The 65,969-nt window shown below is 44.1% G+C and overlaps 3 long non-coding RNA genes across 6 annotated transcripts; 2 read left to right on the top strand and 1 right to left on the bottom strand.

Moving 5' to 3' along the window:
• Nucleotides 1–5,471: 5,471 nt before the first annotated feature.
• On the top strand, nucleotides 5,472–15,091 carry LOC309365463. Its single transcript, XR_014166171.1, has 3 exons — nucleotides 5,472–5,511; nucleotides 11,489–11,639; nucleotides 13,833–15,091. It is a non-coding gene; the product is annotated as an uncharacterized lncRNA (long non-coding RNA).
• Nucleotides 15,092–45,257: 30,166 nt separating this feature from the next.
• Nucleotides 45,258–60,684, top strand: LOC309365435. The gene is made up of 3 exons (XR_014166143.1): nucleotides 45,258–45,731; nucleotides 58,082–58,216; nucleotides 60,329–60,684. It is a non-coding gene; the product is annotated as an uncharacterized lncRNA (long non-coding RNA).
• Nucleotides 59,851–64,480, bottom strand: LOC309365386. 4 transcript variants are annotated; one of them, XR_014166087.1, is made up of 6 exons: nucleotides 64,099–64,480; nucleotides 63,108–63,189; nucleotides 62,404–62,510; nucleotides 61,995–62,219; nucleotides 60,181–60,242; nucleotides 59,851–59,990 (listed from the first exon to the last, which is right to left on the bottom strand). It is a non-coding gene; the product is annotated as an uncharacterized lncRNA (long non-coding RNA). The 4 variants fall into 4 exon arrangements; XR_014166090.1 differs by having other exon boundaries at nucleotides 63,108–63,185; XR_014166088.1 differs by lacking the exon at nucleotides 61,995–62,219.
• Nucleotides 64,481–65,969: the final 1,489 nt, after the last annotated feature.

Below are 65,969 nucleotides of genomic sequence, written 5' to 3'. Positions count from 1 at the left end.
CCAGAGTCATCTGCGACTAGACCTAACGGTCAGGGGTCGCTTTAATGAATCTCACTTCTCTTCAGATCATTGTGATTATATGTTGTTATTACTTATGCCATAACAACCTTCCAGAAGGGTAGCATCTGACACATTTATAATTTAGTATTTAGTAATGATCCATGTGGACAGTATTATGGAAATGTTCCTTGAGCATGAGAGGATAGTGACCACTGAGATTCTCCCTCACCACCACCCCAAAATTTAATGCATGGTTTTCATGTCCCTTCACCTAATAGCACTTGCTACAGCTTCTAAGTAGATGGAATAAGACCCAAGTCTAATGTATGTGGCTCTGGAAAATGCAGCTGGCAGGGGGCATCTCTTTGCCTTCAAAACATGCTTTCCTCAAAGCAAACACCAAGCTAATTCCTTCTGTGTTGTGTCTGGATTCTCACCAGCACAGGACTGCAGAGATCCGAGGATTATTTACCTGCACCTGGACTGCCCACACAGGCTATTTTAAACTCCTATGAAATATAAGGAATCAATGCCAGTATTTGTGCAAGCAGTTTGATGCCAACTATAAATGTTAGCTTGGAACACTTTGCTTCATTGGCCAATGTGGTTAATATAAGCCCCGCTTCCATGTTTGCCTTAGACTGTCACGCGTTCTTAGAAACACCATCTTTCTAACTGCTAATGAGGGATTTGGCAGGTGAGTATTCTCACTAAACGTTTGCTTAAATGAAATTTGAGGATCTATCCAGGAACTTGGTTTTCCTCATCACTGGACAGCCAGTGTGGCGAAGTGCTGGACTAAGCTCAGTGAGACCTGGGTTCAGTTCCCCATTCAGCTGTGAAACGGCTTGGATAACCTTGGGGTCTGACACCGTCTCTGAGCCTAATAATCTTCATAGGATTGCAGTGAGGATAAAACGAGAGGGAGAATCAAGTACATTGCATAAAGACACAAGAGTATTTATTTAATTATATTTATCTTAATTATTAAATTTCCATACCACCCTTCATCCGAGAATCACAGGGCAATTTACAATATAAAGAATGTAAGAGCATGAGAGGAGCCTGATGGATCAGGCCAACAGTCTATCTAGAAGAAGAAGAAGAAGAAGAAGAAGAAGAAGAAGAAGAAGAAGAAGAAGAGGAGTTTGGATTTGATATCACGCTTTATCACCACCCGAAGGAGTCTCAAAGCGGCTAACATTCTCCTTTCCCTTCCTCCCCCACAACAAACACTCTGTGAGGTGAGTGGGGCTGAGAGACTTCAAAGAAGTGTGACTAGCCCAAGGTCACCCAGCAGCTGCAGGTGGAGGAGCGGGGAATCGAACCCAGTTCACCAGATTATGAGTCTGCCACTCTTAACCACTCCACCACACTGGCTTATCCTGTTCTCTGTGGCCAACAAGATGCCTGTGGGAAACCCAGAAGCCGGATCTGATCACAAGAACATTCTCCCCCCCCCCCAATGCAGTTTCCAGGAACTGGTATTTGGAAGCATTACTGCCTTCAGCTATGGAGGCAGAGCATAGCCCTAACGACTAGTACACTGCCATAAGGTCCTTGGGGGAAAGGTGGGATATGAATGTAATCTTCCATATACGGTTAGCAGCATGGGAAAAATTATGGAAAGACAATCTAAAATTTACAGAGTGCTATATGCTGAGACTCTCGAGAGTCCCATGGACTGCAAGAAGATCCAACCTATCTATTCTTAAGGAAATCAGCCCTGATTTCTCACTGGAAGGACAGATCCTGAAGCTGAGGCTCCAATTCTTTGGCCACCACATGAGAAGAGAAGACTCCCTGGAAAAGACCCTGATGTTGGGAAAGATGGAGGGCACAAGGAGAAGGGGACGACAGAGGACGAGATGGTTGGACAGAGTTCTCGAAGCTACAAACATGAGTCTGACCAAACTGCAGGAGGCAGTGGAAGACAGGAGTGCCTGGCGTGCTCTGGTCCATGGGGTCACGAAGAGTCGGACACGACTAAACGACTAAACAACAACAACATATGACGAAAGAAAACTATATGAAGATGACGAACCGCTGGTATCTAACACCCAGTAGGTTAGCGAAAACGTATAGGACTAATTTGAATGTATGTTGGAAATGTAAGGAAAAAGAGGGCACTTTTTTACCATATGTGGTGGAATTGTACAAAGATTAAGGAATTCTGGGAAATTATATATAATGAACTAAAAAAAAAAGTTTAAAATAACATTTGTCAAAAGACTAGGAGATTTCCTTGTAGGGATTTTAGGTGCAGACATACAGAAAGAAATGAAAAGACTATTCATGTACGCGACTACAGCTGCAAGGATGTTACTTGCCCAGCAGTGGAAAGAGGAAAAGATACCGACAAAAGTGGACTGGCAGATGAAACTATTAGACCATGCAGGGATGGCGATATTGACTGGGAAAATCAGAAATCAGGAGGATCAAATCTTCAGTAGGGAATGGGACAAATACAAAACGTATTTAAAGGAACACTGTAATCACTTGAGCACTTTGGCAGGCTTTTAATAACTCCTGCAGTGTTACAGAGACTTTGGATATTTTGGAGGAATTTTGTATGTAGAGAAATTATAATATGCAGTTGACTTAGATATACTAAGGACCCACGCAGGGGAGGAGGGAAGTCTTAGGATTCAGAAGAATCTTGTTTAATTTCGGAATATCAGTGTGTTAAATCTGAGATTTCTTTTGTAAAATGAATAATTATATTAAAAAAATACGAACGGAATCTTCCATAAAAATAGCAATGGGAAGGGGCATCACACCAATTAGGAACGTGGGAAGCCGCCTCATACTGAGCCAGACCGTTGGTCCGCGGAGCTCAGTACTGTCTCCAACCCAGGAGAAACGATTCTCTTCCCATCCCAAAACAGGGACCTTCTGCATACAAGCAATTGCTTTGCCACTGAGCTGCAGATGTTCCCTCGATATTATGCTGCTTCTACCTTTCGGGTGTTCAGCTCTTGCATCACAGAGCCCTCCTTAATGATTGTGATCCTTTCTTCAAAGACTGACCCTGCATATCCAGCAATAAAAAAAAAAGCAAGAGAGCAGGCTGCTAAGCAATCCAGTCTCTGGAAATTGGAACCTCAGGCAAGCAAATATCAGGCATGTCATCTCCTTAATAGGTTGGTCTCACACTGCAGAAGGGCCCTAGTCGTTTGGTGGTAGAACATCTGCTTTGCATTTAAGGTGAAAGCGTGACGCTACCCCGTTATTTTTGTTGTTTAAGTAATCACCTTACAGTATTGGAATGTGGTTTTTCAGTCTGTTGTTATATTTGCTACTGTTCTGCTCTGTTATTATGAAATCATTGTTATTATTGTTTAGCTTTGTTATCACTTTTTTGCTATGTTATTGTTTTGCTATGTTATTATGAGGTTGTTTTTGTAATGTCTGCTTGAGATGCATCCCTGTTTCTTTGTTGTGAGCTGCTTTGAGTATGAGGGGTTGGTGTGTATGTAAAAGCAGCATGCCAATAAAATGAATGGATGAATGAATACGGAAGGTCTCAAATTCAATCCTTGGCATCTCCAGGTTGAGCTGCCTGGAACCCTGGAGAGCTGCTGCCGTTCAGTTTAGACAATACTGAGCTAGATAGACCAATGGTCTGACTCAATGTAAAGTAGCTTCCTATGTTCCTAGCAAGAATTTCACAGCCTTGGCTACCCATGTCTAAAATGTGGATAATAATGACTGAAAATAGGAACATTATTAAGATGACATAATGTGCTGCTGAAATTTTAGAAGATAGGAGATCAATATCATTGTGCTTTTTAATTAGCAACAAATATTAAAAGCCCTGATCTAGCTAAGGTTAATTGCAACTAGCCGCACAATCCTATACATATCTACTCAGACATGTATGTGTCCAATGGGATTTACTCTCATGTGACTGTGCATAGGATTAGGATTGCAACCTAAAACCCTATCTTTGCTTTTACGTCTGCATTCATTGCACTAAATTTCTGCTGGAACTTTGGCAAGTGAAAGTGGCTGTATTTCATTTTTAACTATGTGTGTTTTTAGATGGTTTTACATCGATTTATATTAACTTCCATGTAGAAAACAAACAAGTGACTATATTCATGAATTTGTAGAGGCTAATCCAGTATTTTGGAAGTGGAATATAGGAACATAAATTGCATTAAGTTTTCCTATATGTTAAGCAATCCCAATAACAGGTAGAGCAATCCTATGTTTTCATTACGCTGGGGCCAGAGATTATGCCACTGCTATACCTTGCTGACAAAGGTCCGTATAGTTAAAGCTATGGTTTTCCCAGTAGTGATGTATGGAAGTGAGAGCTGGACCATAAAGAAGGCTGATCGCCGAAGAATTGATGCTTTTGAATTATGGTGCTGGAGGAGACTCTTGAGAGTCCCATGGACTGCAAAAAGATCAAACCTCTCCATTCTGAAGGAAATCAGCCCTGAGTGCTCACTGGAAGGACAGATTGTGAAGCTGAGGCTCCAGTACTTTGGCCACCTCATGAGAAGAGAAGACTCCCTGGAGAAGACCCTGATGTTGGGAAAGATGGAGGGCACAAGGAGAAGGGGGCAACAGAGGACGAGATGGTTGGACAGTGTTTTCGAGGTTACCAACATGAGTTTGACCAAACTGCGGGAGGCAGTGGAGGACAGAGGTGCCTGGCGTTCTCTGGTCCATGGGGTCACGAAGAGTCGGACACGGCTAAACGACTAAACAACAACAAATGCTGGTGGAACTGCCACATCTAATGCAAGTTCAGATGGACTAAGAAGAGGACAAACATAAAATACAAAAACTGGGGGGGGGGTAGACATTCCCCCAGTGCCCCTGGAAACATTGCTATAATTGTTGGAAATGCACTGGCAAGAAGGTTCAAATGCCACCCACCCACAAAGGTAGCTAACGAATTCACTGCTAGGAGGGACAACCTTCCTACATCACCACCACACAAGATCACATGGCGGCACCCCATTAGCTCTAGTGGCACTGCCAGCAGCAACGCTGCTACAGGTGGTCCCCAAGCATATGGAGGCAGGGGTTTGAAATCCCCTTATGTCAGGGCCTGCTGAACGGTCACTTTAAAATGTGAAGGTTCACTATTGTTTCACAAGTTGTGTATGTCTTTAAGAGCCAGGGCCAGGGCAAATAACGAGACCCAGTCTTACAGCTGTGACACATAGCAGGTGCTGCTGAGTTGTGTTAATCAAGCTGTGTCAGCAATTGGGTATAGTATATAAGGAACAGCACCTAGCTCTCCCATTACCCTGGGGGATGGGTTGGTGGTTGGGTCATGTTTGTTGTTATCTTTAGTGGAAAAGGAGTTTTTGTTTTTGTTATTAAAACCTTGTTAAAGTTATTTTTGAGTTCCTTGTTATGCATGGTCTCCCCAGCAAGCTCTCTGCAGCGCTACTAAACTGCAAATAGCCAACAGGGCCGGCCTACCCATGAGGCCTGGTGATGCAACTGCCTCAGGCAGCAAGGTCCACAGGGGCATCAGATCTAAATGTAGATCTTTATTCCTCTCTTGTTGCTGATGTAGATCTTCACTCACCCCTTCTTCCCTAACCAGGGGTTGGGGGTGGTGTGTGGTGGTGAGGACTCCATTTGCCAGGTGCCAAAATGCCTTGAGCCGGGTCTGCCTTATGTTGCCCACACAGCCATTGTTTTGGAACACAACGGACAAAGGGAAGGAAGAGCATCCCACATGACATAGGACTCACGTCATTCTCTGACCAGGAGCTCTGCAAAGTGTGTGTGTGTGTGTGTGTGTGTGTGTGTGCATACATACACACACAGAGAGAAAGCTTTCCTGGGATAAAGGTTCAAGGCCCACCTAGAAAGGAAAAGGTCTTTTTGCTAAAGAAAGGCCCTGAGGCTCACTGAGACTGGCAGGGCAGAAGGCAGGGAGACGAACAATAGGTGAAGCCAGAACCAATGACAGGCAGAGCCAATTAATCCTAGTTTTGTCCCCATCCTCCTCCCTGTTGAGTTGTCTAAGGGGAACATCAGGACTAAGGACGGGGAAGCTGACAAGCAGTGATCCCAACCCCTGGACTGGCAGGCAGAGAGCCAGTGTGGTGTAGTGGTTAAGAGCGGTAGTCTCGTAATCTGGGGGACCGGGTTCGCGTCTCCGCTCCTCCACATGCAGCTGCTGGGTGACCTTGGGCCAGTCACACTTCTCTGAAGTCTCTCAGCCTCACTCACCTCAGAGTGTTTGTTGTGGGGGAGGAAGGGAAAGGAGAATGTGAGCCACTTTGAGACTCCTTTGGGTAGTGATAAAGAGGGATATCAAATCCAAACTCCTCCACTTCTTCTTCTTCTTCTTCTTCTTCTTCTTCTTCTTCTTCTTCTTCTTCTTCAGGCAGGCTGCTGGGAGTGCCCCACCCAGCCTAATGAACCAGCCTCCACCAGTGAAGGCACACTACTTGCCATGACCCTGGGCTCTGACTCCTCATCCTCAGGGGGAAAGGCTGTGGATTCAGATGACATATTGGACTGGGAGAAGGATTTGCCCTCAGAGCGAGCCTTGACATCCCTTCTTCTTCAGGAGACCTAGCGCCGGAGGAGCCCATGAGGCTAGCTGCTCAGAGGAAGCCCTCTTGTTTCCGGAAGGCTCGAGCAAAATCTAGGCCCTACTCGCAATACAATTCAGACACAGAAGAATATTAACATATAGCAAAGACAGTTTTAGCAGTTATCCATTACAGCACGTGTCGTCTCCATCCCCCCTTACTTTGTTTATCTGCATGGGGTGGTCTGTCCTGGTAGCCCCGGTTGTAAGAAGGGAGTGGGGGTTGTTGTGGGTTTTTGCCTGGAATCCCAAGGCAAAGTACCTCATAGGGTTCTAGGCAGAGAAGTGTTAGCAAGCTTTTCCTGTGCGTTGTTGGAGGTGGAGCACTTTGCAAAAAATAGCCTTTCTCCTTAATTCCGTTCTCCCTTGGGATTTCAAAAGTGAGAGAGCGGGGACAGAGAGTGTGTGTCACACGCCCTGTTATCTGAGTCACAGTCTCTCTGTGTGGGCTTTATATAATGGTAATGGTGTCCTGTGAATGATTGGGTGCTGCATTGCACCATATTTTATGCCATAGCTGTCAACGTTTCCCTTTTTTAAAGGGAAATTCCCTTATTCCGAATAGGATTCCTCACAAGAAAAGGGAAAAGTTGACAGCTATGTTTATGCTCTGTCATGGCATCATGGACAGGACAGTTATCAACTGTTTTTAAGTTCCGCGCCCTCCCAACTGAAGTCAATGGAAGGGAATTTCTTCAGCTCAGTCCAGGGCTGGTATAAAATTGTGTTTTCAACAGGAGTGTGACTGTGGTCCGGAGTGGCCTAGTGTACAATCTGCACTCTCCTCCTCGTACCACATTCTGTTGTCCACAATTACACCCCATGGGGTTTTCTGTTGTGTCATCTGTGTGTCTCACTCTGCTGGCACAGCTTCTGTCAAATCCTGTGGCCCCCTCAGAGTCAGAACACCCCACCCCCAGATATGCTGGATTGCTTCAAATAATTTTAATTTGTTGGGGGGTGGGGAGAGAATAATGTGACAGACTGTTCCTTGATACAAATCGCTATCTCCAAAGCAAGATATATTAAAGGTTTTCCAGAGACTTCCGGGTCGGCGCCATCGCCGAATGGCGGGCTCCCTCCGAGCTCCGGAGGGAGCCTGCTCGGCAGGGGCTGGGTCCTACCGCACCGGCGATGCGGGGACCCTCAAAAACCACGGCCAGAGTGAGGCCGTGGACATGGAGACTCGGCTGGCACCGTTAGCGCCCTCCCGGCTCGTGAAGGAGCCTTTTTAAAGGCTACGGATCGGGCGCCGGGGAGAAGCGTGGTGCTTTGAGTTCTCTGCTATCCCTGCCGAGCGCAGCCGCATGCCATCCGGCGGAGAGCGCTGACTTCTTCTATTGAAAATCTGGACCTAAAAGAAGAACCCATGAGTAATTGGATTATGGATTAAAAAAGAGGGATAATTTTTTAAAATCTGGAGCGAACGGGGGAGGTGGAAAAAAGGAAGTCAGCCTACCCCTTAATTGTAGAAGAGCCAAAACAAAGGACTTAACAACTAAGATCGAGCGTATCTCTATCCTCATGAATTAGCAACTTTGCGAGGGAAAATTATAAGACTGTGCTGGAGGAGAAAAGTGGAATTTGTATTAAAAAAAACAACCCCCCCCCCGGAATCCCTGGAGTGATCCGCGAAACTACCTGGGGAAGAGCATCGGGAGTTTTGACAGCTGTCAAAGGCTGTCAAAACGGAAGAATAAAGCAGGGACTTTGCTTTGAGGACTTTGCCGGTTACATTTGTTTTAAATTGTATACAAATTGTTTCAAATAAGGATTTACAAACTATTTGGACTAATGGATTCGATCTGGAAGGGAACTTAGTTACTGCGATCCACCTAGAGGAGCTGAGCGACATTGCATGTGTTTTTCTCAGGAAACCTGAACAGTTGTAACTTTTAATCTCTTGGGAACTGCAGAAATGGAACATTATTTTGTCTACAGAGGGCTACAAACTACAGGAAACAATGGATTCTTTAGTTGGAAAACGAAAGGGACATGACATAATGTTTTGCTTCTGAATAACAAGCCTCTGCAGAAAATAAGAAGGTCATGGAAAAAGAACATTTTTGCGGGAAAACAGGGAAACAGAAGGAGGAGAGAGAATGACAAGAATATGGAAACATCATGAACTGGACAGAATTGGGAACATTTGGGACATCCAGATTTGACAAGCTTATGGAAATTAAATGGGAGTTTCTTACTCCTGGATATAAAAATCTGGATAGAAAAAATGGGCCCCTTTTTGAGACAGACTCCTTCCAAGATTGGACATTTGTAATTAAATATGACTGGCAAACTACTAGAGGGATATGGATTAAGCGGGTAGGAACTTCAGGAAGACATTAGGATGAAGGGATAGAAGGAACACAACAGAGAAAGGGGGGAGGGAAATTTGGAATCCAAAGGTTGTAAAATTATTTTTTTTATCTTTATATCTTTTTTTCTTTTTTTATAAAATTTTGAAAGGGGGAACTCGTGGAAGGGAAAAAATCGATCTTAGGGGATGGGAATTTGGAAAAATTGGGTTATTGATGTTAAGTGAGTCATGGGATAAAAACTTGTTGAATTTAATTGCTTATTTGGAAGATTTGGAACGCAATTGGGGGCGGGAAGGGGAAGTCCTGGCTTTGGTTTTGGAAGAAAGTGTATGAATTGGATTTAATTTGTTTTTAATTTGGAAAATCTTAATAAAAATTATATTAAAAAAAAATTAAAGGTTTTCCAGAAACCATAGCACACAATTCTGAGGCAAAGCTAAGGAAAGATGGCTCGGAGTTATTGTCAGACGTTCAGGGAAAACATCAGACAGGTAAAATTAGGCATCACTAGCTCATGCCTTCATACCATTCTAGTAGAAACCTGGCAGCCAAGGTTTGCCACACACAGCTACATGTAGCCTAGGCAGATATCCAACAGTCATGGGTTTAAGGAAAACTTTTTAAATGATTATAAAACATGATAAGCATGACATTTAGTCAGGGAGTGGGGGCCTTAGGGTTCGACTCCATCGTTTAAAATGGTAATGTAAAGGTAAAGGGACCCCTGACCATTAGGTCCAGTCGTGACCGACTCTGGAGTTGTGGTGCTCATCTCGATTTATTGGCCGAGGGAGCCAGCTTGCAGCTTCCGGGTCATGTGGCCAGCATGATTAAGCTGCTTCTGGCAAACCAGCAGCACACAGAAACGTCGTTTACCTTCCCGCCGGAGCGGTACCTATTTATCTACTTGTACTTTGACGTGCTTTCGAACTGCTAGGTTGGCAGGAGTAGGGACCGAGCAACAGGAGCTCACCCCATTGCGGGGATTCGAACCGCTGACCTTCTGATTGGCAAGTCCTAGGCTCTGTGGTTTAACCCACAGCGCCACCCGCGTCCCTTGTTTAAAATGGTAGCTATGATTAATAATGAAAGATGAACAATGCAAAAAATGTCCACTATCCTGTTATCTGAGGCCAGCTTAAAATTTCTAAGCAACTTTAAATAACCTATATTTATTTTTGTATTTTGATGAGTAATGGCCCGTTTCCTGACAGCTGTAGGCCTTAAAATGCAAAACCTGACATTATAGTGATGATTTATTTGTTTTTTGCCAGCAAAGAATGGTTCATGATCCAAGTAGGAAGTTTTGCCATTATTAATAGCAATCACTGTTAATAGTATTAATAATAGAAGTATAAGCAATTATGGAACACATTTTAAATAAAACCACTTCAACTTGAATTTGAAGTTAAGCCAGTGTATGCTGCTAAGCTTGGTATTCTTCAGGATGCACTACCTTCTAGACCAGTAGTTTTAATTGCTTCTTCTGAATGCCCAATTCATTGTTTAGAGGCAATTTCACTCCACCCAGCAGTGCATTCTTAGTATGTGTCACAGGACCGAAGCCAACCAGCACTCACCTCCACCCCAAGTGTTTTTTATCAGTAATATGGGCATGTGGTGAAGTTCTCCATTCACAGAATTGTAAGTGTGCTTGGTGGCAGTGCCCTTTGAGGGAGTCATGCTCCAAAGGAACTCTTACAGAATCACAGTGTGCCATAGCCCCCACATAAATGCAGAAGCAGTGAACAAACTATAATTAACAGGGTCGTTGCAAAGTGTTTTTGACAATTGATAAAGCCAGCTGATTAAACAGAGCTGCAGTGAGCTCATTTTTTCCAGGTTGTTCAACAGCCTGTTCAACAGCCTCCACGCACATCTAATCTTTTGACTGGAAGATTTGCTTTACTGCTCTCACCTTGCCACACCCAAAGGAACCTCTCATTGTGTCTATTTCATTAGCATACTGGAGACCATCAGCTTACTTATGACATCTCATCCCAAGAGTCTGGATGTCATCATTTGGCATCTTAATGCAGGTGTTGAACAGCAGGGAGTAATCCGAGGATAGGATTATGTTGCAAGGAATAATATAGAAAGTGGTCTTTCGATGGCTATTTGACAGAAGAACTCCATGTTCGGAGGTAGTGTACTTCCATGCCAGATGTTGAAGACGAGTAAGAAACAAGCCATTGCCATCCTAATTTGGCCGGGGGCTTCAGAGGCGTCTGACTAGCCATTGCTGGAAATAGAATATCCGACAAGGTGACCCTTGATCTGACCCAACAAGGCAATTATTACGTTTTATGGCTTGTTTTTAGACTTGGCCTAAGTTATACTTCCAAGTTAAAATATGAGTCTTTTGCGCTCAGAAGCATACAAGCACATACTCTTTGGACTGTGCTGTTCTGTGGATGCTCAAGGCACAGTAATGCAAATTTGTGATCTCTTTTTTACTGGATTTGCAATAGTGCAGGCTGGATGTCGCCAGTATATGAATAGGTACCTTGGGACTGCTCTGGGGATCATAGGTCAAAGTTTAGTGATGTATGTAGTTGTCTCACTAATGGGTCTTATTGATTATTATCCACAGAAACAACAAAGAGCTCTGACTCCTCCCTCTCCCAGCAGATGCCGGCAACCAAGAAAAACTACCTTGGCCTTTGAGCTCTGAACAATTTGTAGGACAGTCAAGCTCTCAGTGTAGATCGACACCAAGACAGCGTATAGATTACTGCAACTGGGTAAGTGGGAAATGATAAATGGGTCTGAGAAATATCTCCATAGCAATGATACCTGGGAGCAAAAGTGCTAAAACAGAATAAATGTTGGATAAAATACAGTACTATAGGGGAACGAGGTAGAGCCTTGTGGGACTCCACCACACAGTTCAGCCGTCTGAAAACAAGACAGGAACACAATCGCAGAGGCTCTTCGCTCAGCTATCTCAATGAAACTTTGATGTTACTCACAATGTAAAGTGCTCCTTGCTGAAGCACTCTCCTAAAATGGTTTTGAAATGTTAGTAGCTGTTCCCAAACTTGCAGTTCTAAATTTCAGTGAATGCTTTCAGCAGCTGCTTGCAGGATGAACCCCCTGGTATTCTGCTTCATCTTATTGGTGTGGGATAGGGGTCAGCAAGGTTTATCTTGCCTGGGGCAGATTGGTTCCACGGAGATCCCTCTGTGGGCCGGATTGTGCATGCGCACGAGCACTCGTGCCTACAATTCAGCATCGGCGTCTGCGCAGATGCGATCTTCAGCACCGCGGAAGCAAGTCCCCGCGCCACACCGGTTTAGCACAGCGTGTCAGCAGGCAGCTCAATTCAGGGGTGGCTTGTGGGCCAGTCAAACGACCTCTGCAGGCCACTTCCAGCCCATGGGCCTTAGGTTGCTGACCCCTGGTGTGGGCCATGCCTCAGACAACAGTTGCTAAATTATCCTCCAGCAAAATAAAATAGTGGCCGGGTATATTTCTGCTCCTCTAAACGTGCTGCCTTTAGATATTGAAGTCAGATCTACTCACTGCTTTTATAATTAGGGTGGCTGTGTGTCCTACTTTAGAGAACAGCCTTCCATTTTGAAGGTTTCTTCTGCTTAAGGATTGATTGATGATTGATTGATTGATTGATTGATTAAAGATTGATAATAATCAAGTCCTGTTTGAAAATCAGGAACACTAGAAAAAAAAGCAGGAGCCTTGAAGTGCCCAGCAGCTGTTAGCAACACTCTACCGCTAGACTGAGCAAGCACACGACTCATTTGGTGTCTTTTCTATTACAGCGAGCTATATCTTGTATTTCTATTTAAACTGCAGCAGTGGTTTCTAAATTTGCACATATTGTATGCAAATTGGTGTCAACTCATCCTCTCTCTTTTTGGTGATGCAAATTCTCTTTTTTGGCAATGCGTGACTGGCCATTCTGTTTATAACTGGCCAGCCAGATGCATGACTGACACTGTAATGATTAGTTTAACCCATGGAAATCAGCAAGACTCATTGGATCACAGCTAGCCTTCCGAGAGGCATCTCCCACAGCCAAAGATCACTCCATCTGCATCCCCCCCCTTAATGTACCAGCTAGCTCTGATCCAGTTCCAGCAAAGCAGCCTTCTGTCTGTACATCACAAGTGACTGGAATAGGTATGCTGTGGGAGGTTGTAGGTTCCTGTTCACCCCTTGCAAAGGAAGATCACTACCTGTTTCAAAGGAAATTCAACGATGACTAAATGCAAGGCGTTAAAAAGTCTGGCTCAACTTGTGCTGGGGGGGGCAGGGTGGATGTTATTACAGGTCAAGACTGATACCAATAGTACTTGGTTAGAATGTCCTTGCTTGAGATATGCTTTAAAGCACATATACACACAGCTTAACTGAAACAAGGTTTGGCTTTATTAATTTCCAACCCCTCCTCTTTTATGTCTCCTGCTGCTATTTCCCATTCCTCACAGGGAAATATCCCTCTTCTCCTATTTTCCGTAGTTGACCAAAGAAGCTGCAGAAGTTGAAGATTTGGCACACACTTCCTAGATCCCTTTCCAGCTTGTCTAACTGAATTTTCGTATTAACAAGTGCAGTGCCAAGCCTGCAGGCGCTTGCCAAGATTCAGCCAGACAGGAATATTCACAACAGGGTAATAAACACCTTAATATGAGATTTAAGATGAGAACATAGACAAAGCCCAAATATAATACTGCAAAAATATTTTTGCAGCATAATACTGCATGCATATATATATATATATATATATATATATATATATATATATATATGAAGTGTTGTCAAGCAAGCCAGGAGAAGAAAAAGAAAGGCTTTTACATTGCTCCTGGGCCCCCTGTAGGCTAAGGGCCTGCCCAAGTTATGGCCAAGGTGCCAATTTCTCCAGCACCCCCTTAACTTCCAAGCCCATTTGTATGTCTTCTTCATTTTCTCCCTAGGACAATAGCATAGTACTGCAGTTCTGGATTCTGGAGTTGATTAAGCCCAGTCACCTTCCCATCTGAAGAAATGGCACGGTAATCAGGACAGAGGGAAATATGTATATACTGTAAGCAAAGTTACAGACTTTAAAGCTCACAAGGCATGCTGTGCGTGGATAACAAGGAACAGCGGGCAAGTGTAAGCAAACGAAAACCTTTGGCACAGTTACAACCTAAGGGCCGTGTTCACTGCTCCAAGGAGCAAGGCATGATTTCCTCAAAAGTCCACAAGCTACAAAGATCGTCGGCCAGTCAGAAATTTCCTCTGGCATGTTCTCTTATCAGCCACCTATTCCAGACACATGTTTTTAAAAGATGAAGTGTTATGCTTCCGGTGGTTAGCACTACGACCCAAGAGCTTCTGTAGCACAGTGTGAAGAGAATGAATGGCGAGCAAAGTTTTTTCTGATTCAGAACTGTTCTTTTAAAAACAGAAGCTGGATGACCATCTGTCAGGGATTCTTTCGCTGTGGTGGTTGGGCTGGGTGACCCTTTGGGTCCCATCCAACTCTACAATTCTATAATCTCTTTTCAGCCATTGCATCTTCGCCTTCAGCCCTCCCACCCACCCTTTGCATCCCCACATTGTGCATCGTTCTGTGCCTGGGCATCGCCATGTCTGCTGCCCTGTCCACACCTAGCCAAGTAAGGCAAACAGCTGATAGTTAATTTTTTATTGACAAAAGCACACATTTACAGCAGCTCCTGAGATGCACCAGATACACATGCTTCTAGCTTCTATGGAGACGGCATTAACTTTTCCAGGTTTTTGCCTGGTGGAGCAGTTGAAGCAACAGTGGGACCAGCTGCCACCCAGCGGCCCCCTGCCTCCAGGCTTATGTACCCTCACCTGGTGTTATGTGCATACACAACCTGAGACTTCTTCTGTATGGAAGTTGTCACTTCGCTTCCCTCTTCAAGTCCTTCCTGGTTCTAAGACGCAGCAGGGCAGGGGACGGCGGGAATTCAACCAATAGACTGAGCAGCTTCTTCCTCTGCCTCCGACACATTTTGTGCTCCCACAGATGACTACTTAGACCCTTCCTCTTCCCCTTCCCTGACTCCTGCCTTGCAGGTGGCCCCAAACCCCATAAATCACTGGCCCCTTCTCCTGGGTCAGGCTCCGGCCCCTCTGCCTTCGTCACACACTTGCCAGAAGCCCCAAATCTGCTTTGTTTGCAAAGTTTCAGGATCTACCTGGAGCCACCGAAGTTAACTTCATAAACTCATTTTTAATTACCATTTGGGCCCAGTCAGTCCTAGCTATAAATTCAGGAATTAGAGAAAGGTTAGATTCATCTTATGGGCTGGCTAATTAAGAGTTTCAGCAGCTCTGCTCTCTAAAACATTGATGCTGCCTGGCTCCCAAAGTGGCTCTGGCTTGACAGTGCATATGTCTGACTTAGGCTTAATTGCACCTAATAAGCTTCCCAATAAGATATGTCAGATACCAAGAGTGCCTTGCAGGAACATTTACATGTCATAAACTCTGACATGGAAGGTGACATTCAGCATGGTTCTCTCACTGTTCTATGGGCTTGGGCATTTACATTTGAATCCCATCCTTGTTTTAACCCCAAACCTTAATCTAAGCACATGTGGGAACAGTAAAGATACATTCTGTTAGAACTTGGAGAACCCAATTTAGGAGAGAAAAGCTGCTCTTGTAATTGAGTGGCAGGGAACCTCTGGCCTGGGAAGGACTGCCATTTCTCGTTAAGCCTACCCATCTATTGTGACCATCTTCAGAGGCCCCCTGTGTGTGCTAGCCTCCCCTAGAAACAGCCTTAGTTGGGACCAGGGAGAAGGTCTCTCCAAGGGCTCTGCCTGGGCTTTGGATCTTCCTTCCAACGAAAGCCTGTCATACCTCCAGTTGCCTTTGAAATTTGTATAGGACAATAGTGTGTCTTCTGAGAGGGGTTTGTGTGGCTGTTGTTTTTTTTTTTACAGTACACAATCCATGCACCCAGGACTCCAGCCAGCCACCCTGGCTCTCAGCCAAGGTCCAAAAAAACTCTCAGGTCGTCACAGTTTGTGCTTTTCAGTCAGGTTTTGATACAGCACTAGGCGCATTGTGCAAAGGCTGCAGTGCACCGCTAAGAGCCCACTTCCCCTGGCTGTGTTGGAAAGCAGCTAGGATGGACGAAAGCTTCCATTCATAGGATGCTAATAGACAGCAGATTTCCAGTTGATCTTCTGAATGAAAACTCTTCCCTGTTCGCTATTGGCTGCTTCCACTTCATTCAAGCAGACTGCATGGATGCATGTGCAGTTTACAGGTGTTTCCATTTACAAATCCAAAAAAGTAATGATGAAGAATGGGGTTGTATCGCTGCCTTGTTTCTCCTCTGAAGGCCCAGAAGGCAAGGTGCCGTCTACGCTCAGTGCTGAGCCTTAATTGCTAATAGCAATTCTGCCTAATTAGATAATTAGATTAACTACCCAATTAACGGAGATTGTTGTTAGACAAAAGCAGGTGGTGGCTCGAAGGTGATGGGAAAGATGCTACTTCTGTTTTAACGCACCTGAAGTCCCAGGCCCTTCTGTAACTTTTCACTTATGTCCTCTTCCTCAAGGGTTCTTTTGTTATCTACTCCAGGCAAAGAACTCCCACCTCAGACTGGTCTCTCCACTCACCTCTGCCATCAGAGTACTACGGACTTCCTCAACTTGGTCTTGGACTAGAATTTCCATCACTCCCATCCAGCATGGCCTCTCTGCATCTTACTGGTTCTTCATAGAATCATAGAGTTGTAGAGGTGGAAGGGATCCCAAAGGTCATCGAGTCCAACTCCCTGGTTGATTTATATAAAGCTTTTGACACTTTTTTATGAGCAAGTTAGTTTTTTATTTTAGATAATGTGGTCCTGCTTAATTGTGGCTGTCCAAACGTGCCCTGAGTGTGCAAAAGGTATAAAAAACAAGGGAGTGCAACAAGGCTAGCTTATGCAGAGTAGACAGAACAAGAAAGGAGAACATGGTCCAGTTAGGTTGGAGGGGGCCCATACCATCTTGTGAGTCCCCCCCTGAATGTCTGCAGGATGGAGTGGGGACAGCAATCTTCCTAATATTCACAATGGCAGAGAATGGCACCATGCTGTGATTTGTAGCCGGTGGTTACAAGCTACCCAGCGTTTTACATTTCCCACAATGCCTCAGTGTAATGCAGTGTTGAGGAACCACCAGCCTGCAGGCCTAATTTAGGACTGTCCTAATTTGGCCACCGTGGCAGTTTTACTTAAGCCACACCCACCTGCAGGTGAAGACACAGCTCCGTGCCAGAAGTTTGTAGGACAGTCAAGGGTCCTTAAAAAACCCCTGTGCCTTTGCCTATGTAGTTTGATTTCAAACCACCCTGGCTAAGGGAGTGGGATTTGCAGGCACCACCAGTCAGTGGCTGCAAACCCTTGTTCCTGTGATGGTGTGGTTTGAAGAGCAGCTTTATGGGGTGGGACTTGGAGTCAAGAGAAAGAATTAAGCCCTTCTTCCATAGCCCTGATCCAGAGGTGCATGTGTGTGGAGTGCCAGCTTATGGGTGTTTTCAAGGGGGGAAAGGAGACATGTCAAGAGAGCCAATGATGGCTAGCCTAGTTTGGCCCTTGTGATTATGGGCAGTGGTGTAGCATAGGGGGAGCACAAGGGTGGTTGCCCCAGGCACAAATTTGTGAGGAGCGCAAAATTTCAACACCAGGTTCTGTCTCAATACAGATGCACACTTCGATAAGAAAAAACGGAATGGAATTGAGCGTATTTTGAAAAAGAAGAACCCAGATATCATATGCCTTCAAGAAACACACGTGGCCAGGAGACACAGGAAAATTCTGATTAACAAGAGGTTAGGGAATGAATTCATTTCTTCTGATAAAGAGAAAAAAAGGGGAGTGGTATTATATGTAAAAAACAAAATTGAAGCACACCAACTGTTCAAGGATGAGGAAGGAAGAATAATAGCGATTCGTATTAAATGGCAAGGTGAAATATTGATCATAATAGGGGTCTACGCGCCTAACGGGAACAAAACAGAATTTTTCAGTTCACTGGAAGAAAAGCTATTTGAACACATGGATCAAAAAAATTATAATAATGGGAGACATGAACGGTGTGGTCTCAACCGAAATGGATAGACTAAGAAAATCAAAGAACAAAGAAGGAAAACTACCCAAGACATTCTTTACGATGATTAAAAACTGCAACCTAACAGATATATGGCGACTGAAACACCCTTTAGAGAAACAGTTCACACACTATTCAGAGCCAAACCAATCGTTCTCAAGAATAGATCAAATATGGATATCGAACGAACTGACACCAAGAATTAAAAAAATTGAAATCCAGGCTAAGGTCATATCAGATCACAATCCAATTGAAATGGAGATGAGGGGAGTCGAAGAACGAACCTTTAGATGGAGGTTAAATGATAATCTTTGGGATGACCAAAAATGTGTTGAAAGAATACGGAAAAAACTACTGGAATTCTTCCTGGATAATCTAGATAAAGGGGTGAAAACAAGCATGGTTTGGGACGCCAGTAAGGCGGTAATGAGGGGCCTTCTGATCCAACAAAATGTCTTGAAAAAAAATAATAGGGAAAAAAGGTCAAAAGAGATTCTGAGACAGATTATGGATAAAGAGCAAAAACTGATTAAAAAACCGAACAACGAAAGGATAATGCAGGAAATAAAGTCCCTCCAAACTCAATTCGCAATGATAATAAATAAGGAGGTCGAATGGAATATCAAAAGGTTAAGGCAGAAAAACTTTGAATTTGCTAACAAGTCAGGTAAATGGCTTGCTTGGCAAGTTAAAAAGAGGACAGAGCAAAACACAATTAGTAAGTTAATAATAAATGGAGGAGAAACAACTGACCCGAAAGAAATAAGAAAAGGATTTTTGGACTTTTACGAACAACTATACAGGAATAAAGAAAGGAACAATAAGAAAAAAATAGAAAGATATCTAAAAGAAAAGATGATGAAGAAGATGTCATCAGAGCAAAAAGAACAGCTAAATGCCCCAATACACAGAGAAGAGGTAGAAGAAGTGATAAAAGAACTGAAAAGAGGAAAGGCACCAGGCCCAGACGGGTTCACACCGAGCTATTATAAAGAAATGAAAGATACATTGATGATCCCGCTAATCGAAGTAATGAATAACATATTAAAAGAAAGAGATATTCCTGGCTCATGGAAAGAGGCTTTTATTACAATTATTCCAAAACAAGACTCGGACCTAACGCAAGTTAAGAACTTCAGACCCATCTCCTTACTAAACACGGACTATAAGATCTTTGCCGGAATCCTCGCCAAAAGATTAAAAAAGATACTAATAAAGCTGATAAACGAAGACCAGGCCGGCTTTCTTCCGGGTAGGCAAATAAGAAATAACACAAGAAGTATAGTCAACCTCATCGAATATCTATCAGACAGTTGTGATAAACCAGCCAGCTTAATATTCGTAGATGCGGAGAAAGCTTTCGATAATGTAATTTGGGATTTTATGCTAAAAAATTTGGAAGTTATGAAGGTGGGACAAAAGTTCTTAAATGGTATGAAGGCTATCTATACAGAGCAGAAGGCGAGACTGATAGTCAATAATGTTATCACTGAAGAAATAAAAATAGGTAAAGGAACGAGGCAGGGATGCCCGCTCTCGCCGCTGCTCTTTATATTGGTCCTGGAAGTGTTACTGAATGTAATAAGACAAAACAAACAAATTAAGGGGGTAACATTAGGCTCAAATGAGTATAAAGTGAAAGCTTACGCAGATGATGTGGTTCTGACGGTGGAAGAACCTATAGAAAGTATAAGAGTGATTCTGGATGAAATCGAGAAATTTGGGAAATTAGCAGGATTCAAACTTAATAAGAGTAAAACAAAAATGATTGTAAAAAATATGGATCAAGATAAAATTGAAATAGTGCAACAAAGAACCGAAATAGAAGTGGTCAAAAAGGTAAAATATCTGGGTATTTGGATTACCAACAAAAACATCGACTTATACCGAAATAACTACATCCCGGTGTGGAATAAAATTAAAAAAGACTTAGAGGTATGGGCCAGGATGAAATTATCATTCTGGGGAAGAATCTCTATGGTGAAAATGATGGTGCTCCCCAAGTTGTTATTTCTGTTCCAAACGCTACCCATATTAAAAGGAACAAAAAATTTTAAAGAATGGCAAAAAGCGATCTCTAGATATGTCTGGGAAGGGAAGAAGCCCAGAATCAAATTTAAGTTGTTAACAGATGCAACAGAAAGAGGGGGCTTCGCCCTACCAGACATGAGGCTGTACTACGAAGCAGCATGCCTGTGCTGGATAAAAGAATGGGCAAAGCTGGAGAATAAAAAACTATTAGATCTTGAAGGGTATAATAACAAATTTGGGTGGCACGCGTACCTTTGGAGGGATAAAAAGAGAGTGCACAAGGGATTTTGTTGTCATATTTTTAAGGGCCCACTAATAGAGGTTTGGGATAGATACAAAAATATTCTAGAGCCGAAAACACCACACTGGTTATCACCGTTGGAGATGATTACCGTAAAAAAAGTTAATATGGAAGAAAAGTGGGGGAAGTATGAAGATATGGTTATCAATGAAGGAGGGAAGTGGAAAGTTAAATCATACGAACAGATTAAAGTATTTACATGGGATTGGCTAAATTACTTCCAGATAAATGAGATGTTTAAAAAAGAGGTGAAGGAAAGGGGATATGAGGGAAAAGAATCGACATTCCAAAAAGAGATAATAAACAACGAATATAAAAACCTCTCAAAAATGTACAAAATATTGCTGGAGTGGAACACAAAGGATGAGGAAGTGAAGTCAGTGATGGTACAATGCGCAAGGGATTTCGGGTATAATATTCAAACGGAGGACTGGGAAAAGTTATGGAGAGTGAATATAAAATTTACGGCCTGTACACTACTTAGGGAAAACATGATGAAGATGTTATACAGGTGGTATATGACACCTGTAAAACTGGCTAAGATGTATAAGATAGACAACAAGTGCTGGAAATGTAAACAAAAGGAAGGGTCTTTTTACCATCAATGGTGGGAGTGTAAAAAAGTTAAAAGCTTCTGGGAGGAAATCTACAACGAATTGAAAAAAATGTTAAGTTATACCTTTGTAAAAAAGCCAGAAGCTTTTCTATTAGGTATTGTGGGTAAGGACATTAGGAGAAAGGATTGTAAACTCTTCCAGTACGCGGTTACGGCAGCCAGAATTGTGATAGCCCAGAGGTGGAAGCAGGAAGAAATCCCAACGGTTGCAGAATGGAGAGCAAAACTGACAGAATATGCTGAGTTGGACAAATTAACAGGGAAAATAAGATTTTTAAAGGACCAAATTTTTATTGAAGACTGGGGGAAATTTGTGGGTTATCTGGAGAACAAATGTTTTGTAAATACAACGCTAGTGGAATTTAAAGAGGCACTGTAAAGAACCAACAAGTATTGTTTATTTGAAATAATGTATAAAGGGTGGTAGGAATGGCAATATGAAAGGATGGAATGTGATTTAAAGATTTAAATACGAATGAATGTCAACGACGTTGTAGGAAGTTCAAAATGAATGAGAAGTGTTGAAATATGGATATAATGTACAAATAATCGAAACTAATAAAATCTTTTTCAAAACGCAAAAAAAACAAAAACAAAAAAAACAGATGCGCACTTCCGTCACTGGGCTCTGTTGAAAACGGCTTCTCCGTGCAAACCAGGAAGTGACCTTGTCTCCAGACAATGGGATGACTCTTCTTTTCTTTTCTCTGCAGCTGCTATCTCCTGGGTGATGCAGACACTGTTAGACAATTGAATGTGCATGCGTACTCTCTTTCCCTCCCTCCCACCCACCCCTTCTGCGTGGCTCTGGGTGCTGGCAACCCACGCTACACCACTGATTATGGGATGCAGAAAGGAGAGAGTCCTTAGCTTGCATTCAGGTTCCGGGTCCGGTCCCCAGCACCCTTCACTTCAAAAGCCTGAGAAAGGCTTCTGTGTGAGACCATGAACAACCTCTGCTGGGCTGGTTGAAGCCATGTGTCTGCTCATCTGCCTGTGTGTAATCTCAGTTGGGACGCAAGTGCCACTCTGTTAAGATTACCAGCGGCAACCCACCAAGTGCTAATGCCGCCGCAGCCCTCCTTCATTTAAATAGTCTTGTGTGAGAAACTCTGCCCCCTTGGGGGGGAAAAACATCAGGGAGGCTTTCTGCGTCAGCAGTAGAGTGTCTGGTGCTTTGCACCCCAAGCCACACTACAAGGCAATGAGCTGCGCAATATTCTCCCCACAGCCCACGCTCTTTATTCCTGTAAAAATAAATGCTAAGGAAGTCTGCTCAATCTGCAGGGATGAAATTTATTGCCCTTAAACAGGCAGGCATGTCCAAATCAATCTTTCCTGAGCTCTTGTGAGAGCGCTATTGAAATGAAAATGATAAAAAGCTATTTCCTTAAAGATTCTCTAAAAACGAACTATGAATAATGATCCATGTGACAAATTCATCGGCCATGTGTCCCCCCACCAAGCCCTTTCTTGTGAGGAAGTGCGTCGTGGTCGTCTCTTCCCAAACCATGAAAATCCTTTATGTTCGTTCTCAGGGCTAGAGGAGTCAGACAGGCTGACTCCTAAGCACCCCACCCTCTCCCAAATGGGTGCAATGTGTTCACAGATCTGCTTTACAGACACATTTTCCCCTCCTCCCAGCTGGAGCAGATTCACAACTACATTAGAAGGCAAGGATGTAGCTGGAGCCTCTGGGCTGAGGAAAGGCACCCTCTGAATGTAGCTACTTGGTCCCATCCAGCTAGAAAATCTCTCTCTCTCTCTCTCTCCCCCCCCCCCCCCACAAACACACCTACCTTTTAAACTTCTGCATTTTGCAGAAATTGTCAGCAATTGCCCTTTACTGACATGCAGAATAGCAGCCTAGTGTTTGTATCATTGTTCTGCAGATACTGGCCACAACCCCATACAGGGGGCAGTAGGGTTAAGTCCACAAATCAGAGTGCCATTTCAGCTGAACTGTTGAGTTGCTGTGGCCAAGAACGTTTGTTCGATTTGGGGTCAGTGTGTGCCTTTGTGTTCAAGGACTCAATTTCATAAGTGCCCAGTTGCCTGAGACCTTTTGAAAACCAGTAGAATCCTATGTATGGGTTGCACCAAAGTGATCAGTACTTAATTTGTGCTTTTAAATGGCTTAAGTTGCCCTTCTTCTCATTTCTTGCCTTCTCACCTGTATTCTATGCCCCTTGCTCTTTCTTTTTGTCTTTCCCTGTTCACCACAAACTAGCAATTGCTGGTTCCCTTTTACTAAAAATGCTCTCAGCAAAGCTTCTGGTTACTTTTGCCAAGACTCCTACTTGATTCTCATTGTCCATATTGCGTCTGCCGCCTGAGATGCTGCCACTGTCAACAATCTCTCTCTCTCTCTCTCTCTCTCTCTCTCTCTCTCTCTCTCTCTCTCTCTCTCTCTCTCTCTCTCTCTCTCTCCCCCCCCCCCCCTTCTGGGACTCTTTGTTCTTCCCCTTATCTAACTCCTTTCTCTCTTCTACATACTGAGCTCAGTCCTTGTGCCAGCCTTTACTCCATCTGCTCCTGTTCCAAACTTTTACTGCCTATCAAAAAGGATGGTGATTTTATCCCTCTTTGAGTTGAAATGTGAAGGCAGCTAAGCACCTCAAATCAGATCAGGACTCTCACAACGTCTTGCGTTTTTCCTGCCAGGTCTTCATTTCTGTCCACTGGAGCCTTCTGTTTTTCCTCCTGTATCTGGGTTCGTGTGTTTTTTAAAAAACAAAAAATCAAAAACAAGAAGTGAGGCTCTTTAAATGATGACTGAGGAACACACAAGAGTTAGGGTGGTTTTGTGATTCTTAAAGCAGAACAGTGCAGGATTCCACACACACACTCTCTCCAAAAAAAGCTTCCTTTGATTTTTTTCAAAGTATCTACTGTTGTGCTTCAAACTCCACCCCACCTGAGCTCTTCAGCACTCTGCAGGCAACATCCAGGACAGGAATGCCTTGTAATGCCTATTGAAGGACATACCCTCCCAACACAAACAAGTGCTGAGAAGCTAAACTGGCCGGTCTATTTAAAAAAATAATAATACAAGAAAGAATACATACTAGTTGGCCACCTCTAAATTGTTTTAAGGTAAGAAAGAGACATATTCCCACTCACTTCTCCTTCTTGAAATATGATACAAATATGGACTTTTAGAGTTTTATTTGGCCTAATAAAGTTATTGGCCTAATATGGATTAGGGATGAGAGTGAATCCTTCTTACTTTCCCCATAAGAGCCTCTGGACCTATTTGTCTCCAATCTGGCAGGCTTAACCCACTCTGCAGGGGGCCCAGTGCCTGTAAATTCCACCCATTTTTGCCAGAAGCCTTGCTGCAAGATGGGAACGGGGAGATTCAGCAAAGGCAACACCCTTGCAAGGGGCAGCATGGAACTGGAAGTGCCATTCCACTCTGCCGCACTGTCTCTGCTGCAAGATCTTGGCGGAAATTAGCGCTGATTCCAGCACAGCTTCCCTGAGCAAGTGGGGCACCCGCAGAAGCACTGTCCTTTCTAGGAAGTTCTCCAGAATAGTATGTGATAGCCTTCCTGGTCATTGACTTGCAAACTTGGTATTCTCACCTCTGTAACATCTGTAAGCAACTTTCACAGAATTGTTAACAGGTGCTGGGGTTTTTTTATCAGCATTTTTAAATCAGTGAAAAACACTTTGTTACAGTGAGCCTTTCTGTATTTTTATGTTTCCATTGTATGGAATAAAAAGAATTGTTTTGGAACATGCAGGTCTGTGGACTATTAATAAACCTGAACGGACCTGAAAATAAAGACACATAAACCTAGATAAAAACAGCAAAATGAAATATGAGGTAGCCAGATCATTTTCGCTTCCACTGGAATAGCCCCCATTTGCATACCGAATGCTATTAAAACAGAGCAAATCGAAGTAAGTCACTGGAACGCTGCATGTGGGTAAGGGGGGGCGGATTGTGAAGCAGGATACTCTGAAATTACCGCAGGAATACATTCAGCAGCAGTTGCGTTCACTTATTTCCATTTTTCAAAGGCTGTATTAATAACCTGACCATATTTTAACGGGCCAGATCCATCCTACTGTGTGTGGTGTTTTTTTTTTCTTTCTGAGCAAGAGCTCCTGAAATTATTTTGACCCCTCAGGTGGCATATACAAATCCTGTTCACCGCAGACGCCTGCCACAACTTCCAAAGGTACACGTAGAGAATTTCTCTAGTTCCCTGCTGGCCTTGAAACCTAATTTCTAGCACGCCGGAGTTTTTTATTTTATTTTTATCCCCCTTCATTAATCATATTTGCTTAATAACCTTGTTGCATCTCAGCAGAGCAGGAAACTGACAGGGTCGCGTGAGGTAATTGTGAGGTGGCTCAGCTGGGGAGGAGAAGCGGTGGATGTGCTGTCACTCTCAGCCGCCGCATATGGAACAGATCCTTACTGATTTGCTTTCCCGAGCTCGCCCAAGAAGCTATAGAGCAGGTGCCTGTTTCTAGCAGTGCCTCACTCTGCGCCCCGCATAATAGAGTTGGCAACAGTAATATGGGGGGGGGGGGTTGAGTGACAATTGGGGCTGAGCTGCGGTGTCTCACCAGGGATAATCAGGGTTGACACAGTAAGAAAAGATTACACATAGATCCCATCTATTCATTAGTTCATTGGAGGAGGAGGAGCTGCTCATTAAATGAAATCACAGCTGCTATCTGTAAACTATTTCCCCCGATATATCCCTGCAGGACGAATCCTGTCACCTCTGCTCTCTACGGGAGTCTCGTGAGCGCGCTCAGGTTATTCCAGATCCCTGTGTTTACACAGACGAGGATGGATTCCGCATTCCTTTTGTTCCCCCCCATTTCGTGCTGTTTCTTAGCTCAAATGGCACCCTCCTTTCACTGTTCCATCTCCCTGGCTTCCTAGATTATCATTATTGCAGCACAGGCAGCATTATGCTTATAAATCTTTTTTAATTCATCTCGTTGCAGCATGATGCTCTGCGAATAAGGGCTGTAAAGTACTCTGCACAGTAAAAGTGTCACAGAAATAGCTGATAAATAATGCCACCTTGCGTGTTCTTTTCATTAACAGAAAGGGAATAATTAAGTGCAGCCACCTATGCGAATGCAATAAATAAGTAAAATTGCTGCCTTGTTGTATCGCTAAAGGCAAACCCGCACATAGATTCTGAGAAGGTTCAGCAATGCTGTTAATGTACTTCTAAACTTTTCTGCACAATTGTGTGGAAATGCTGGTTCTTCACATACATCCCCAGAAATCTGCACTACAGTGCATATATAGACTGTGTGGTCTGCATGGCCAACTTGCAAATTTAATTTCACTTACTTATTAGATTTATATCCTCCCTCTCCTCCAAGGAGCCAAACCACCAAAGGTCTCTCCATCTGTTCTGCTGAAAGACCAGCAACTTTTGACTTATCCTCTTGTGGAAATCTTTCCATGCTGGCTGCTTATTACAATAACTCTGGAAATGAGAAATAGTTTGCCCTGCCCTCGCTCCCTCCGTTTTCCTTTTGTGTCATGGCTTTTAAACTGAAGGGCTGGGCCTGTCTTTTCGTGACATTTGTGCACCACTTAGGCTGAAGAGCACGGTAAACATGCTTCAGATAGATAAATAAAACAACAGAAAGGGAAAGAAGCATAAGGCCACCAAGGCCAGAACTCTGCTGAAAAGCAGGTTAATCTGCCCAGCCAGCCACCTCCTGCAGACCAATCCATACAACAGGTACACAAAGAGCTGCCTCATGCCGGATCACGACAGTGGTCCAATTAGTTCAAAATTGCCTACCCATTGACGGGCAGGACCTCTCTAGGGCTTCAGACAGGAGTCTTTCCCAGGCATTGAACCTGGAACCTTTTGCATGCAAACTGCGTGCTCTGCCGCTAAACTAAAGCCGCAATCACAGAGCTGGGAATGAGCACACCAAGGAATGAGCTCCAAGGAGACTCCAGCAAGCACACCAAACAGTAGGCTGCAGGAAAGTGGAGGAAGTGGGCTGGGGATGTAGCATAAAGGCTAAGGGGTTGAGGGCAATGCAAGTAGCAGCTGCTGGAGGATGCTGATAATTGCACCGCAGCCAAAGAGAAAGAGTTTAACCTTTTCCTCCCCACCTGTGGTCCAGATGAAAATCTTTCTTTCAAAGTGGCTATTTGCGGTGGGAAGGGGGTGGGAATCTCACTGGTGTCCATGGGGATTTCAAACCCAAGAATGGGATGTAACTACAAGCCTGCTCACTCATCTGCGCTTGCTGTTTCCCCAACTCCATAAAATTAAACCAGACGCGAACTGGTTGGCATTTCACATTTTCCTGCTTAGGGACTTGGAATTATGGTTTTCTGAAAAGTATCTGAAGCAAAGCATTCTCAGCGCCCTTGAAACAACAGCAGCAACAATTCCAGGGTTCTGTGGAGGCAGCTAGGTCAGAGAAACTGGTTTTGGGAACAGTTTTGTTTGTTTGTTTAGCAACCTTTATATGCTGCTTGATTGTAATAACACCTCAAAGTGGTTTACAAAAATAAATAAATCAGTAATTTAAAAAAAAAACCTGTTAAAAACAATTCAATTTATTTAAAACATTCAAAAATAATTAAAATCAGCAATAAGCTAAAAACCAGATTAAAACACACTGGAATCATTCTACTCGTCTGTATCATAAATGTGACCTCAAGTACTATTTTGTACTTGTCCTACATAATAATTTTTTTTAAAAAAAAAACCAGCTCAGTAGCAAGAAATTGTGCCAGGCCTCTCAAAGGGGGATAAGTCATTCATCCGTTTCTCTGAAACAGCATATTATGATGGATGCAACTGCCAGGTTACAGCTAATGGATAATGTGATATAAAACATAATTACTTGAGTGTAACAAATTCTTCTAAAAAGCCTTGTGTCCATAGAAACCTTACCAAAGCCAGTGGATTTATTGCAAACATTCAGAGAGAGTGGGAAAGAAGAAGCACTGCTGTATCTTGTCAAAGAATAAAATAGTAAAGATATGTGCAGAGTATGTTATATGAAAAGCAATTAATATCTGTTCTGTTTCTCCTGGCAGGATGCAGAATCACAACAATTAAACCCAAATGTCTATGGGAATCTTAGAGCACCAGGCCAATGTCCTCAGGGCTAACCAACACATTGCATGCCAATGGATATGACTGTAGCCCAGCAGCCACTATTGAAGAAGAGTAGAACATAAAGGTATGATAAGAAAAGCCCTGCAGGATGAGGCCAAAGGCCCATCTAGTTCAGCATCCTGCTCTCAGGCTGGCCAACCCCAGATGCTCATGGGAACCCTGCAAAAAGGACCTGAGCACAACAGCACTCTTGCACTTGTGATTCCCACCAGCTAGAATTTAGAGGCATACTGCCTCGACCATGGGCGTCTTGCAATACACAGTTTGCTATCGCTAAACAACTGGCCCTTGTGGGGCAGAACACCTGCCAAAAGGTTGTGTGAATCAGCCATTGGTTATGTTAGGCATGTTTTTGTGCTCTTCAGGGATCTAAAGGTCACAACTCGAACAGCCATTTTTAGTTGGCAAGATCCAGGTTGAGTAAGTGCCGTTTGGGTCCTCCGCCTCCTGTACTGACCTCCTCTAGATACCAGCAAGCCTGGGTCCTGCAGGTTGTTGTGGTTGTTGTTGTTATGCCACACATCTGACCAAATTGCCAGAGCTACTCTGTGTAGCTTCCAGCAAAATATAAAAGCACACACCAAAACATCAAACATTAAAAACTTCCTGATACAGGGCTTGGCTTTAAATGTCTTCTAAAAGTTATATGGTTGTTTATCTCCTTGACATTTGGTGGGAGGGCATTCCACAGGGAAGGCTTGACTACTGAGAAGGCCTTCTGCCTGGTTCCCTGTAACCTAACTTCTCACAGTGAGGGAACTGCCAGAAGGCCCTCAGCGCTGGACCTCGGTGCTGAATGATGGGGGTGGAGACACTCCTTCAGGTATACTGGGTTAAGGCAGTTTAGGGCTTCAATGGTCAGCACCAACACTTTGAATTGTGCCCGGAAATGTACTGGAAGCCAATGTAGGTCTTTCAGAACCAGTGTTATATGGTCCCAGTGGCTACAGTTCTCTGCAAAACAGACATGCTGCAAATGCAAACCACTTTCATACACAATGCACATAGCATTTAATGCACATTCAATGTATCTAATGCATACACAATGCACACAAACATAGCATTTAATGCACATTCAACGTATCTATTTTACATGCTTCTCACCTGCTTAGGGAGCCTGGGTAGGGAACATTTAGTCTAGCCTATTTGCTTCTGTCCAGAAGGCTTTAAACCCTCATGCCTAGTGTGGTGATTTTTGATGAGGGCACTGTCAGAGCACAAACTGATGCCCCTGCAGGCCGCAATTCTAAACACACTTCCCAGGGACTAAGCCTCACATAGAACTTCATTCTCAGTAGACAAAGTGATCCACAGCTTGTTGTGAACTGCTCTTGTGAACAGTTGGTGTTAATGGTGCAATTGTCAGTCGGTGACTATGCATAGTGAAATATACTCGGAGTCGAATGTGGATTTCATGCACTTTGTTCAGCTCATAGTAGTGAGGAATGGAAGTTCCCCCGAAATATCTGCTTTATATACATTATTTAGACAATGAGCCCCACGTGATTGGCTAATTCTGGGATTCTCCTATAGGCCAATCAGATTGCGGATTCACTTCCACCTGGAGTTGGATTGGGTAGCTCCTGCAGACCAATCAGACTGCTGCATTCTGGATCCTATTGTTCTAGGACCAATTAGACTGCTGCATTCTGGATCCTATTGTTCTAGGACCAATCAGACTGCTGCATTCTGGATCCTATTGTTCTAGGACCAATCAGACTGCTGCACTCTGAATCCTATTCAACTCAGTACATAACACATAGTCACTAGCTAAGATGGCTTAAAAGGTGGGGTTGGATAAATTCATGGAGGAAAGATCTATCATTGCCCCGTTTGTGAACTTCCCAAAGGGGTCTCATGAGAAACAGGATCCCAAACTAGGTGGACCTTTGCTCTGATCTATCAAGGCACTTCTTTGTATCTGGTTTTCACTGGAGTGTAATATAGGTGCTTTTCTTGCCTATGGTCAACTCTTTCAAAATGTTTTAGATGCAGTTAAATTTTAAATGTTTTTCCCGGTATTTACTGAATGTTTTTAATTGTATAGTTCTGCTGCCACGGGGTCCTTTGGGTAGAAGGGCTGGATAAAAATTTAAGAAATGAACGAATTGGCTGCATTGAATTGCCACATGTGTATGATGAGAGGTCCATACAGAGAAAGCCTCTTATCAAGCTGTTTGGCAAATGGTTCTCTGCCAAATCCTTGGGCATCACTCTCCTCCCCCGGCCCCCAATTTGGTTGCTTCCTGGGCTGCAAGTAGAGCAAAGCCTCTCAATAAACAGTCTCAAGAACATAGCAAGGCACTTCTTATGTCCTTGTGATTGCTTGCAGATGCCACAGATATGTTAGGAGCACTCTTGTCTAACAGTTTGAGCACACCACAATTAGATCTCCAAACACCCAGAACGGCAGAACAGAGCACTTCCATTCTATGCCAATTCTCACATTACAAAATTTCCCAGTACAGCAGTTCGTTCAAGTGTAACGAAATAAGCACATATCATTTCTTTCAGTGGTATATGCTAAACTAGCCGAAAACAAACTAAAACCATTCTTCTATCATCCATTTCTAGGCTGTGCCTACCTTGCACACATTTAATAAAACCCATCCCCTCCCTTTCAAAAAGGGGTGTTTCTCAAATTAAAGGCATACTGCCGTTTGGTTACTGCACTGTAAACTCCAATGTACTTTGCAAATGGTATTTTAATTTTAACGAGGCACGTGTTTTAATGAGACAAATACTTCATGTAGAACCAAGGGGCTTAATTGAAGACTTTGAGGGAGCTGGAATGTAATTGCTCTTAATGGCTCATCACCAGCTACCTGTTGTAAGCTGTTCCCTTTGCTAGTGGCACATTTGGATTCCTTTAGATTTTGCAGGAAAAGAGAACCATGAAGAAAAAGCTTTCGTAGACTTACCCTACTCCGCAGTTTCTTCCAGGGGAGCTGACTTGGGCCCCAGGTTATGGGTGTCCAGTGAGCATGACTTCATTCACACCATCAGACCTCGGCACCTGACTTCCAGTGGCACTCAGGAACTCAGGTTCTGAGAACTCATGAGACCTTAAAAAGCATCTCCGAGGTCTCAGACATGACTTCAAGTCCATGGCACAAGTGTCCATGCAGCTGCCAAACAGTCCTCATTCAACACCAGCATTCAACATTTGACAATATCTGCTTTTTGATGTCAATACTTGGTATTTGATATTTGTCAGCATTGGACAGCTGATATTTATTTCACAATTGACATGTGACAGTATTCATTGTTTGATCGTTGATAAGTGATAGTATTTATTGTGTGGCAAAACGCTTTCGCTTTCAAGTGAAAACAATAAGAACAGCCTAATAAAACAGAAAAGGTCACACCCTAGGAACACAATTCTTCTGAACTTAAGGAATTCTAAATCCCATTGCATTCAAAAGGAGAAAGATAAGCACCAGTTTCATTCTCCTGTAGAAAACAGCGGGGCTGAGATGTTCCTAAAATGGTTTGATCACGCCCCAGTGTTTTAAAGATCAAGAATTCCAAACTCAGATTATGAACTCCACTGTGCCTATGTTCTTTCGGATAGGGTATGACAATCAAAATGCAAACAAGAGCAAATGAGGAATATAGCAAAAAGAACAATAGGAAAGCTAACACTAGAACAACAATACCAGGATATGCCTGTTGCCTAAGGGTGGGCTGAGCATAATGGTCAGCCAAATGTCATGTGATCTCTGTTTCCAAGCAAGTAGAGATTGGGGAGGAATCTCTTAGGTTCACATTTTAATGCACTTCAGTCAAATCTGTGCCTCTCCTTCTAATAAACTGGCCTTTACTGACCTGGCATCCTTTAGTGCTTTGGGCTCCAGCTTTCTTTGGCCCCAGCCAGCTGACAGAAGTCATAGTCCAACACATCTGGAGGGCACCAGGGTTAGTAAAAGATGCCATAAGCAAAGCAGACCATGGCCATCTTTCAGAATTTGTCCATATCTGGATTTTGTGGTGCATTTCTCAATCCAAAACACACACCACAATAGAAATATTAGTGAAAGTAACATACTACAAACTACATTAAATCTGAGGAAATGGCTTGCAAAAATGAGCACATTAGGCAAAATTGTGTTCAAAAATTAATATAGTAGGAGAAATGCCCCCCCCCATGTATACAAATTTTAATGCAGACTTTTTAAAGGAAAACATTGTGTAAAAATGTTTAGGGGTACTCTCATTTTCCTACTCATATTGAAATACTGCCCCTCAATGAGGCCAAACTTAGATTCACAAAATGTTTAGGTGTATGTGTACCCCTGCATCCCCCAAGAAAAAATCAAGTGTGTGTGTGTGTGTGTGTGTGTGTGTGTGTGTGTACACACACACACACATACCACCCATCTGGCTAGATTGCTCCAGCCACTCTTAAGGTTAGAAACTTAAGGTTAGAAAAATGGGCCGAAATGAGAGAATCTGAAAGAGTAGCAAATTTATCCATCCCTACAAGGATGCGAACCAAAGATCTGCCATTTTTCTTCAGTTCCCAGGAACTAAAGTAACATGGCTGTTGAACTTAACTGCATTTACATCCGTATCTTCCTCCACCTAGCTCATTTAAGCCTCAAACCAATCATTTAAGTCTTCAATCCTGGGAAATAGGGTTAGGCTGATATGTCAAGCAGGGATCTCAAACTGGGTTTCCTCCTCCCATAGCAAGACATGCTAGCCGCAACACCGTGCTAGTGGTCTCTAGACAGGAATAGACCCGTTTGTGCAAAATAGAGATATCAGCAACAGTTAGCCAGGATGCTTAAGGGAGTCTGGGCTAAGACCCAGCGTTTCCTTTCAATGCTAGGGCTTTGTACAGAGCATATGAAGTGGGACATTAATGTGTTCGCAATGATGCCTCCTGCTAAGGGATAACCTTCCTGCCTTCAACAGCACTTCCCCAGACATTGCTTGTATTGTACAGCCATTTCCCCTCCCCATCCATACTTAGTCATAAAATCTGCTAAGAATTACCCATTCCCCATGCCAGCTTGAACAATATGATTTTAAAAGGTTTAAAGGGTGTGCTCTGGTGGCTCTTCGTGCATTTTCCAGGGAGCACAAGAGAGTGCTCCTGCCAGCACATTTCCACTGCTTTGACTTTGTTGCTCCCTCTTTCCATCCTAGAATGCTACAGCAACTCAGCTGGATGGAAGTCACCATGCCATCTGCAGCTGGTCTCTCCCTCTCATCACTGGACCCCTGGGATGCACATCTTCCGGGATGTGCTCCCAGACACCCAGAGGGTGACCTGCGCCTCACCCTCACCCCCCCAAAAAGCACTTTGGGGAGGCGAGATCTTGTGCAGGATCACTGCCCCCCCAAAGCACTTTTCAGGGGGAGGCCACAGTGTGAAAGCGTACAAGACCACAGCACCCAAAATGGCCACCAAGATCTCACAATTAAAAAATAGGGTGTCCCATTTTTCCTAGGGCACTTGGATGGTATGTTTCATGCACTTAGCTGAGGGGGATTTGCGGGTGCCATTTCTTTCTTTCCACAAATTATCTCTCCAGTGCCCTACACCCTGCAGCCTTCCTGGGTGCCTGCACTTCACTTTAAAGCCCAGAGGGAGCCATCATGAGGTAACTCCTCCCATGGACCTTTTTCAGAACAAGAGGTATGGACAGCCAGGGATATGGCCGAATACTGGATAAATGTTTACTGGGAAGCAACGCACACTAACTACCTCACAGTGATAAGGTTAGCTCAAAACCTCACAGTCACTGAAATTCTGATGAAATTCTAAAGCGCCATCAGAATGAGATTGAGAACATGTTTCTGAACACCAGTTGCTGGAAACCACAGGAGGAGACATTGCTCTTATGCTCAAAATCCTACTTGAAGGTTTCCCAGAGTTTGGCCACTGTGAGAACTGGATGCTGAGCTAGATGGGCCATTGGCCTGATTCAACAGGCTCTTCTTATGATTTATGTTCTTATATTGGTTGTGGATTTCAATACAGCACTAATTCATACAGTGTGACTCCATATACTCTTGTTACTACAGTGGTACCTCGCTTCAGGTTACAGACACTCAGGTTACAGACTCCGCTAACCCAGAAATAGTACTTCAGGTTAAGAACTTTGCTTCAGGATGAGAACAGAAATCACGTGGAGGCAGCGGGAGGCCCCATTAGTTAAAGTGGTACCTCAGGTTAAGAACAATTTCAGGTTAACAACAGACCTCCAAAACGAATTTTCTTAACCTGAGGTACCACTGTAATTCATATAATGTTGCTTCCCTTTTCCTGAAAAAATCTCTCCCAGAAAACGCTGGCCTACTTTGCCCTGGAGTGCCACCATCTTCAATTCCCTCCAATCTCTTCTCTCCCATGTCCCTTCGCCTCACACACTCTAAGAGAGAAAAAGAGAACTCTAGGTCGGAGCCAGTTCTTGCCTCTTTCTTCCCCTGTCATTCCCTTTATTGCGCTGCTCGTGTCTGCTTGTTTGCTTGGAGAAGCAGGAGGGGTGGGGGTTGAGATTGTGCAAGCCGGAGTTGCTAAGCAGCTGCCTTTTTTATTTTTTATGGCTGGAAGTCTATTGTCTCCTTTGTTTCCAGCAGTGCCAATGTGACCCAGGTGGCAACACACCTGCCACTCACGCCTGTGCCAAAGCAGCCTGAAAGAATTCCAAAGGCAACAAGACTGAAAGTGACAATTGGGGGAGGGAGGAGAACTGCAAGGACTTCCCAAATTCAAATATAAGCAGCACACCCCACAAAATCCGAAATGCATGTAAAAGGCTCTGGATGTGGAGAGAGCCGAAGATAAAATTCAGCATTATAACATTAGGTCTGGCTGGCCGCAGTGAGAACAGGGTGCTGGATTAGATGGGGCCATTGGCCTGATCCAGTAGGCTCTTATGTTATTACGTTCTGAGTAGAGCGCCCTCCCTGTTGAATGCCCTCCCTTCAGATGTCAAGGAGATAAAGAACTACACAACTTTTAGAAGACATCTGAAGGCAGCTTTGTATCGGAATATTTTTAATGTTTGATGTTTTATTATGTTCTTATATATGCTGTAAGCTACCCAGAGTGGCTGGGGAAACCCAGCCGGATGAGCGGGGTATAAATAATGAAATTGTTGCTGTTGTTGTTGTTGTTGTTACATTTTCGGTATGCCGGAGGTGCCACAATGTGTAGCCTACTGTACCCTGCACTCATCTGAGTGAACTGTTGGGTCCACCACATTATCCTTATTTACCTCCCACAATACCCCAGAGGAATGGCTGTTGTGATAAGAAGCAAAGGTTGTTTCCCCCTTTGCCTTAGTCCTCTTTCTCTTTGACCAGAATTTGCACAGCCCTGCCCAACACCAAGTGGTCTGGAAGCTGTGCTGGCTTCTGTTGGGTATGCTGTTAATAATGCCTGTAGACAAGATGGCTTAAGTTGGGAAAAATTCCATTTGCAAGCAATGGGTTGCCCCAGATGACTACCTCCATCTTTTCTACCCCATACACTCAGCTCCAGTCAGAACATATTACACCAATATTATATCAGTTGTTCTGTTTGCCAGTGCATTTCTGGGCCCAATTTAAAGTTATGCTGGTCACCTGTAAAGAAGAAGAGAAGAAGAAGAGTTTGGATTTGATATCCCGCTTTATCGCTACCTGAAGGAGTCTCAAAGTGGCTCACATTCTCCTTTCCCTTCCTCCCCACAACAAACACTCTGTGAGGTGAGTGAGGCTGAGAGACTTCAGAGAAGTGTGACTGGCTCAAGGTCACCCAGCAGCTGCATGTGGAGGAGCGGAGATGCGAACCCGGTTCACCAGATTAGGAGTCTACTGCTCTTAACCACTACATCACACTGGCTCTCCTGTGGTTGCAGACCAGGTTACCTAAAGGACCACCTGCTCCCATACCTTAAGATTCTCTTCTGGAGCCCTACTGAGGTCCTTAGATGTAAAGGAAATCTGACTTGCAGGTACATGGACCAGGGCATTTTCGGCAGTGGACTCAAAACTGTGGAATGCATTACGACTTGATATTCAGCAGGCCTCATCCATGGACAATGTGGTGTGCCTTAAAGACCCTCCCCTCATTATGGCCTATAGCAGTTAATTATGCCCCAGAGGTAGTCTGCGCACACGTGGGTTGCGATTTGATGCTTCTGCGCATGCACAAAGCGCATTTTAGCAGTTCTGCGCATGCACGGCTGCCAAAACCCGGAAGTAACCCGTTCCAGTACTTCCGGGTTTCGGCGGTCCACAACCCAAAAAAACGCAACCTGAAGCGTCTGTAACCCGAAGTATAGACTGTAAACTGCATTGAGAAGACTTATGAAAGACATTAATACCAATGTATCCAATAAACATAGATGTTCAATAGCATGGAGGACAAAATGGAACCCTGATGGGGGTTCCACAGGACGATTCCAATTGTGCAGAACCGTAGGCTCCCACAACTACTTTCTGGGAGCAGCCCTGGAGGTAGGAGCAGAATCAGTGAAGTACAATGCAGCTTCCCAAGATGCTCCAGAAAAATACCAGGATGACCAAGGCATTTTCAGTGCCCTGACCAGGACTGAAGCCAGACTGGAATGCATTCAAGTAATCAGTTTCCTTCAAGCATGCCTGAAGCTAGAACTTCTTGAACACCTTGCCCCCAAAGGGAATTTCCCCCATGGAACGATAGCTGTTTAACACTTCTGGGTCTAGGGAGGTCTTCTTCAGCAGATGCACCACCATCTCCTTCTAGGCAGATGGAGCTTTTTCCTCCCCCAGTGAAGCGTTGATCACTCCCTGGACCCACCTAGTCAGACCCCTATGGCTAGCTATAAGAAGAAAACATGGGCAGGCGTTAAGGGGGCAGGTGGCCAACCACGGTTCTTCAAACTAGTTTATCCATCTCCTCAGGCCACAATGATAGAAAGCGATCCAGTACAGATGGAACGTACAATGTTCTGGACTTGCTCTATCTGTCTTGAGGACAGAGTAAATATCTACCAGGACTGAGTAAATATCCGCAACCTGTTGCAATTTTGATTTCCATATCTCATGGTGCAATATCTCCCAAAGCAAATAAGGGATTATGCACCCTGTTTCTTGGTATAGATCTACAGGTTCAAACAGAGGAGACTTAGGTTTCTATAGTATGCTTGCCCAACTTACTTTTTCCAGCTATAAAATGTGAGATGTAAGCCGGGAGTAACAACTCTCTATGGGAAACTGCAACCAGCTTTTGTAGAAAATATTATCAGCTGTCTTTACAAATCTTGCATACTGTAAGTGTGATAAAGGGACATGCACGCAAATGTTGAGGGCGCTTAAGGGTACATGGGGAGGGGAGTCATCATGCAAATCAACATGAACCTGCAATAATCTAAATATTAGTTTGATGTGGCTCAAGTTCTTTAATGTATCAATTTAATTTACTTCTGAATGATTGTCTGCTGTATTCCCACACAGACAGGCACACACAGCCGTAGCCCTGGGAATCCTGCAGCCGGACACAGTAATATTCCCACGTTTCAATAAGCACCTTTCCCAAAGTACCATTTCAGGACTAGAGACATAGGCTAAGATCCTCTACAGCTGATAGAGAGCTCAGAGGGTGAAGCTGGCCTGCTCCTTGGGCTTGTGAGGACCACTTCAGATTCCAACAAACAATGGCTCGCTCTCCATGGTCAGGAGATTATGTGCCAAAGGCAAAAGGCTTGCGATGGTGGAGTGGCTTTCAAAAAGTGATAAATGTAAGGGATGACTGCACATATCAGGCTGGCCACGGGCAATGATAGAACCAGGATAATGGGCAGCAATTTCAAACAGCCATCACTGCCTCCCATGTGCAATAAGAATCTGCACTCAAACTCAAAGCCTGAGACTTGTTTGTGGATGTTGAAGCACCCTGAAAATGACTCCACTCAGCACCTGCATTTTGCTCTGAGGTGTTCTCCTGTAAACAGGCTGGTACTGCACTTCAAACTCCTCCTCCAATTGCAAGAAAGTTTTCCTTCCCTGCAAGCAAAAAAAAAAAAGCTCCTGTTTTTCTGCCTCATTCTCAGGGCAATTTCTTTTATTGTTTTGGTGGGTGTGAGGCTGAGCTTACCTTATCATGGCAAGATAGCCATGGGTGGTGTGTGTTTTCGCTTCCATTAAACATTTACCCAGCACTCCTGGCTGCCCGCACTTTCTGATCTTGGGGGGGGGGGATGTGGGAGAACTTACCTGATCAGGATGTCTTCCCTGGAGCACACGAATCTGGGGAGGCTGGCAACCAAGCACCTGAGATCATTTTGCTTTCTAATTTTATTTTAAAAGGAAGTGTTTCCTTTTACCTTAAAAAAAAAACCTTTAAAAATAACAACAAACAACAGTCAAGCACACATAGGCAGCCACCTTGCTTTCCTGTTTCCAGAAAAATGCGCAGCCTAGGATGTTATAGATCTCTCAGGAAGAGTTGACACCTGGGAAGGCTGCAGAATGCAAATCACAAGAGAGAGGACTTGTACTCAGAAGTAAAAACTCTGCACCCCATCCTTAAGGATTTCATTGAAATGTTCTTTACTCTTTGATGATGTTCAGAAACAATTTCTCATCCCATTAACCATTGGAGAATGGTTGGGGGTGGGTGGGAAGTGAGATGGAATTTGAGACACAGCATTAGTAAAGGCTAAGCTGAGGAGTTAACCATGTTGTGTGCTGGTCAGTGTGCTGTGCTTACTGGCAGTGAGTTAATTAACCGGGTCTGTTCTGTAAACTGAGGGGCTGAATTATGTCTCTACTAGGAAGAGGGATGACATTCCAGCTAGGCAACTTGCCACAATTCAGTGTAAGAGATTTGAATTTGTGGTCTGACCACAAATAACCCCACTCAGATTCCTCCTCTTGGCCTTCCTCTTATTGCTGTGGATGACTCTTTCTTCACAACTGCTCCCCCTTGGCCTGCTTGTTAGAATTTAGCTTTCAAAAAAATCAATGAATGGGCGCCGCATATTGACACATTCTGGTTTGATGACTTCTGCTAAAATTCTAATCATGAAAAATGGGTGAAGTATAAAAATGCCTTCTATAAAAAAGAGCAAACAAGAATCAGGCTAGAGGAGACATAGGCAAACTCAGCCATCCAGATGTTTTGAGACTACAGTTCCCATCATCCCTGACCACTGGTCCTGTTAGCTAGGAATGATGGGAGTTGTAGTCCCAAAACTTCTGGAGGGCCAAGTTTGCCTATGCCTGGGCTAGAGGTCCATTAACTCCAGCATGCTAATTCCAATCAGATGCCTCTCGGAAGGCAAGGCCTGTTCCCTGCCTCTTTCATTCTCAGCTCCTCTCCTGCTCACGTTCCTCTCTTTACCACCATTCCTATGGACATAATGGTATGTTGTGAGTGACACCCTAGAAGTTCAGAAAACAGAAAAAGACTTTAACCCCCACATACATAGGCAGGTGATTAATGGGAAGAGGGCGCCCCAGCTTTGAAATTCCCTCCCTGCTTCATTTGGCACCATCCTTTTTGCCACGGGCCCTTCAGTTCTGCTTCCCTAAGCTTTTAACTAAAAACATCATGTACAAACTAAGGAAACTGTAGCTTTGCTCCTAACAAGCGAGGATCTGCAGCTAAGGTTTGTTCTCAGCTTACTGATGATGGTTTGTTGAGGCAAAACAAACCATATTCCCCAAGTTGCACATAATTCTAAGACAGGCACTATGATTTGTTTCCTCCATGTGTTAGCAAGGAGGTGCATTCTCAGCAGACCCTCCACCAAGGTTTACCGCAGTGTGTTTACGGGAGCTCATTCAGAAAATGCAGCCGGACAGATTTGCCTTAATGTTGCTGGGCCCGAAAAGCTGGGTCCGAAAAAGGTAGCATCATGTGATCCTTTCGTTTATTAAATGTAACATCTCTAAGTTGGCCTGAGGCGCTGGAGGGACAGTTTGAGAGCTGCCTCTTCGATGCTGTGGCAGTTGCCCTGTGAATGTGCCACACAGGCAGGCTTCGTGCTATTTCTTTCACCGTTTTCTTTTCAGTCAACAAGCAAATTTTGCCATGGTAACCACTCTCGCATAAGAGACATTCACAGCAGTGCTTCACTCTGCTTGCGTGCATCTTCTTTGACTTGGCTGAATCTTTCCATTGGCTGCAAGAGAGACAGAGGCTTTTCTTTCTTTGCTTGCTCTTTCCTTTGCCTTCCTGGCCCTTTTCATTGGAGTGCACAGCTGGTGACGCTCAACTTTAATTTTGTGCTCGCCCGTTTACACTCCCTAAGGCTGCAACCCCACTTACTTGGGAGTGGCAACAGGCAATTCTGTCAGTTTCAGTTTACTTCAGCTTCCCAGTCTTAAATTCAGTTCTCCATGTTCCTGGAGCAAATTGCAACTAACCCCCCCCCCCAAAATCCCCTTGAAAGTTCACCAGGATTTTAGTGTCTTTATTTTAATATACACACTTTTTGTATGTTGTTTTGAGTAATAGGCCTATTTTTGCAAGCAATTCCCCTTAATATAACACATTTTTTTTGTTTTGTAAAAATTATACACCGCTTGATTGTAGGGAAAAACCTCAAAGTGGTTTATTATTCTTACTAATGTATGCATTTCTGTGCACATTTCCCCCTATTATATATATTGTACACGCTGCTTGGTTGCAGAACTGCTTCGCAAAATTCAGAGAAGTGTGAATTTTGAAGGATAATTGTGTTTGGGTTCTTGTATTGTTTCAAGAAGTGAAAATTAGGCTGTTTCTCATTAAAATGCAACAAAAGTGACTCTCTCCCCTAACTCTACCTGGAAGTGAACCCGCACTGGATTCAATACAGCTTACCTCTGAGCAGACAGGGTTAGAATTGAGCTGCAAAGCATTGCAACTCTTCTTGCTCCACTGGGTACGAATGGTGGCAGAAGGAGCGCAGTCTGGAGGACCTGTTGCTGTAACAGGTTTGACAGCAGGCAGATGTAGCCTTGATTAATGTCCCAATGAGAGACTCCTCGGAACCTCACACTGTTCATAAACAAAGAGAAGTAAATTAATATAACTAGAACTATTGCCTGATTAAATGTCCTGGTCAATTAATTAGTTCAATCTTTGCCCATTTCAGCAGCACCACCTTTGAAGAGGTATTCCTCATTATCCTTTACACACTTGACACTTGTGGTATTTAGAAATACTTCTTTTTTATATAATGTATTTAAATGATTTGGCAGTTAAATGTTGCAGCCCTACATGTACTAAATAAGCAGAGCCTTATTGGATCAGACCAAAGGTCCTTTTAGTTCATCATCCTCTTCTTATAATCCTCACGGTGGCTAACCAGCAGCCTATAGGAAGCCCTCAAACAGAACCTGATAGCTTTGGAGTCCTTGTGGTGGGAAATGGAGCAAACTTTTGTACACATTCTTGGCACCCTAATAAACCTGGAACTGCTTCTCTCCCCCTCCCTCCCTCCCCCTCTCTCTTTTCACTGAGTGCATGTGGTCAATTAAAGCAAAGCAGTCGCATGCCCAGATCCTGGTTTTACGTACCCACAAAGCCTTTGAAAGTGCATAGAGAGGTGGTGCAATAACAGGTGGGCTCCTTTAAAAATACAAATCTCTAGATAGAGTCTGGGTGCGTTTTCAAGCAAACCTATGAGTGCTTCACTAAAAAAGCAAGGCTGGGGAGTGAGAGGGGGGAACAGAAGGCACCCTCTCACTACCAAGAAAATAAATAAAATGGTGTGGATATGTTTGTTTATCAAAGGCCACCACCTGAGTTCTAAGGGATCACTCAGTGTTGTTATTGTTGTTTTTCTGGGGATCAAAGAGAACTAGTGAGAACTTCAGCAAAATCGTGTTCTTCAGGATTCCTGCCATTCCACTGCCCTCCTTCCCAAGTTTTCGACCCTCCTCCAGTCAGCATTCCATTGCCATTCAGCATACTCAGTCTCTCACTGGGCTGTATTAGGTTGTTCCCCCTCCCTTTTTTTATACCCCTGCAAAACCTGGGGTTCCCCTGAGCCTGTTGGTACTTTGTGGATAACTTGTGTGCAGCCTCTCTATAGCCAGGCTTTTGGCTGATGAAAAACCATCGATGGCCTTTTAAATGTGTTTGTGGGAGGAGGGGGCGGGTTCTTGGTTTGTTTCTGTGTTTGTTTTATTATGAATGTTGTGTTTTCATTTTGGAATTTCATGTTTGAACCAGCCTGTGATCTACAGACGAAGGGCGGTTATACACATTTAATAAATAATAATTTTTTAAAAAAACTTTTGCTGCTCAAGCCATGACACTCACCTCTGAACATCGGAAACAGGAGGGAAGCAATTATTCTAGGATGATTTACCAGTAGTTGATGGACCATGAGAGTCTTAATCTCAGGGTCATGGGTTCAAGCCCCTCGTTGGGCAAAAGATTCCTGAATTGCAAGGGGTTGGGCTAGATTGCCTTTGTGGTTCCTTCCAACTCCAATGATTCTGAGTCTATTAAAACATGACACCTGCAAGGTTGAAAGGGAACCCATACTTGTCGCATGTATGCTGATGCTCTGATAGGTCGAAAAGCCTGTAACCCTGAAGACTCACCTGTGGGCACTCAGTGGTAAAGGAAAGGAGTTTACAACATGCCCAGCAGCTTTTAGTTTTCTGTTCTTAGGCCACATGCTCAGTCTCTGGGAATCAAAAATTCGAAGCAGGTTCCAGGGCTCACCCCTGACAAGCTCCAACTCCAAATCAAGCCCCGCTGATAGCACTATTTGATTTGTCAAAAAGCAATATTTACTTGGGAATTATTGTACATACAGTTGAGCAGAGGCTATGTCAATATTAAGTTGTATGCAGCTGTAATAAGTACAATGGATTCTGGCTACTACTTTCTCACACCTTCTCCATTTTATTGACATTTACTGACACTTAACTCATTTACTCTGGGCACGAGGTCACGGTGGAGGTGCTGTCCGTTTGTCTTCCAAATTCTGCGCACTTTCAGCCAATGCGTCTCCACCTCTTCTCTAGCTCTGAAGGGACTTTTGCAAGACTCAAAACAAACAAAGAGTACCAAGAAATCACAACCAGCCTGGCAAAGTGCCATCTGCATCAAAAACAAACCAAACAACCCCAACCCCCCAGCTGTGGACATTAACATGGCAAAAGTGTGAGGCTACCGCCTTTCTGTTTAGCAGAACCCTGTGCCTTTGGCAATTGCACGACAGGCAAACCATCTGTGGGCGCTGCTTTGCTCAGCACAAAGTTGCAGTGATGTGAAAGGTTTCACTTGTTGCTATGCAGCCGTGAAAAGAGACCAGGAACCCAGACAGAAAATGCATCAGTCTAAGTAGCAGCATCTTGCAAAGAAATAATCTCTTCTGGCGTGTGCACCATAACACCGAATCTGATCACGGCCCTAATTCAGCATTCGGCTGACTGAGCCAAACCACACCATTGGTAGAGCATCTGCCTTGCATGCAGAAAATCCAAGGTTCAACCACAGCATCCCCAGGTAGAGATGGAAATGCTCCCTCTTTTGACACCCTAAAGAGCTGCCTCTACAAGGCTTGACTTCAAGGCAGCTTCCTAGACCTGTAGGAATTCCTTTTCTGCAGATCTCCTTGAAGCTCTGCCACTCCCATTCCTTAGACAATTCTCAGCAGGTTGTTCCCATTTTGCTCTAACCAACTTGTGGCTGAGCTGCCAATCTTTACCTTCGCTCAGGAGGTTATGTGTGAGTATGTTGCCAGTGAATCATCATTCTCCTTCCTCCGTGGAAGATAAAGGTCAACCACAAGCACAGTCATCATCATATGTGCTCCATGAACATACTTGGTTGTTCACATACCAGCAGCCACAAAAGGGCAACACCCTCATATGCTGACAAGGCCATTGGCAACAACCCCCTTTGGGTGTGCATCAGTTTCTTGGAGAAAATATTAGTTCCCCGTGTGTTTCAAACAAACTTCTTTGGGGGAAACCAGCAACAGAAACCACTGGGGGAAAATAATTCTATAAACATGCATCTATCTTTGGCATACTTGGTTATCCTTGGAGGACAAGTTGCACAGAATGAATTGAGACCTTGAAAGGGAGACTGAAACGTAACACTGCTGAATTACAGCTCTGAATTACGATGCTTTGAATCAAGATAAAGGTGATTTTAAAAATATCACACGACTTACTGTAGCTTTCCAGTGCCAGGATGTCTGTATTATCTGAATGGCAGCTGCATGCATTTTTTGTTGTTTTATATTGTTTTCATTTATTATATTTATTGTACTTTTTTGCATTGTTTTTCTTTTGTATTAATATTGTGGGGGTTAGGGGAAGGGGGTGTTAGGCCAACAAGCCCTGTGTGCAATTGCATGGTTCCAGGAATGTAGTAAAAATGCACTAAATCCACCATCCATTTATTTTTGGCTAAAATCTGAAACACCAACTTTGTAGGAGCAGTTTTGTGGTCTGAAATAGCCACACATGGCTGGCCCCCTGCCCCTAGCCAACCAGGCAGGGACAGCTGCTGCCATATAAGCAGGGGCACTAGTGATCCTGCTTGCTTTGCACCATCGCCTGTTGGTCCAGTGGTGTCTGACTCAGGGACTGTTTGCCGCCGAGTTCTCAAGCGCTGCCTGGCTGGCAAAGGGTGGAATTCAAAGCTGCGCAAAGGGATTGTTCCACCAGGGCAAGCATTTTGGCTTGCCAAACAAAGTGATCAGCCTCTCATCCCACCATGCACTGTTCTAGGGTCTCTCTCTTGACAATCCTGCAGGTGAGGAAAGCCCAGTTGCACAAGCAGAAGCCTTTTCTGCCTGTGGAAAACAATCCAAAACATAAGGCTTATTTTAGGGTTGCCGTATTTCAAAAAGTGAAAATACACAAAAGTTGTTGAGGTTTTTTTTCTCTTTTTTGCAAAGTTGGTTTTTTTTGTGGGGGAGAGCTTTTTTTGCAAAATCTAAAAGAAAAGGAAAGAAAAGTTCTTCAGCTATTTTTAGGGAACTTCATCAAAATCTGCACTGCTGACATGAGTTGCTATACATCATACATCTGATTTTTCCTGGATGTTTCAGCAATTTCCATCCGGACACTGTTTCTGACGGTCTAATCCTGGTTATGTCTAGGAAATTCAGGGCTTATGGCAACCCTACTTCTTTTGTCCACCTACATCCTGCCTTTCTCCCATAATGGAACGTGAGGCAGAATACATGGGATTCCCAGCTGGTTCGCTGTGAAGCCACTGACCAGGCTCAAACCTACTTCACTTCATCTCTTTTGCATATCTTAATCTAAATACAGGAACAGGGAAAGAAAAACCCTAAGTGGCAACTACTATCTAAAAATGTCTTGGGTGTGTGTGGAGTTATTACTATGGCACATTTACTTTAGGAACAAAGCACCACAGCAGGAGACATTTCGCTGCTTATCGCGTCGAGGGCCCATTCTGTTTGTGAAATGAGTACACAATGTAGCTCTTAGTGTTCCTCTTGACCTTCGAACTGTGGCCTTTTCACTTGACCTGCACTCTCGTAAATCCAAGTGGCAAACAAAGAGCCTGACTCTGGCTCCAACGCATCCGAGAAGACGGTGCTCGCTGTGAGTTCAACGGGGACAGGATCGGGCCTTGTACGCAGGCCAGCTGGCAGAAAGCGCGTCTGAACAAAGCTGTTGCCAGAAGTGTTTTGTCAGCCACCAAGGAAGAAGTACACAGGGTGCAAACATACGGCAAAGCCTCTGTGAGTGACTTTAGCGGCATGCTTTTTAAATAATAACAATAATAAGCTTTTAGCTGCCTGCGTGGCAAGCAGTGCTTTCAACTAACAAGGTGCCCAGGTGGATTTGACCAGAGGGCATTGCTTTTACTATTCTGCAAAAGTTGAGGTAATCTCACAAGAGTATATTGTTGCACACCACTCCAATCTTCAAGTGGTGCAAGATCCCAGGGGTTTCAGACACTTTACCCAGGGTTCGTGTTTCCTTTGGAATTAGGAATAGTAGCAGAGACTGTGGTGTCTATGATATATGGTTTATTTGCATGTGCATACAACCTGAGCCTACGATGGAGGGGCTCACAGCATTAACACCCCTATAGGATATTGCTTCACCCATAGCCTTGGATGTAAGCAAAAATCAGGCATGTCTTTCCATCACAGGCTACAGCCTGTTTTTTCCTCCAGCTTCTAGCTTCCACACACACAACTCAGCTCTTTTCTAAATCACTACCAACAAGTTGAGGGGCCCACCCATTTGCTGTCTGGCACACAACCACTTCCTTTGTTACCTTAACAACCCAAATTTAGAGGGCCATTATCAAGAAGCTCATCCGGCTATTCCAACAACGTGAAAATCCTTCCTTAGATTTTAACACTTTCTGGATCCAGGATTTACAGTAGGCTTACAGCCTACTGCCCCTTCCCACTTGGACAGTGTTTTTGAAGCTACCAGCATGAGTTTGACCAAACTGCGGTAGGCAGTGGAAGACAGGAGTGCCTGGCGTGCTCTGGTCCATGGGGTCACTAAGAGTTGGACACGACTAAATGACTAAACAACAACAACAACAACTGGTTGATGGACCTTCAGGAGGGCCAGATCTGGGGGTGGAGGGAGGAGTGAGTCTGAGGGGATGTAATAGCTGGAGAGAGAAAGGTTTGCCCTTCCACTGGAGAAAATGGGAGAAACAAGCCAGAAAGCTCTGACTTCCTAGCGTTAGATTCCTGGCGTTACATTCAAACCACGGGTTGTGCTCTTTTGTTTCCTAACAAGCCATGCTTGCTAGCCAACAGAAGCCATGGTTTGTTGTTGCCTTGGTGGTGATCTTCCTCTTCCTCTTTTTCATTACATTTCTATACTTCCCTTTGCCCGAAGATCACAGGGCAGTTTACTATACAAAAAGACATGATTACCTATCATAATCATGAACAACACCAATGACACCCCCTTGTTAGGGTACGGAAACCGGTTTGGATGTAACAGGAAGCCAAGGTTTCCTGGTTTGTTTTTCTAGCTCACAACAGTTGTGGAAGTGACTGGGTAGTGTGCAACAGCATGCTCCTTGTTCCTGACAAAACATGGCAAACCAGAAAGTTTGGCTTATCATTACAAACAGACATGGCCAACGTTGACAGTACTGAGCTGGAAGGAATGGCAGTCTTGACTTGCTGCAAGGCAGTTTCCTATCTAACACCCCCATCATTTACCACATCAAATCTGTCTGCAATTATGTATTCAAAGGGTGTTTTTAGAGACATGGAATAAACGTTTAATGAATCACAAAACTCAATGCTTTATGGGCTCGCTGCCGTTGTGCATTTCTCTGCATAAAATGCAACTTTATGCGCTATGTACTTTTCTTAGTCTTTACCCCCCACTCCAGAAAGTGGGATCCAAATTGTATCCTATTACAAATGCAATCACGCAAAGCCTTTTTATTAGTAATTCTATTTTCCCTCGAGCGAAGAGTAGAATGTGAATGAATTGTCAAAGATTGCTTTAAGTGCCTCTGATTGAGGAGATGATCTCCAAAGTGTAAGGAGACAGAAAAGAATAAAACTAACAGCTGCTATATTTAACATCAACTTGCCTCTGGTTCACACACGCTCGTTTGGGATGGCTGTTTTGCATTCGTCAATCCATTTCATGTGTCACGTTTTGAAATGTGTGTACAATGTCCGTGCACAGGGCAGTCAGCACCCAGCCTCTTCCACAACTTCCTGAAATGTAGGGTTGCCAAAGGGCCAATAAAATAAAATTAATAGGCTTGCCTGTCCCTATAAAAGAAGTTGGAAGCGCAGCAATTAGCAGGCAAAGCTTGCTGTAGCTCAGTGCTAAACAGTATCCCCATTTGGACATTTTCCACGTGTTTTGGATTTGATATCCCGCTTTATCACTATCCTAAGGAGTCTCAAAGAGGCTAACATTCTCCTTTCTCTTCCTCCCCCACAACAAACACTCTGTGAAGTGAGTGAGGCTGAGAGACTTCAGAGAAGTGTGACTAGCCCAAGGTCACCCAGCAGCTGCATGTGGAGGAGCGGGGAAGCGAACCCAGTTCACCAGATTACGAGTCTACCGCTCTTAACCACTACACCACACTGGCTCTTAACCACTACACCACACTGGCATAGAGGCTTAGTGTAGAGGCTAAGCAATGGAGAAGGTAGCAGGGGACCACGCTGTGTGGCATTGGCCATGCCTCCTGCATGTTCACATGTACTGCCTGCAAATGGAAAGCTTGTGCATGAGCAGCTACTCACATAGAGACTTCCATGGGTGAAGAATCCTTGATCAGGCAAGGGTAATAAGCAGCTGCCCACATATAGACTTTTCCTGTGCAGATTCATGGACATCTAGGAGGTAGGGAGGGGAAAGAAATTCGATTCAGTTCACATTCAAAGGTGAATGTACCAAATTTGCACTTTCTGAAACATTACGAGAACCCAAACACAGCCATCCTTTGCTATTTGCACTTCTCCGAATTCTGCCATTGCAGCTCTCCATCCAGGTGATGTGTACAAAATGCATGTGTCCATACAAATGCACATATTAATGAAAATAATACGCAAAAAGGCAACATATTGGGGAAATTGCTTTGCAATGATGTGTACACCAGGCAAAATTGTGTGTACCTTAGGAGAAATTCACAGATGAATTTCCCAGAGGATTTAAATAATAATAATAATAATCACAAACTGATGTGAAAAAGTGGAGAACTGAATTTAAGATTGGGAAAAATGAGAAACTGAGAGAAACCGAAATTGATGCATTTGTCTGTCCCACTTAGGAGGTGGGGCCAGTAGTGTGAGCTGCTGCCCCTTCTGCACACACAGAGTCTACACGTGGAGAACATCTGCATAGGGCTTGGGTCACCAGCTCCTTACTGCTGTTAAAGAGTCAGCTTCAGGTGCCAGCTCACAGGTTTGCAGCCTTGTTGTGGCATGGACCCATCTAAGGAAACCTATTTTCTAGCTTGATATGCAGGGTAATCTTAAGCCAAGACAGAATCAGAGATGAGCAGAGTGCAGATGAGGATTAGCTGGCATGTCTCTGAGTGATTTCCATTTACAGTGGATCAGCAAGGCCTTCTCAGATCCCAGTCATTTAACAATAGTAAGCATACAAAGGTTCTTCTTCTTCTCTAAATTGGGCTGCTAAAACAAAAGAGCTTGGCAAGAAACCAGGAATATGAGCTCCTTTCTGATTAGGGTGGCCATGTGTCCTACTTTATAGAAAAGAAGGCAGTCTTCTATTTTTTGAAGGACTGCCAGTCCCCTTTTGAAGGTGACCTCTATTTGAAGTCCTGTTTGAAGATAAGGAACCATAACAAGGGAGAGCAGGAGCCTTGAAGTTGTTCGCCTTGTTAGCAGCACCTAGCCAGCAGACTGAGCCAATGCACAAGTCACCCGGTGTCTTCCCCAGTAAGCAAGGTGTATTGTGTTTATTGTACAGTGGTACCTCAGGTTACATACGCTTCAGGTTACAGACTCCACTAACCCAGAAATAGTACCTCGGGTTAAGAACTTTGCTTCAGGTTGAGAACATAAATCGTGCTCTGGCGGCGAGGCAGCAGCAGGAGGCCCCATTAGCTAAAGTGGTGCTTCAGGTTAAGAACAGTTTCAGGTTAAGAACGGACCTCCGGAATTAATTAAGTACTTAACCCGAGGTACCACTGTATTTAAATTATAGTAATCATTATTTTTTTTAAGGGACGCAGGTGGCACTGTGGTCTAAACCACTGAGCTTGCCGATCCACGCAATGGGCTGAGCTCCCATTGCTCAGTCCCAGCTCCTGCCATCCTAGCAGTTCGAAAGCACACCAAAAAGTGCAAGTAGATAAATACAGTGGTACCTCAGGTTAAGTACTTAATTTGTTCTGGAGGTCCGTTCTTAACCTGAAACTGTTCTTAACCTGAAGCACCACTTTAGTTAACGGGGCCTCCTGCTGCTGCCTCGCCGCTGGAGCACGATTTCTGTTCTCAACCTGAAGCAAAGTTCTTAACCTGAAGCACTATTTCGAGGTTAGCGGAGTCTGTAACCTGAAGCATATGTAACCTGAAGCGTATGTAACCCGAGGTACCACTGTAGGTACTGCTCCGGCAGGAAGGTAAACAGCATTTCCGTGCGCTGCTCTGGTTTCAGTGTTCTGTTGTACCAGAAGCAGCTTAGTCATGCTGGCCACATGACACGGAAAAACTGTCTGCGGACAAACATCGGCTCCCTCGGCCTGTAAAGCAAGATGAGTGGTGCAACCCCAGAGTCGTTCACAACTGGTCCTTTACCTTTACCTTCTTTAAAATCATTTTAAAATTTGCTTGTCTGTATATAAATTGCCGTTTGCAAATGGTTACAGCAATTGATGTCATCTTTTCGTTTTGGTGATGCAAATCCTCTTTTTTTTGGCAACGCTTAACTGGCCATCATTGTTCTGGTGTTGAAAATCTCAGCAGAGCATAAGCTCGGAGGCATACTGCTTCTTAATTTTAAATGTATTTTCTGCGTATGCACAAATCCTGCAGTCATTATTCTGTACCCGGCATTTGTTGATGGACCTGGGACAGTGTTTTGGAGCCCGTGGCAGGATGATGTCCTGGGCCCCCTCTTACCTTGCCAACTTGATAGGCAACCACAGTTATGGCCACTATCTTGATATCCACCAAAAGTAAATCATTCCATGTAATACACTAAAGCATTTTTTAAAAATAAAAAAGCTTAGTTTAAAAGCACTTTCTAGAACCTTAAAGCAAATTACAGTGGTGTGGCACAGGCATCCTCCTGGACACCTCAACCAGAAGGACCAGCTCTGAGAAGGACCCCCTTGGCCCTTTCTTAGCAAATAATGTATAAAGCAAAAGTAGGACAGGGGGCGGAGGGAAAACAACATCCCAAGCAATCCCAATGCAATCTGTTACCTGAGTTATTAAGACTGAGGACATTTGTCTAAGCATATTAATTAAACATCAGGGACCTTAATTTAATGGAGCGTCGAGCAGAATGTGTCAGACCCTGTAGAACCTCTTCCCAACTGGGGTTTCCCCTGCCTCAGAGGGAAACCTCTCTTGGCCTTGCTCATTTCTACAACCCCCCACGAATTACATACACATATAGCAGACGAGAGTTGGAATTCATATCTGAATGATACAACAAAGTGTTGGTCAGGGTAGGAAGCACATCTGAATTCTGCTTCAGGCAGCAAATTGTCTTGGGCTGCCGCTATACAGAAAAAGATGTTTTAGAAGGCTGCCTGGGTGGCAAGAAGAAAGAGCTGGAAGACTCTGAAGACCCAGCCCCAATTCAACCCTCTGCTGCAAGTGAAGGGAATCTTGTTTCCACATTCCCACACATCAGCATATGCAACCCAGACATCAATGTGTCATACATCGGCTGACACCAGGAATTTTTTTTTACTGGTGTGAAGCTTCACTCCATCTCATAACACCCTGTCTCGACTTACATCAAAGCTCCAAACCAGGAGGGCACAAACAGTGCACCCAAAGTTGCTTCAAATAAAAATAAAAATCATTACAAATAAACAATACAGACATTTGAGAGACAGAAACGAACGATGGCTTGCCTATTTGGCATCATATGGTTCACAACTTAAGAAGAAGAAAAATGATGCAGAGTGGAGAAATGGTTATTGCAGAGAGATAGAAACAATGCTATGAATAAGAAGATCATGATTCCACGGAACCACGATGGAGTGTTCGGTAATAAGCTCTGGAATGAATTAAATCCAGAAACAAACAAAAATTTAACCCTAACCCTAACCCTGCCAGCCACGTTTGTCTTTTGACATAGGTTACGGATGGTCACCATGTAGCTGCACAGACCATAGGTTTGGCTTTACCCCTAGGTAAAGGTAAAGGGACCCCTGACCATTAGGTCCAGTCATGGCCAACTCTGGGGTTGCGGCACTCATCTCACTTTATTGGCCGAGGGAGCCGGCGTACAGCTTCTGGGTCATGTGGCCAGCATGACTAAGCCGCTTCTGGCGAACCAGAGCAGTGCATGGAAACGCCGTTTACCTTCCTCCCAGAGCGGTACCTATTTATCTACTTGCACTTTGACATGCTTTTGAACTGCTAGGTGGGCAGGAGCTGGGACCGAGCAACAGGAGCTCACCCCGTCATGGGGATTCAAACCGCCGACCTTCTGATTGGCAAGTCCTAGGCTCTGTGGTTTAACCCACAGCGCCACCCGCGTCCCTTGGCTTTACCCCTGGAAACCCATAAAGAATGAGTGCAGATATTACAATAGGTAATACTTCCTCAAAACAGGTATCGAGAGAAAAGGTCAAGTTAGTCTTCTGTCCCTGGGCCGCGGTTAGTCGTGTGGCGACAAGCAGAATTGTCATCGGTGAAGATGGACAGCAAACAAAGCTGTGGATCTCAAGAGGCCACTGTGCCCAATTTATTTGTGGTTTCCTGCAAAACTTGCCTGGGACCCTGGAGAACTACAGTCAGTCCAAGTAGGCAGTACTGGGCTACAAGGGCTAGTGAGCTGACTCAGTATAAGTGAGCTCCATATGTTTATAAGTAGTATGTATGGAACTCCCATCTCCATTAATAACGTTTAATACTTAGGGGAAAGTAGTTGCAGCATCTCACACGTGGCAAGTACAGGGACTCATAGAAACCTTTTTTTTTTTTTTGTTAGCCGCAAGACCCCTGTGGAGTTCAAAGATTGTGAATCCGTTTTAAAAGTTGGGATGGCCTGGGAAAAACTTTATGGAGTGTGTATGTGTGTACGGGTGTGTGTAGGAGAGTGGGAGGAGGGAAGAATTAGAGCACACATGTATTGCCTAAACCTAGCATTTTAGAAATTCGTCATCATCATAACGCCCTCCACAGTGGTACTGCAAGTTACAGACGCTTCAGGTTACAGATTCCGCTAACCCAGAAATAGTACCTCGGGTTAAGAACTTTGCTTCTGGATAAGGATAGAAATCGTGCTGTGGTGGCAGCAGGAGGCCCCATTAGCTAAAGTGGTGTCTCAGGTTAAGAACAGTTTCAGATTAAGAATGGACCTCCAGAATGAATTAAGTTCTTAACCTGAGGTACCACTGTATTGTCAATGGCTGGAGGTGAGTGTAGGTCCTTTTATAACCCTAATACAAGAGGGGAGGTATCAGCAGCCTTGGGAGAACTCATGAGGTTGTAGAAAATGAAAAAGAGAGAGAGAGAGCGCTCTAAAGGGAGGGAACCAAAAATTTGCCCAGTGAGGAATGAACATGCTCAGTGGACATGGAATGCTAACTGACTGGGGGGGGGGCGCAGATGGAGTATCATGGAACTGGGCATGGCTGCCTGCCTCACTAAACTAGAGACTTTGTGGGTAAATGGTCCCCATATCTGATAAACAGAGCTTTACTAAGAGGTTAATTACAACTACAGCAGCAGCAATTCACATTAACAACAACAATTCACATTAACAGAACCAAAATCACCACTATTTCACCATTGCATGCACAAACATGACTTACTTCAGTATGTAGGACTCATGATACCTTATGGTTGTCCTTTTCTGTCTTCCCCCATGTCACAAACCAGCCAAAGTGAAGCAGTTCATACCCAGAGCACATGATTCAATACCCAAAACACTTACCCTCTAGATACAGTGAAGAGGGGGCTGCAAAGACTTTCACATTTGTTGCAGCATTATTTATTGGCAACTCACTCTGGACTCAGCCATGGAAAGACTCTTAGAAGTTCACAGATTTAGCATTTAAATTGAGCGTGGCCTTCTCCAGAGGAATCATTTAAAAGATTAAGTAGGAGCAAGGCTTTGGGATGTGATTATTTACAGTTAGTCTATAGCCAAATTAAGGGACTAGGGGGTTTTAGTGCCACTCTCAAAGTACTCACAACCACCCCCAAAACGCCCTCATGTAAGGCCCATCAAAGTAAATGGATTTTGGCACAAGCGAACAGATTGAGAATCAAGCTCTGTACCCTGCTGTAAATTACAAAGTGGATTCTTTTCCAGTGTAAATTGATACCAGGGATTTCAGCAACATTATGCCAGTTTGTCCTTGCTGAGGAAATAGGCCGTAATAAGCCTGTACTTATTGTTGCAGTTGTCTTTCATCGCAATTACTGTCCTAAATCAGAGGTGCCCTTGATCATAGGACACATATTACAGCAGTTTACCAGATATAAACATTTAACATCTAGACTGAGCCACTGGGAGTGGTCATTAGGAGATCTGAGATGAGCTGTCTGCAGTACGGTGTTGACACTCACCTCTGTTTCTCAGTAACATCTAAATCAGGAGAGGCTACGCATGACCTGAACCAGTGCCTGAATGCAATGAGGGGCTGGAGCAAAGTAAAGAAACCGAGACAGAACCCTGATTAAGATGGAGACTCTGTGGGTAAATGTCCAGTAAACAATGGTCCGGTAAGCAATGGTTTACTAAAAGAATAGATACAAATATAAAAAGTTCCACCACTATATTAAGAAACCTCTATCTCGTTTTTGTCTTGGCAGCACCTTTTGTGGTAATTGGACTAGTTTAGGGTTGCCATATTTCAAAAAGTTGTTGAGCTTTGTGGGTGAGGGCAAAGTTGTTGAGCTACTGAAGTTTGTAAGCTATTTTAAAGGAAAGACTTTAATTCCGACATGGGTTGCCTTATGTCTGGGTTTCCCCACACATTTTGCCAATTTTTGGAATCTCCCCCCCCCCCTGCACACCATTTTCTACAGACCTAGTCAAATTTATCTGGAATTCTGACCACCATGTTGTTCACATCTATTTGCATCAAAGCCCAGAATGTGCTTTTGCTTTTAAATGAAACAGATTTCAAAGCTGCACCCATTACATACCCCAAGGATAACTAGAGGAAGCAACTAGAGGAACATTCTGGGGAGAAGGAAAGTCCCATTCATTCTGAGCCATCTCCACCACAGAAATCCAGCAAGGTGGACTGCACAGTCCACTTTAACCTGACTGCAAGTTCCTGTGTGGAGTCTCCTCTTAGGCCAGTTTTCCCCAACCCTCCAGGTGTTTAGGACTACAATGTCCATCTACCTCAGAGAGGTTGAGCTGGCTGTGGCTTATGAGAGTTGTAATCCAAAGCATCTACAGATAGACCATTGAGGACACAGAGCCCTGAAATAACAGCACACAATCAGTTAAGTTAGAGCTGTCTTGCTATGCCTCTGTTTATAAAGGAGCCTCAGAGATCGGGATCTGTTTTCTGTCCACTGCCACCTTCCACGGTTCTAGGTACAGCTGCCATCTCTAGGTCCATGCTCTCAAGATGAATCCGGTCACCTAAATATCCCCTGCTTTTACTCAGTATCTTGCAGGTACTAAGTTTAGTTTAGTTCTTGCCGGAGAACTAAAAAGTCCTCTGAAATTTTCTCTAGAGTGAATTAGCTGCCATTTATACTCCTGATGCTCTTTAGGTGGTCTCATCTCCCCACAGAAGGTAGCCTCTCTTTTCCAGCAGGCATTTCAAGTAGGCTGTATTATGTTTCTCTTCCGTTCTTTGTCAGTGGTTTCTTTTTATTATTGTTTTAGACGCCACATTATTTGATCGCTGGGTTGTTTCATTGATTGCTCTGCAAACCACTTTGTGGTGGCCTTGCATGGTGAAAAGCGGCCTGTCAATATCAGAAATAAAAATATGGGGGACCCGGGTGCCCTCAGCAGGCCCCGGCTGCAGATGGAGATGCTCTACTGCCGCCAACTTCTCTGCTGTCAAGCAGTGAAGCTCCAGCCAGTGCTCATATGTTCTTTGCTGCTCTTTCTCTCACATCCTCCCCTTGTGTTTTTCTCTGTGTAACAGTCGGCACAGGGAGATCCTTTCAGAGATCTGAAGTGCAGACAGCGTGGGTTGCTGCCTGCCTCCTTCTACATTCTCACGTGCGCCCACAGCTCTGGCTCTCTGCCACCTGGCAAAGGAGCATTTCGCTTGCTCGTTACTCAGCTTTTGCCCGCAAGGTTTCTCCCAGCCTTCTGCACAGACAGGGCCACCCTCCCGTCATGCTCTTACACCAAGCAGCTCAGCTGTGCTCCATCCTGAAAGGTTGAGATCCTTCTCTCTCTGTTTGCTTTCAAGTTCTTTCCTTTCTGTGTTCAGCAGCATGTGCTTCCAACATGCTGGATGCCATGTTATTTGTTCTAACTTTCAGAAATAATGTTTTAAAATTGTGTTTATGTTTGTATCCTATGAAACCTCCCTGCTGAAGAGAATCTGGATGTACAGTGGTACCTCAGGTTAAGTACTTAATTCATTCTGGAGGTCCGTACTTAACCTGAAACTGTTCTTAACCTGAAGCACCACTTTAGTTAATGGGGCCTCCTGCTGCCGCCGCGCCGCCGGAGCACGATTTCTGTTCTCATCTTGAAGCAAAGTTCTTAACCTGATGCACTATTTCTGGGTTAGCGGAGTCTGTAACCTGAAGCGTATGTAACCCAAGGTACCACTGTACTCCGCAGGCATCAAATTTGGAGCAGGATGTTATTACCACGATTAGGGCAAGGGCTTCTAACGTGGAACAAGATTTTCTCTCCTCTGTGATCTCCCTCCCAAATCTGTTCTGGAAAGTTGGGGGAGGACGCCCAAAACAGATTTTTTTTATGGAGGTGAGGAAGTCCTATAGCACAGGCAGAAGTCCATGTACTAATGGGGCACCTCTGTTGGATATAACCTTGACTGCGAACTGCATCCCTGTCTTTAACAACGAACAGTGCACTCATTTCATGCTGTTTTCTCTGGTATCTCTTACAATCTACTCCACTTGGACCAAGTGGATTGTGCAAAACTTTCAGATCTTATTGCCCTCCCCAAAGTCACAAACCTGTTCACTTGAGTAGGCTTGATTGCCTACTTTTTACACAAGGTTATATGGATTCTGAATTTTACACACACACACACACACACACACACACACACACACCAACTCCTCTGGGATTTCCCACATCATAAACTAACTGTCATCCTAAGCTGGCTAGTTTTCTTCCCAAGTAGGGGCTTGGTTTTAATGTATAGATAGGTGAGTCTCAGCATTAAACTAACAGCAGGGTTTGCCCATCACACATGCACTTGCTAGGAAATGGAAGCAGGCGGTAGCAGATATGGAAGTATCAACTCAATGAAAAATATGACCTAAGCTCCAAGGTCCCTGTACCCATGCGGGGATGTCCTTATATGGATAAAATCCAGGGCTTTTCTTCAACTAGAACTTGCAAGCACCTCTCAGGTGAGTGCCAATATCATTCTAAGAGAATGAGAGAGATGTTCGTGGCGAGTTCCAGACCTTTTTCTAGATAAATTGCACAGCTTAAATTGCACATGTATATTTCAGGGAAATATGGAAAGCAAGCTCTACAGAAACTCAGAGTGGAAAGTAGGGGAAATGTCATAAAATCGCTCCGAAAAATATCCCAGCAGCTTCTGCCCCCCCCCCCAACAAAAGCTGTCAACATTCTACACTTTTGACTATATTGAAAGGAATGTGCCAAATGAGACAGGATAAGTATGGAGAAAGTTGGAGAAATTGGATCCTTTGTGACTGGCTGAAGCATTTTATCCCGGGGATAGATCATGGCTCAGAGCATATGCTTGCGATGGCAGGAATCCAGATGCCTATGGGAAGCCTGTGAGCAGGGCCAGAGCGCAACAGCACTTGCACCTCTTGTGGTTTGCCAGCCCCTGATATTCAGAAGTATACTGCCTCCAGCTCTGGAGGTTTCACCATAGCCAACATGGTTAGTGGCCTTCTCCTCCACAAATTTGCCTAATCCTCTTTTAAAGCTGTCCAGGTTGGCGGCTCCTGCAGGAGCAAGTTCCACAGTTCAATTATGGAGGTAGGTTAGCTTGAAAGTCAGGAACTTTCCCAAGGGCAAGTGAGCTTTGTGGCCGAGGCGAGATGTGAATTTGAATTCCTTGCATCTTCAGAGCCCTACCCATTGTGGCACCCTAGCTCTTACGCAAACAGAGCAGGATTGATCTACGCTGGGAACATAACTTTCCTGAGGTTGCTCTTGTCTTCCAGGGTTGGCTAAACAATTGTGTGCGGTGCCAAGTATCATTGGTAGGGTCCTTTCCAATGGCTCAGATTTATCCTGGTGTCGTTTTGTGCAGGTTGCTAAAGTCACTCTGCTGTGGATTGGCCACCATCACCCTTGCATTGCAGGAGTAACGCCTCCAGGTTCAGAAGGGCAAAGAGGGAAGCAAATTCGGCACCAGCACCTCCCTGCATACCTCTGAAGCATGCAGGTAAACTTGAATTTTTGCATGAGGGTTCCCCCTTCCCCGCTTATGAACATGCAGCAAAACAAGGCTGTCTGCATCTTCCCCACAAGAGCTGCCTAAAAAAGAAGAAGAATTGCACGAGGCCAAGGCTGGATTTACAAGCATTGTAGTTATAGCAACAGGCACTTGAGTTTATGCAAGAGAGCTCTGTGAGACAGTTACACAACCGCCAGCTTCACATGAAGAAAAGGGAATGCGCTGGAGAAAGTATATGACCAGGAAGGTGACAGAAAACTCTGGCAAAGGGCAAGGCAAAAATTGCTGCTGGCAGGGAAGAAATCCTTTTGAGATGGCCTGCCCTCCTTTGATTGGTCACTGTAATAATTTATTGTGTGTGTGTGGTTTTTGTTTTGTTTTGGCGCAAGCGTCTAGCTTTTTTCTCTCTCCGGGCTCAAACTTTCATGTCTCTCCCTCCCCACACCTATCCAAGCTCATTCATGCCCCTGAGTAGTGAAATAATCACTGCAGGGAAACAATGCAACCTTCCTACCTGTGCGCTTGTGACTGAAAGCATCCTGCAAGTGTGTAGCGCACACTCGTTTGGCAAGGCAAGTTGGCGTCCTTAAATTACACAGTGCTGACTTTCTCTTACTCACCGCAGGCAGTTGGGCTAAAGAGCAATTCTCCCTGCCTGCAACTCAGAGTCCCTGCTAGAAAATCAATAGTCATTTGGCAGCCTCCTGGCAGTAAACCAGCCATATTGCAAAGTCTCCAGAGAAGCAGCTTTTAGTTCCACGTGGCAAAATCAAAAAAGCACATTAACAAAAAAACACCTCAAGACCTGAAGAGTCCTCAGCCAATTCTGGTCCTGCTCTCTGGTCCGATTCGCTCTTTTCCCCCCTTAACCCAAAGCCCTGCAAAAGTTAAAGCAGCTTTTGCTGACAGTCACATGTTGGTGTTGGGCAGGCTGAGAAATTATTCCAAGTTAATTTCTTGCAGTTTATCGGGGTACAGTGGTACCTCGTGTTAAGACTTAATTCGTTCCAGAGGTCCGTTCTTAACCTGAAACTGTTCTCAACCTGAGATACCACTTTAGCTAATGGAGCTTCCCGCTGCCACCGCGCCGCCACCACGCGATTTCTGTTCTCATCCTGAAACTAAGTTCTTAACCCGAGGTACTATTTCTGGGTTAGTGGAGTCTATAACCTGAAGCATCTGTAACCTGAGGTACCGCTGTATTTTTATTTATTAATACTGTGTTTTTAGAATTGTATATTCTGTTGGTGTAACCTGCCTTATGGCAAAGGGAAGATAAGAAATCTTATAAATAAATAAAGTAGACCTGAAAAAATTATGACCCACCCAAGCCAAATGCAGCTCATGAACCACAGGCTTAATAAATAAATGCCATATTTTTACTGCTTGCCTTGAATTCTCAAAACTTGGGGTACTGTTAATCAGCTAAGAAGGGCAAAATGTGTCGCTGGTGGTAAATTGCGCAGCTCTGACAGCTAATACTATTCCCCTGAGAATAGGACAATTGAAATTAACGCATGGCAGATCAGAAGGTAGATGAGGATCTAGCAAGAGATCAGCGAGGGTTTCCAAAGCCCAACTTATCAACAACAGCAACAACAAAATTCCCCCCACCTAAATCAGGCTACTGAGATGTGGAAGGCCAACCAGGAGTGAACTTTTCTGTGAAACAACTGCAGGCTCAGTTCAGTCCTTTTTCTGGATAAGAGTATGATCAGGGGCTTCCTATTCTTTTGTTTAAACTTTGTGTCTAAGGACTCAGCTAGATTGGTAAAGAAAAAGCATTTTATATGTGTTGTAGATGCGATTTTTAAAAATAACACTGTGACACCAGAAGGCGCTGTGGAGTCCCATCTTTGCCTACCAGATTTCCCTGTATATGTTTACAACGCGTTTAAATGAATTGCTTCTTCGATGTGTCTAGATCCAGCCTAACTATAGCTGTTTTATACCTCACTCTGGTTGGTGGAGCTTGGGGTTCTAGTTGGTATCTCTTGGATTATATCTTGGAGTTCTAGTAAAAAAGAAAGAAGATCCATCAAGCCTGAAGTCTGCCCATTCCTGATATATGGCACGTCCTTTATTCTTCTTTTTTTTTAGGCTTAGAAAAGAGTGCCAAAGAACGAACGCCAACGTCAACACCAGAGGATCATCCTATTGCCTGCAATGAGTAATACCTTCTTGGTGCTAAATTGTTAAGCCCAGATTCATAGCTGATGTTAATAACAACTTCTTCCTTGGAAAAATGCCGTATTGAAAGACAATTTCCTGTGTTGCTAATGGATTTAGAGTTAAAATTCCCTTACGGTTCAAGTCGCACGCTTAAAAACAGTACGGAAATACTTACTTTTCCACACTACCCAGTAGAATGCACGACCAACACAAAGTTTGCATCCCTAAAGCAGCTCTGTGCACACTTACAAGCAAATCTTAAATGGTGGTGGCAGCAGGGAGACCGGCAGAACTCTTTCCCCCCAGGGTGTTGCTTGTGATAAGGGGGAATATTAAGACCTCTAATCTGTTTCCAATGTAGAGGTTACAGGGGGCCATTTGGGAAGGAAACCCTGCCAGGAAATGTATGGAGTCTCATTATCTTTTATCTTACTCATGCAGAAAGTTTGCAGAAATCGGCTGCTCAGCCACAAAGGAGCTTTCCCAAAGAATTATGCAGGCCGTGTGTGCATGCTTATCAGGGACTACAAGAGCAACTCTCCATCAGCCAGCTGTGGGGCCTTGCAGAGATAAAGCTATCCCTCTGCCCGGCGCTGACTTTGCGCATAAATCATCCTGTCCCCTCTGCGCCATTACGCCTAACCTCTGCTTGGCCCTCTCCAATTGTTAGACAATTTCGCTGCAAGAGCCAAAACAAATGAGCAAAGCATCTGCGCCTTTCTCAAGTTTCTCCAGCCATTACTGCAAGCTAAAAAAAAAAGTGGAGGGGGGAAGAGAAAAAGCAGCTGCTTAGCTTTGAAGAGCAAGGTAGCCCCATTATAAATGGGCCTATGCAGCTTTTAATGCGAGGCAATCCTACACCTGCACACACAGAGAGAGCCAAGGCAGGTGGGAAGGAAACATGAGATGAGCCTGGGAAGGAAAAGTGTGGGGTTCAGGTCTCCCGGATCCCAAGCAAGGTTCTTTTTCAAGGCGCAGAGCACACTCATAATATATCATGATTATCGCAACCTTCAGAGACCAATTCATCAGCAAGGAATGCATATGCATTATTTCCGCGATAACACACGTACAAAGTTGCCGACTCGAAATAAGTTTTTTCAAAGCCTGGGTCCTTGGGGATCATAGATTAGTAGTTCCAGGAGTTGGGGGCAGGGGTGTCAGGAGGCGAGGAAAGCTCTGCTCATCTAAGGCAGCCTTTCCTAACCTGGTTTTCCCCAGATGTTTTTGGATTACAGAGGCCATCCTCCCTGATCATTAACTCCGCGGGCTGGGACGGATGCGAGTCCAAAATATCTGGCACTTGCTAAGCTACAAAAAACTAATCCAAGGCTGTTGTATTTTTTTAATTCCACTTTCCTCCAAAAAAAGCTCCTGTTGACTACATTATTCTTCCCACCTGTGAGTTTGGAGTAGGCTGAGAAAGAGACTGGGGTCTCATCCACAGTTCTGCTTTCCCCACCTAGAAAGCATGGAGGATCCATGGAACTCCTTTCCCATGGAAAACCCGTTCTTTAGTGCTCAATCAGAGCAAACGTCAATCTGGAGAAAACCTGAACTGCCATTTACTCAAACTGAGAGCTACAATACAGACCTCATGGGCTGGAGGTTTCCCACTCCCATCTTAAAACTGAAGACACTGCTTGTGTTCCTCTTGCATGCTTCCAGAAGCATCTGAGTGGCCGCTGTGAGGACAGGAGGTTGGACTAGACGGGCCATTGGCCAGATTCAGCAGGCTCTTCTTATGTTCTTATGAGGCTGAAAGCAAGGTCCTCCTTCTCTGGGAAGTTGTTTTCCAGTTCCAGCTCTAGGGTGGTCCCTGAAAAAAAAGGTGGTGGAACATGACACATGGCTGGGAAATGGTAAAATTTTAGGGGTACATCTCTTTAGCTACTCTGGTGTTGACACCTGAAAGTTATGCCAACTTAAGCCCCAACTTAAGACCATAGCATCATATTGAAATATTATTACGTACTTGGCTAGGTATACACCTTCATTGTTACCTTAAAGCATAGGTGGCTGACCTGCAACCTCAGCCAGCATGGACAATTGCCGAGGATGATGGGAGATTTAGTCCAACAACACCTGGAGGGCCACAAGTAAATTACCCCTGCCATAAAGAGATGACAATAGTGGTGAAGGAGAGCAGCCACAAATACAGTTTATACTGCTGGTCAATCACATCAACAACACGGATCCTGTGGCTCACCTTCCAGATGTTGTTGGACTCCTACACCCATCAGCCCCAGTCAGCATGGCCGTTGGTTAAGGGTGATAGGTGCTGTAGTCCAACAACATCCAGAGTGCCGCAGGTTCACAGCAAGCACATTGCTCTACCAAGTGGTGGGGAGAATGGTACCATTCTCAAATTTCTGATCAGGTGTGGAAGTGGCACAAACGTAGCCTCACTAATTGCCAGGATCATAGAATTGTATCGTTGGAAGGGGTTCTGAGGATCATCTAGTCCAACACCCTGCAATGCAGAAATATGCAGCTGTCCCATACGGGGATCAAACCTGTAACCTTGGCAATATCAGCACCATGCTCTAACCAACTGAGCTATCCAGGCTCTTGGTTATGGATATTATGGATGAATGATCTGCCTAACAGCTGCCTCTGCATGTGCACTGTGGGAAGTTGTCACTTGCTGAAATAATAATAATAATAATAATAATAATAATAATAATAATAATAAATCGTCCTATACCCGCAAGTCTCAGGGCGGTTCACAGAAATTGTTGTCTGCATTGTGTTCCAATCTTCTTAGCCATCCAGGTGAATTTTCCTGGCTTCCCAGAACAAAACACAGAAAAATATGTTCCAGTCAATAATTTAGCGTACCTAGGTGGCAACATAATTATGTTAGCACAGCGCTGTAGGCCTCTGTCTGGTAGCACAAGATGCTATGAGTTTCTTAACACGGGCTGTATTTAAACACATTGGATCAATTTGAATCAATTTGACATGTACACACTTCAGGGCCTGGCTAGTTTCAAATCAATTAAAGTCCTTATGACTTTATGATTAGAACCCCAAGGTTATAAAACATTAATGTAAAACTCACAGTTTAAAGTGGAAACGTAAAATCCCAGAGTTATGCTTCACCAAAAAAAAAAAATATTCAAAATCACAGGAATCATTATATAAGCTCTGCTGAACAAACAAGGTAAGGGCCATTAGACTGTAAATTGTGTAGAGTTGGATGTAGGCTTTTTTTTTTTTTTTTAATAAGGAGAGGCTATAATTAGGGTTTGCTGGACAGTTAAATGAAAATGAGGAAGTGCAGTTAACTAGCAGCCTTCAGCCGAAAGGCAGAAAGTGGAACAGAAGCTCCAAATCAGAATGTTAACAATGGGGTCGTTTGTACAAATAAACAGAGACATTCTTGTTGGTTTTTACTAGAAAAGTATAATAGATTTGGGGTCACATTCAGCACAGAAATAGTCCTCATATCACAACCATCTTGCTTTCTTGAGTCCAAGTTGTGGTGCTGGGTGAGGTGTTGGGTTTGGACCAGGAAAACCTGGGCTCGTATCCTAGCTCAGCCATGAAGTTCATTACACACACACAGACACACCACAATTTTTAATTTAACCTTATAGGAGGCTACCTTGGAGACATACCCTCCAAGGCATACAATCCAAAGCGTGTGAAATCATAATTATAGATAGCTTGCAGGCAACATCTAGTCAATCTACCCAGTGTTCCATGTGATCAGAACGATGGCAAGCATGGCCAATGGCCAAGGATGATGGGACCTGTAGTTCAACAACATCTGGAAGGCCGAAGGTTCATTACTCTTGCCCTAGAGAGTATGGGAGGTTCACATGTCACTTGGTTTGTTCGTGCCACCAGGATCTCTTTTTTCAGCTGGCAGCTTTCGGCAGTGGATCGGCTCCCTGCTTTTGGTACTCTGGACTTCATTATGCCTGTTGACCTAGGGAAGGGGAGAAATTCAGTTTTGCATCTTAATGAGAAACAACCTAATTCACACTTCTTTCCAATAAGTGAACCGAAACACCTGCCCTTCAGAACGTCACTCATCCAGATTTTATGAAGCAATTCTCCAACCAAAAAATCCATATACAGTGGTACCTAAGGTTAAGTACAGTGGTACCTCGCAAGACGAATGCCTCGCAAGATGAAAAACGCGCAAGACGAAAGGGTTTTTCGTTTTTTGAGTTGCTTCGCAAGACGATTTTCCCTATGGGCTTGCTTCGCAAGACGAAACGTCTTGCGAGTTTGTTTCCGTTTTCTTAAAACCGTTAATACCAGGGTGCATCCGTGCTTCGCAAGACGAAAAATCCGCAAGACAAAGAAACTTGCAGAACGAATTAATTTTGTCTTGCAAGGCACCACTGTACTTACAGTAATTTGTTCCGGAGGTCCGTTCTTAACCTGAAGCACCACTTTAGCTAATGGGGCCTCCTGCTGCTGCCGCACTGCCGGAGCCCGATTTCTGTTCTTAACCTGAAGCACTATTTCTGGGTTAACGGAGTATGTAACCTGAAGAGTATGTAACCCGAGGTACCACTGTATTAGGAAGAAAGTGTGCGTAAAAATGAATATGTTAGTGAAAATGACATACAAACATGCATTGTAATAGGGGGAATTGCGAGCAAGCATGTGCCCTTTACTCAAGACTGCATAACATACTTGTTTATTGGGAGAAATTGGTGACCAATTTTCATGCGGATTTTTTTGAATCGCAAATTGCTGCAGAAATGTGGAGCGCTGCATTAAAGATTGGAAAATTGAGAAACTGAGAGAGAACCAAAATTGAAAGATACAGTAAGTCCATCCCTATACGGACCCACAGGCTTTGGATGACACTTGGACCTACTTTGTTGGGTGGGTGGGTGGGTGGGTTAGAGAATAGGCTTGTACACATGTTACACTGAACACAGGGCACAAATTGTCTCTGGACATGTACCTGCAAGTGTTTGTGTGCATACTTCTTGATTTGTACAGCTCAACTATTTGCAAACCAACAGGTACACAAGCCGTACACACATTGAACTTTACACGTGAACCACGCTCACGTAATCCGTTTTGTTCCAGTTGTGAGCCTATGAATGGAGAGTATTCGTGTGAAGTTCACGAAATGGGCAAATCACAGCTAGGGAGACAACCTTTTTCCACCTGCCACTATAGCTGAAACTTTGAAAAAAACCTGCTGTACAGACATTAGCAGGTGATAATGCTTCCTTCCATGCTAGGAAAAGTTTAACCCACTGTGCTGAACAGGACACTGCAGGCCAGGCGTGTTTTTCTGATAAGCCAGCAACCCAAATCACAACCAGGCTGCATTTAAACCATTCAGTTATATTTGCATCCTGCTCAAGCTTGGGGCAAGAAAGTGGGATCTCACAAACACAGAGAGAGAGCAGAATAGAATTTATTATTATTATTATTAATAATAATAATAATAATAATAATACTTCCCTTGCCTCTTGCCTGTTACTCTCCCTCAGATAAGTGGCAAACCTCAAAACTGTCCTTCACTGTATTTCCACTTTACTGCTCCAAAGTACCGAGACAGTAAATCTTTAGAAGTGCTGCTGGAGAG

The sequence above is a fragment of the Podarcis melisellensis genome (genome assembly GCF_964234715.1).
Source record: "Podarcis melisellensis genome assembly, chromosome: 2".
Classification (NCBI taxonomy): Eukaryota; Metazoa; Chordata; class Lepidosauria; order Squamata; family Lacertidae; genus Podarcis; species Podarcis melisellensis.
Note: the sequence above shows the minus strand (reverse complement) of the source record. Positions and strands in the feature narration are given on the sequence as shown.